Source organism: Cryptomeria japonica, chromosome 4, assembly GCF_030272615.1.
Source record: "Cryptomeria japonica chromosome 4, Sugi_1.0, whole genome shotgun sequence".
Classification (NCBI taxonomy): domain Eukaryota; kingdom Viridiplantae; phylum Streptophyta; class Pinopsida; order Cupressales; family Cupressaceae; genus Cryptomeria; species Cryptomeria japonica.
Genome location: NC_081408.1, coordinates 221,793,903 through 221,865,991, shown reverse-complemented (window position 1 = coordinate 221,865,991; position 72,089 = coordinate 221,793,903). Strand labels below are relative to the sequence as shown.

At 34.7% G+C, this 72,089-nt stretch overlaps 1 protein-coding gene across 2 annotated transcripts; it reads right to left on the bottom strand.

The window, feature by feature from the left end:
* Positions 1–22,292: 22,292 nt before the first annotated feature.
* LOC131069760 (BTB/POZ domain-containing protein At1g01640) lies at positions 22,293–71,278 on the bottom strand. 2 transcript variants are annotated; one of them, XM_058005305.2, is made up of 4 exons: positions 70,668–71,278; positions 70,111–70,585; positions 69,767–69,819; positions 22,293–22,486 (listed from the first exon to the last, which is right to left on the bottom strand). In XM_058005305.2, exons 1-4 carry the CDS (start codon positions 70,911–70,913, stop codon positions 22,379–22,381), a joined length of 882 nt encoding a protein of 293 aa, XP_057861288.2. In that variant the 5' UTR covers positions 70,914–71,278; the 3' UTR covers positions 22,293–22,378. The 2 variants fall into 2 exon arrangements, with proteins under 2 accessions (XP_057861288.2, XP_059074653.1); XM_059218670.1 differs by lacking the exon at positions 22,293–22,486 and adding an exon at positions 51,299–51,484 and having other exon boundaries at positions 70,668–71,277.
* Between the last annotated feature and the right edge of the window lie 811 nt (positions 71,279–72,089).

Sequence of the window (72,089 nt, the reverse complement as noted above, 5' to 3'; positions counted from 1 at the left end):
ACATGAGGACACGGTTTGAGACTTGGATTTTTATGTGGGTGATAGTTGGATGCAGGTAATGATTATGGTGCCATGGGTATGCAGGAATATGTTTTGCATTGACATGACATGGTAATGATTGTGGTGATTTGGTTTGATATTAGGAGGTTGTTCTTATCTCCTCGATGCTTATTTAGCTCCTTTGACAATAGTACTAGTTTGTGGAAATGTTTGGCAAAATAGATCAGGTGGCAATTTGGTGTTTGAGTCATGGTTGTCTACATGGATTATTCTCTTTGATATCTCAATTTGTAGTTTACTAACGTGATGATGAGTTTGCATGTTCAGTGTTTGGATCTATGAGTTATGTGATTGGTAGCTTTAATCTCACCTATTCAGTTGTAGTGGGATGACTCAGATGTAGACTCTCTATATCCACTAGGTTTGATTCATTGTGGTGCATACTTGTTAGTTGACCTTGTTTGTGGTCATTTGTGTATTGGTATGGTTGTTTTGAGATGAGAGGATGGATGATATTTTTGGTACCTAGATAGTTGGTATGGGACTTGTAGCATGTATTTGATCATGATGTTATGATAGCTTTGTTATTTATTTGATTACACTTTCAGTGGGAGCTTTTGATAGTGATGAGTTGGCGGTATAGGATTTATTCTTGATTGGTGGTTTGTTGGTGGTGGTTGTATCTTCTTGAGATGAAGTTCATGGTTTACTAATTATTATTGACATTTTAGTTGATGTGTGTAAACCTAGATGTGCTTCATTTAGGAGATGGTTTATCACGATGCTATGGAGAGCTTGGTATCACGGTTCAATGGGAGCTTGTAGCAGTGATGTGTAATCACTATGTTGGTTGGTGGATGATCTTCTTTGTGTGCAGATGTTGGAGGATGCCTTAGAACCTATTGTTGCAAAAGGATTCTCTTGCATTTATGAGTACACTATTAGGAGATGGTTACCTTCATGTTATTTGAGGATGTTTGCATCTTGAGGACTCACAGAGTTCTTGGTATGGATGTGGTTTTATGCTTTCATTTGACATGTTTATCCTTGTTGTTTGGATGGATTATATTATGTCATGGTACACTCTTGATTGCATGCTTAGAGTTTTAGCATGATATGGTTACTTGATATGTTCATATGAGGCATGTTATCTCTTTGAGATGGATTAGATCATGTTGTCATGTTTATGTTCCTGATTTGGTCATTGGAGCTTTGACATTGATCTTGGATTATTCTCTTTTATTGGGTATATGATCTTTTGCTTGATACTTCATGATATTGTTGGGTTGCATTTGGATTTTGGCCTGGATTGATCAGTTATACGTTCATGGATACTTGGAGGATGTTGGTGATGCTAGTATTCTCTTGTGATTAGAGATATTTGTTGGAATGGTTGATGGTTTTAGCAGGAAGTCCAAGAAGAATTCACCTAGTTTATGAATTGAGAGGAGATTGTTCTTAGTGTGATTTATGATGACTTGGATAGCTTGATGAGCATTCCCATTCCCACTCTTGGTCTACTCGGCAGTTTACTACTTGAGAGGTATTGCCCATTGTTTCCTTTCAGGTGCATTATGCTATGATTATCTTTCATAGATATGGATCTTGAGCTATTGATAGGTGGTTAGTTCTGGATAATTTAGTTTGAGAGATGTATGGAATTGGTTATCTCCTTGTGCATTTGAGTTTATATTATGATGGTGGCAGTCATTGATATTAGTTTGGGTGATGGTTTATTGGGCATATTCCCTTGGGATTGGGAATGGATATTTAGTTTGATCTTCTTGGTTGTGAGAGGCTTACATCCATGCTGATTACACGTTATATATGTTTTTTTGGTCCAAGGGACTAAACTGGTTTTTGGGTGTTGATATGCTTTTCATGTGGGGTTTTATGGAAGAGATCATACTTGACACAGTTTAGCATTTAGAGGTTTGTAGAGAAGGACATACTATAGGTTTTGATTTGCATTGATTCTCTCTTTGTTTAGGTTATCTTCTTGAATTTTCATATCCACATTACATTGGATTTGAGGTTGTTTGGAGCTATGTGTTGATTAGTTTGTATTCATGATATGTCATGTGGGAGATGACATGGTGGTCCCTTTATCTTTTTCCTTTTTTGGTGTGGAGAACATGGGAGAATGTTAGAGACATGGTGTGAGAGTGGTACTTATAGGTTATTGATTTACATGATGTTCATATTGATGTGGATGTTCTTGCTAATACATGGTTACACTTCTTTGATATGTTGTAGTGGATTCATTTTTGATATTGACATTACCTATGCAGTGGGAGTTCCTTGGTTTACATACTATTGGCCATTTGGTGGAATTGATTATGTGTTGCATTGATGTTTTGTCATTGATGTCAATACTAGTTGTTTGGAGGCTTTATCGATACACTTCTGGTCCTAGTAGGTTGAGTGGTTTTTGGTTAACTTGGATCCGACATGATCTGGTTAACTCTGCTATAATCTGGTGATGAAATCAACTTTTTCATAATGCCTATACTCATATTTGGTCAATTGGTTTTGATCTGGTAATTGGATGCTATCCCGCATACATAGAAGATTAGTTTTTGGTTCCGGCGAGGGTTTCACTGGCAGATATTTTGGTGGTGATCTTTGATGCATTGCATAATTGGTGTTGGTACAACTTCTAATGGAGTTTCAGGGTGATGTTGGTAATCTTATTTGATACTTGGTGTTTGGAGATCATTGCTAAAGCGTGTGGACCTATACTTGGTCCTGGTTGATCTAGGTTATGGACCAGCATTAATATAACGTGTGGACAAGAATTATTGTTGTATTTCCGAAATGTCTTATATGTTGGATATTATTTGTTTTAGTCTAAAGATGACATGGTTTGTAATAATTTAAATGGTTTATTGTTTGGTAGCCAACTTGATTGTTTATGGTCAAGGGTTTGTATAAATAAGATGTAAGATTTCATTGTAGATCATCATGGTTATTGTAAGAGGTCATGGTCAAGGAATGTAATGTGTGAATATTGTAATATCATTCTGACAAAGGATTTGGTTGATCAATGGAGATCAAATTGGGTTTGTAAGAGGATTTAGTCCAAGCTTAACTGGAACTGTACTTAGGCATAGGATATCCTATCTTTTGTAGTTCAACACTTCTCCGGATTGTAGTCTAGATTTGTATGTAGTCACTGAGACTCCTTTTGTGATGAGCAGGGTGCTCTAGGTTGTTGGCCTTCCTACAAGTGCAGGCCCCTTCATTGTAAATTCACATGCTTACTGCAGAAGTATTATCTAACTGTGGGTAGGCTTCCCACCGTGGTTTTTCTCTTTATCGGGTTTTCCACATACAAATCTTGGTGTTATGTGTATGACTTTTATTCTATGATGATTGTCTATGCTTAATTGGATTAACTACTATTCTGGTATTATTGTTTTTAATTGATAATGCTTTCAGTAATCTATGACAACTGATTCACCCCCCCCTCTCAGTTGTCTTCTGGTTATCTGAATTGTCCAACAATTGATGTCAGAGCTTTGGTCCTCTCTGCAGAAATATTAACCACTTGAGGAAGATCCTATGGTGACTAACAATTTAAGTTCATCCAGTTCTTCTGGAGCTATTTTTCGAAGGGATATACTGAGTCTTGAAGGATCAAATTATATAGTATGGAAGATTTGGATGGAGAATCATCTAAGATGTCTTGGTAAGGAGATTTGGGAGATCACAAAGAATGGTGTCACACCTTTTAATCCAAGAACTGGCAATCCTCCTCCAAAAAACCTAAACAAGGAGCTTGAGAATTATTGTAGAGAAAGAGAATCCCTCTTGTGTGCACTTTTTGATTAACAAATTATGGGATTAACAGACAAATCATCTGGAAAGGCTATATGGGATAAATTGCAGACCCCTAATGAAGGTGACCCTACAGTGAAGATTACTAAACTTGATGGTTACCAAGTGACATATGAAAATCTGAAGATGGAAGAAGATGAAAGGATTACTGCATTCATGGAAAGAGTAAATGAGATTGCTATGGGGATTCAATGTTGTGGTGGAACTCTAAGCGAAGATAAGATTGTTTCTAAAGTCCTGAGAGCCCTACCACCAGCTTACAAAATGAAGGCTACTGCTATTAATGAATTGAGAACAATGGCTAATACATTTGTCAACAACGATACTTTGGTTGGGAAACTATTTTATTTTGATCTTGAGGAATTTGGACCTTCTAGAGCTGTGAAAACTGAACCTTCTTTTCATGCATCTACATCAACCAGAAAACAAGATTGGCAAGTTTTATATGCAAAAGAATTAGAAGATATGAATAGAGAAGATGAAGAGTTTGAGCAACTTGAACCACTATTTGCTAGAAGAGCACCGAAAGGATCAGTAGGAAGTAAGTATGAAGGAAAAACACCTTTTAAATGTTTTGCATGTAATAAGATTGGTAATTTTGCATCTAGATGTCCTGAAAGGAATTTAAGATTTGAAGAAAGGGTTAAGAAATCATTTAAGCCTAATTAGAACAAGTTTAGATTCAAGAAAAATAAATTATGCTACATAGCAAATGAGGAAGGTATTACTGATTCAGATGATGAACTGGTAGAAGACTCTACTAGTGGATTCGACAATGGGAAATAATGGGTATTCTTGGCTATCAAGGAAGATGATCCGACACTGGAAGAGAATGCACCCAAGGAGAAGGCACTTGCTGCTAAAATTGAGGATAAGGATGAATGGGTAATCGACAGTGGTTGTTCACATCATATGACTAGAGATAAAGTAAAGTTTTTGTCTTTGCAAGAAATTGATAGTGGATTAGTTAGATTTGGAGATGACAAGGCATGTATGATTAAGGGAAAAGGAACTATATCATTGGATGGTAAGAACAATACTGACAATGTTTATTATGTTGAAGGTTTGAAGCATAATCTTTGAGTGTAGGAAAATTGGTAGATAAGGGATTTCAATTACAATTCAAGGATGAAAAATGCAAAATCATTAACAGATTTGGCTTGGAGATTACAATAGGTACGCAGACAAAAGGTAACATATTTCATTTAAACTCTAGTGAGAAGACATGTTTGATTACATAGATTGATGAAAGTTGGTTATGGCATAAAAGGTTGTGTCATGTAAATTTTGATTGCACTGTGAAGATCAGTTCAACTAAGGTTGTTAGAGATATACCTAAGATTATGAAGCCCTATAATCTGGTATGCAAAGAATGCTAAATGGGTAAACAGGTCAGAACCTCTTTTAGGAGTATACAAGATAATTCAAATGATGTTCTTATCTTATTCACACTAATTTATGTGGCCCTGCTAGAGTTAAAAGTTTTCATGGTGATAGATATTTCATGCTAATCATTGATGACTATTCTAGAATGATGTGGGTTACTTTTTTGAAAGAAAAATTTGAAGCGTTTGAAAAGTTTAAAATCTTTAAGGATAAAGTGGAAACTAAGATAGGATTGAATATTAAATGTTTGAGATCAGATCGTGGTGGAGAATTCACATCCGGTGAGTTTAATAACTTTTGTGACAAGCATGGTATCAGAAGACAATTTTTTTCTCCTCGGACACCTCAGCAAAATGGGGTTGTAGAAAGGAAAAAAAAAACTATCTTGGATACTACTAAAACAATGATGATGGAAGCAAATCTACCTCATATCCATTGGAGAGAAGCAGTTAGCAAAACAGTTTATACATTTAACAGAGTACATATCAAAGGAGAAACCGGTAACACACCTTATGAATTATGGTTTGGCAATACACCTCAGTTAAGTATTTTAGAATCTTTGATAGTAAATTTTATATTAGGAGAGATGATGCTATTGGGAAATGTTATCCTAGAAGTGACGAAGGCATATTTCTTGGTTATTCTAATGAAAGCAAAGCATATAGATGATATAATAAGAGATTGTAGAAAATAGTGGAGGGTGCTAATGTCAAAGTAGATGAGATGAGAAAAAATCAAATCAGAATTTATGAGAAGGAACCAGCAGTGGAAATGATTATATCTGAACCAGTAGCACCTCTATTGGAACAGAGAATTGAACCAGTTACTCTAGCAACATCAGAAAATTCTATAGTAACTGAAGAACAGGGAAGAGGAATAGAGAGTTAGAAGACTCCTAGGTATGTGAGATTGAATCATTATGATTATCAAATCATTGGGGATAAGAGAAATGGAGTGATGACAAGAAGAAGACTGGCAACTAATGAGGTATGTCTAATTTCACAAGTTGAACCTATATTAGTAATTGAGACATGTAAAGATGAATTTGGTTAAAAGTTATGGAAGATGAATTAGATCAAATTGAGAAAAATAACACATGGATTTTGGTTCCCTAGCCTAAAAATAAAAATGTTAATAGAACTAAATGGGTTTTTAGGAATAAATTGAATGAGGATGATAAACTTATAAGCAATAAGGATAGATTGGTTTGTAAAGGATATTCTCAGAAAGAAGGAATTGATTATGGAGAAACTTTTGCACCTGTAGCTAGGATTGAAGCTATAAGATTATTTCTTGCCTATGATGCTTATAAAAACTACAAGGTTTATCATATGGATGTTAAATATGCATTCTTGAATGTGGATCTTCTTGAGGAAGTTTATATTGAGCAACCTGATGGTTTTTCACTATCAGATGATACTAATATGGTTTGCAGGTTAAGGAAAGCTTTATATGGATTGAAACAAGCACCTAGAGCTTGGTATGTAAGGTTGGATAAATATCTTTTGAAGCTTGTTTTAACTAAGGGTAGTGCTGACAGTAATTTATATTATAAAATCACTGATGATGATATACTGATTGTTGAAGTATTTGTTGATGACATTATTTTTGGAGGTGAAGATAAATTATCCATAGAATTTTTTAAGAACATGGAGAAAGAATTTGAGATGTCTATGATTGGTGAGATGAAATTTTTCTTAGGTTTGCAGATTACTCAGACTGGCAAAGGTATTTTTATCTATCAAACTAAATATGCTAAGGAATTGTTGAAGAAATATGGTATGGGAGATTCTAAACCGGTAAGTACACTTATGGTTACAAGTGAGAAATTGACAAGGAAAGATGTTTCTGCACCGATAAATCCTACAAGATACAAATCTATGATTGGAGGTCTACTTTATTTAACTTAGACTAGACCTGACATTATGAATGTTGTTTGTATTGTTTCAAGATTTCAGAGCAATCCTAGAGAAAATCATGAGATGGAGGTGAAAAGGATTTTTAGATACTTGCAAGGTACATCGGAATACGGTTTGTGGTATCTTAAGGATGATAACTTCACTTTATGTTCATATACAGATGTTGTCTGGGTTGGAGATGTTGATAACCGAAAAAGTACTTTTGGTGGAGCTTTCTTTCTTGGAAAGAAGTTGGTTTCATGGATCAGCAAGAAACAATCATGTACTTCTGTATCTACCGCTGAAGCTAAGTATGTTGTTGCTGCTACTAATTGTACACAAGTTTTATGGATAAAGAAAATGTTGAAGGATATAAAGGTGGATTGTGATGCACTGGAAGTTATTCACTATGATAACTCTGCTACTATTGATATATCAAAGAATCCGGTATTTCACTCTAAGATAAAGCACATATCTATCAAGTATAACTTTTTGAAGGAAAAGGTGGAAGAAAATGAAGTTAAACTGGTTTATGTGAACACTAAAGAACATATTGCAGATATTTTCACTAAACCTTTATCCAAGGAATCTTTTGAGTACCTGAGAGACAGATTGAGGGTTTCTGCCCCTCCGACAGAGACTTGATTGATGCGGCTTGGCATCAATTCAGTATACATTATTAGAGACACTATTCATTCCGACAGTGATGTGGGATGCTACTGCTCAGGGGGAGTAGTCAGCTTTAAGATTTAGAGGCTTATGTTTTTGCTTTGATATTTTTATCAGATTTTTGGCATTGATGTCAAAGGGGGATAGATAGCGATGTGAAAAAGAAAGTCAGAACTTTATAGAGATATCATTCACAGGAGGAGAGACATTATATTCAAAGATATATGTAGGAGATTGTTGGTTGTCTTCCACAGGGGGAGATTTGTTTGGCATTTCTTGGTACTTACATGTTTTTCACATATAGTGTTGCCATCAATGTCAATGGGGGAGATTGTTGTCCATTTGGTAGAATTTATTATGTGTTGCATTGATGTTTTATCATTGATGTCAACACTAGCTATTTGGATGCTTTACCGATACACTTCTGGTCCCGGTAGTTTGAGTGGTTTTTGGTTAACTTGGATCCGACATGATCTGGTTAACTCTACTATAATCTGATGATGAATTGGCTTGTTCATAATTCCTATACTCATATTTGGTCAATTGGTTTTGGTCTGGTGATTAGATGCTATCCTACTTACACAAAAGATTGGTTTCTGGTTCCGGCGAGGGTTTCACTGGCAGATTTTTTGGTGGAGATCTTTGATGTATTTCATAATTGGTGTTGGTGCAGCTTCTGATGGAGTTTCAAGATGATGTTGGTAATCTTGTTCGAGACTTGGCATTTTGAGATCATTGTTGAAGCGTGTGGACCTATACTTGGTCTCGGTTGATCTAGGTTATGGACCGACATTAATGTAATGTGTGGACAGGAATTATTGTTGTATTTCCAGGATGTCTTATGTGTTGGACATTGTTTGTTTTAGTCTAAGGCTGACATGGTTTGTAATAATGTAATTGGTTTATTGTCTGGTAGCTGACTTGATTGTTTATGGTCGAGGGTTTGTATAAATAAGATGTAAGATCTCATTGTAGATCATCATGGTTATTGTAAGAGGTCATGGTCAAGGAACGTAATGTGTGAATATTGTAATATCATTCTAACAGAGAAGTTGGTTGATCAATGGAGATCAAATTGGGTTTGTAAGAGGATTTAGTCCTCTGGAATTGAGCTTAATCAGAACTGTACTCAAGCATAAAAGATGCTATCTTTTACAGTTCAACACTTCTCCGGATTGTAGTCTGGATTTGTATGTAGTCAGTGAGACTCCTTTTGTGATGACCAGTGTGCTCTCGGTTGTTGGCCTTCCTGCAAGTGCATGCCCCTTCATTGTAAATACACATACTTACTACAAAAGTATTATCTGACTGTGGGTAGGCTTCCCACCGTGGTTTTTACCTTTATCGGGTTTTCCACGTACAAATCTTGGTGTTATGTGGATGGCTTTTATTCTGTGATTATTGTCTATGCTTAATTGGAATAACTGATATTCCGGTATTATTGTTTTTAATTGATAATGATTTCAGTAATTTTTGACAATTGATTCACCCCCCCTCTCAGTTGTCTTTCGGTTATCTTAACTGTCTAACACATACGTGGCAGGTATTGCACTTGGGGATTATGGTTGCATGTTACAGGTTTCATATGCCAATGAGATGTTATTCACTTGGTTTGTATGCCTTGGAGGTATGTATAGTTGATGTGCTAGCACTTGTTTTGGGTGTTATTTCAGCTATGTAAATAGCTACCTTTGCATTGGATACATTTGGATTAGTGTTTGTGTTCGGATATTAGTTGTTGCAGGATTTATCATTTGTTGTGACAGATTGTGTGGCTTTCTCTTGGATGGCCTTTACATGTCTAGTGGTAGTGGTATGATGGAGAGTGGGAGCATTCATGTATGAGATGGTGGTCATTTTATTTCTTGTTGTAGGCATCTTGATGGAGAACATGGAGCACTTGGATTACATGATGGTATAGGTGTGTGGAGAGATCAGTCTCTTGTTTGTGTGATAGATTACTTCTTGGCCCTTATGCAATGTATACAACAAGTGGATGAATGTTAGTAAAATGGTGTTGTACACCTTGCATAATAATGTTTTATTGTTGTATTATTTTATTATTGTGTGAGGTGGACATGGAATTATATTGTAATATCATATTGTATTGTTGCACCTAGGAGCACCTAAATGGATGTGCAACATGTACAAATTTTCTTGGAATATTCTTCTAACCAATTAATGAGTTGTATTGACACATTGGTATTATTATATTATATTTATTTAATATTGGGGTATGTAATTGTGATGAAGTACCTAATATTAAATGTGGGTCAAAGGTAGGTAGGAAAAATATTATATTTTATTGTTACATGGTTTTGGAAACATGGTTTTGATGTAATACCACTTGGTGGTTTTGTATGAGCTTGTGTTTATAAAAAAAACCACAAGGGTAGTTGTTTGGGTTGGTCAGTTAGCCAGGTTAGCATTTGTGAAGGAGGAAGCATGGCATGGGATGTGTGGATTCATGTTTGATCACATGGAGTGCTTGTTGATGGCTTGTTATGGTTGGGTATTCAGAAACTTTCCATAGTTGTATTGTAATGGATGCATTGTTGATAATACATGGTGGATGATGCTTTTGGAGCCTGGGTTTTTCTCTCATGAGGGTTTTCCCAGGATATATATTGTGTCACTTTTTATGGGTATGTTGTCTATTCTTTGCATATGGCTTCTATGTGTTGATTTGATTAAGATCTTAAATGGGTTATGTGGAAATTGTCATAAAGTTGGCTACAAGTTTCCTTTCAATGTTTAAGGAACACTAGTTGAAATGAGCTACAATTTTACAAGGTAAGTATCTAGAAGGAAACAACCCCTCTAGCATTCTCACTACTGCCAAACTACCACATAGTTTGAGAGTTTCAAACATTTTATGGAACTATAAAATAGTAGTTAATTTATCTCTCATGGTACATCCATGAGGGTAGCAAGGATTTGTTCCTAGGAAGACTCTTAGGTAGGATGTGTGAATTTGGATAGTTTAGTGGAAATAGTGTAGGTAAAAAGAGGACACAAACTTGTATGGTGTTGATATGTGTTAGAATATTTAATCTTTACTTGGCTTAGGTTTATTTGTAATTAGTTTAGGATATTCCTTTGGAATTCCTACATGTAATTTGTCCTCTAGTACATGTGTGAGGACAAGTCATTTCTTTTATTTTCCTTTATTAAAGATTATTAGATTTCTTCCATAAGAGAATGTGGACACATGGCACACACATTTTATGAATGGTGGCATTCATAGATTTGGGAGTTACTTTGTAACTCCTCTCCTCATCTCTATTTAAGATATGTCTCCTCTCTCATTTCTTCTTAATGACAATATTGTAAAGAGCCTCTCTCTCTCTCTCTCTCTCTCTCTCTCTCTCTCTCTCTCTCTCTCTCTCTCTCATTTTAGGCATTGCCTCATTCATAATATCACAAGGGTTTTTTCTTTGTTTTTCCCCTTTCAAAAGTTCTTGTGCCTCCTTATTCACATTTAGGTGATTGCTCCAAGGTTTTTGCATTTCTCTTGGTAACATTTACTTCATCAATAAACTTAATTGGATTTTATTTTTCTTTCCTTGCTCTTGTATTTCCTTTCTTGGTATCAAAGTAGGTTCTAATCCTTGTTTCAAGTTGAGATTGATGAAGGTTACCATTGTGTGGAGTTCACCTTCTTGGAGGCATTCTTAAGAGGAGAAGAAGTTCTTTCTCTAATATTTTCTATTGTGCAGGTTTTGGTTTCAGTTTTAATTTTTTTTTTCAAACTTGTTAACAAGTTTGCTTGCAGGTTTAATCTTCTCTTTTAGTTTTTTTATTAAAAAAAAAAAAGCTTTGGAAGACTTGTCACCAACGTTTCTTCTTTTTGGTTTAAAGTTGTGGCTTTGGAAGACTTGCCGCCAAAGTTTCTGGTTTTTTATTGTCAATAGTTTGGAAGGTTTACCGCCAAACTTAGCCTCCTTAATCTATTTGGTCGGCTTGCCACCAAATCTGATTTATTATTGGGTGAACTCACAATAATGGTTCCCACTTTTTTGCCACTTTTGACACTGAGATGTACATTTTTAAAATAATCTTCAACTTCCGAGAACTATAACTTTTAAACTATTAAAAATTTGAAGATGATGTAAATTAGTGATTTCTAGCATTTTGTTTGTAGATTCTATATACATTTTTTTCAAATTTTTTTGAAAGATTTTTTTTAAAATTTTCCATCTCCCTCGAAAAGTAGTTTTTTACAACAAACTACATTTTTTAAGAGTGATGTGCCTCCCGAAACGCATAACTTTTTTTCTATAAATGATAAAAACTCAATTCTTTTGAATTTTGGTTTGTAACATCAATATCCAGGGCTTGCATTTGGTTTTATAGCGATATGTTCAATATTTTTCATTTTATAAAGTTTTGAAGTCCGACTAGTCATAATTCAAACATAGGTTTACGTTTGAACACATAACTTGTTCTATATAAATCAAAATTCAATTTTTTTTTTTTTGTTAGAAAGAAGACATCAATACCAAGGGCATAGATATTTTTCAGAATTTTTTTGAATTAGTTTCTTATTTTTCCCAATGCGTTGAACAGAGAAGTTCATGTTCGGTGAAAAACCAATTTTTAATAAAATTAAAAAATCAAGAACATAATAAATTCAAAATATAACAAAATTATATTCGTTGGAAAGCTTGCTTCGAGTACTACCATCTAATATTTTTGGGTTATCAAGATTATTTCATTCGTGCATTGAACCAGAGCTCCGAAGTCATTAATTCTTCAGAACTCTGAAATTTTTTGGGAGAAACTTCTATTTTTGGGGTTCGAACGAACACGAGTTCGATCGGATTGGGTTCGCTCGAACCAAAAGGGGTTCGAGCGAACCCCCATTCGCTCGAACTAGTGAGCTCGATTTTGGCACGCTCGATGTTCGAGCGAACCCACTCAATGTTCGAGCGAACCCAACTGAACAGTTTGGTTCGCTCGGACTCCCAGGGGTAGTCCGAGCGAACATTTGTATTTCGCTCGAACACTGGCAAATCCGAAATTCCCACTTTCGCCAAATTCCTTCGTTGGCAAAAGTGGGAACCAGCTTTGTGAATTCACCCTATTACATTGCAATCTCTATTTGTTTGCAGGTTCTAACATTTCCTTTAGTTGCAAATATTTTTGATAAAAATAAATTTCATATTGTTTCTTCATTGAATCTCTGTGTATTTTCAAAAAAAAAAATACCAGAGTCTAACATTTTCTGCAGGTTCTACCCTATAAAAGGCATAAATCTCTATGTTTGCAGTTCTACATTGTATTTCCTTTCAAATCTAAAATCTACTTTTTGTTATTACAAAATATAACTCTATTTCTGCAAATTATTCTGTAAATCTTTCACATTTGCAAGCTTCATCATCTCTGTAGATTTGTTAAACAAGGATTTGCAATGCCTCTGATTTTTTCATCTGCTATTAACATCTGATGTCATTTCGTCCGCTGTGCTAACATCTCTGTACCTATTTCTGCACTTTTTTTTTTCAACTTCTGTTGTCGTAACGTCTCTGTAACTATTTCTGCACCTTTTTTTTTTCAACTTCTACTATCGTAACGTCTCTGTAACTATTTCTGCACATAATTTTTTTCAACTTCTGCTATCGTAACGTCTCTGTAACTATTTCTACATGTATTATTTTCCAACTTCTGTTGTCATAAGTCTGCTGTCATTACGCCTCTACCTGGTGTGTAACTCCCTTGCACCGCTCCTACATTTATATCTTTGTCTTACTTCTCTGCAATTTCAGTCCTCCTTGTTTTATCTCTACCATTTCTTCTTTTTCACAATTCATTTCTTACGGTTCATAATTTTTTTTCACAGTTTAATTCATATTTCATTCACGTATGCTACCAAGCTTAAAAACTTTAAAGTTTTTTTAATATATAAAAAAAGTTTTAAGAAAGTATAAGTTTAACAAATTTCATATATGAAAAGTTAAAAGTTTAAAAAGAGTTTATATTTAAAACAAAACTTTTAAAAGTTTATAGTTTTTTTAATAAAGTATTTTAATATATATATATAAAGCTTTTTAAAAAAAGTTTATTTTTTTTTAAAAACAAGTGTTTTTATATATATGAATTTTTTTAATAAAGTTTTTTAATTGTTTTCTTTATTAATAAAGATTTAAAGTTTAAATATAAAATTCATTTATTTAAAATTTAAGTTTTTTTTAAATTTAAATTTGTATGTAAAATTTAGAAAAAAAATTATTTATATATATATATATATATGTATATATTAAATATTATTAAAATTTGATTATTTTTTAATCAAGGAGGTTAATTTTTGTTTTCTAATCAAAGGGAATTTTTTTTACTAACCATTATTTTGCTATCATGTCTATTTTAATTCCGGAAATCAAATTAAATAGTTCTAATTATCATTCATGGAAAACACATATTTCTTTTATTTTTCGTTTTAAGCATCTTTTGGATGTTGCAATTGATAAAACCTTTGATCCCGCTACAACTCTTCCTCAAGCCGACCAAGATAGATGGAAGGCTCAAAATGAGGAAGCACTAGGTTTAATTGGTATTTCAATGGTTCTTGATTTTTATGTTTTAATTAGAAATTGTACAAAAGCGTATGAAGCTTGGGAAATTTTAAAAACAACTTATGATAGCTCAAATGAATCTCGAAAAATTCAGCTTCAAGATCAACTCGAAGATCTCAGGTATACGGATTTTAAAACCATGGATGAATTCTTATTAAAGTTTGATTCTATTAATAGTCAATTAACTAGTTTAGGAGTTACACTAGCTGATTTACGTTTAATTCATCTTATTCTTAAAAAATGTCTTCCTCGTCAATTTCAACAATTTATTACGAATACTCATGCTCAACTTTCTATTCCTAGATTAGCTACTCAATTAACATGATATTTTTCGTAATCTATTACGTCAAGAGGAAGCTAAATTAATTCAATTTGGTACTCTTAAAAGTAGTGAACATGCTTTTATGTCTAAAAATCAAAATCATAATAATAATTTTAGATCCAATAATAATAATCATAATCATAATCACAATAATAATCACAAATCTTCTAATTATCAATCTCATTCTAAATCCTATCATAACAATTCTCATAATAATAATCATAAAATACGTACAATAATCAAAGGAATAATTCTCAAACAAGACCCCATTGCACATATTGTGGGAAAGATGGACATATTACTAATAATTGTTTTAAGAAGCAAAATGGTAAAAAGCCCATGAACCAAAATAATCAAAATAATCAACAACATAAACCTCATTATAAGAAAGGTAATAATAATGGTAATTCATCTCGTCATGCATTTACATGTACTTATAATGTTTCTCAACCACTTGAGTGGATTATTGATTTTGGTGCATCTCAACATGTTACTTCTCATAAAGAATGTTTTGAATCTTTGCATCTTGATACTTCTAATATTCCTATTCAATTAGCTAATAATCATAGTTGCAAAGTTGAAGCTATTGGTGATGTGAATGTTCCTAATGGGAAATTACATGATGTTCTTTATGTTCCTGAATTAAAATCAAATTTAATTTTAGTTCCTAAACTTTGTCAAGATTATAAGATTAACTTTTATAGGGCCATATGTTATATCATTGATCCAAAAACTAATCATGTTATTGCTACTGCTAAAATGGATAGTGATAACTTATTCAAGTTCTATGAATTTGCTCCTCCAAAGTATTCTTTTCTTACTACTGTTGATTTTACTATATGGCATGAAAGACTTGGCCATCTCAATTCTAATTATATTTCATTGATGCAAAAAGAAAATATGGTTGATGGATTTCCTACTATTGTTCCTTCTCAAATTGTTTGCAATGGTTGCATGAGTGGTAAGATGCATAGGGAACCCTTTCCTCATGGTCAATCTTGGAGGGCATATACTAAATTGCATTTAGTTCATAGTGATCTCTTGGGTCCCATGGAGAATCCCTCCATCCAAGGTTTAAGGTATGCTCTTACTTTTGTTGGTGATTTTTCAAGAATAACATGGATATATTTCCTTCATAGTAAGGATCAAGTGCTTGATGTGTTTACTGAATTTCATATGTTTGTAGAAAGGCAATCTGGTTCTAAAATTAAGATTCTTCGTACTAGCAATGGAAGAGAATATGTCAATAATGCATTTAATGCTTATTTGAAATCTTTTGAAATTAAACATGAGCTTACCATTTCTTATACACCACAACAAAATAGTGTGGCGGAACGAAAGCATAGGACCATTGTGGAAATGACAAGATATTTATTGTATGCAAAAAATATGGATTACAAGTTTTGGGCTGAAGCTATGGCTTGTGCAACTTATTTAATTAATAGAACACCTAACAAAGCCTTAAAGGATAAAACTCCTAAAGAAGCTTAGTTTGGTAGAAAGCCCAATTTGCAGAATTTAAGAATTTTTGGTTGCATAGCTTATGTTCACAAACCTAAGGAGAAAAGAAAAAAATTGGATGCTAAATCTTCTCCTTTTATTTTTGTTGGTTATGATGAAAATACTAAAGGTTATAGAGTTTACAATCCTATTATTAACAAGGTAAAAGTTGCAAGAGATGTTTGTATTGCAGAAAAAGGCATTCATGATTGTTCTAAAGTGGAGGATGATGAACTTTCTCAAAGAAAAGTTGTGCTTGTGGAGGACCAATCTCCTTCTCTTAACCCTACTCCTAATGCATCTCTTTCTATTCCTTCTAGTGATAGTGATGATGATAATAATAACTCTACTCCTCATGACTCTTCTTCTAGTGACGAATCCATTACTCCTAAAAGAATACCTAAATGGTTTAAATCTTTAATTCAAGATAGTGATGAATACTTAGCTAGAATGGATAAACTTCAAGCTAGAAGAGTTAATTATTGTAATTATTCTTTAATGACTACTATTATGAATTATAATGATCCTAAAATATTTCATCAAGCTAAAAATCAACCACATTGGCAAAAAGCAATGAAGGAAGAATATGATACCTTAATTTCTAACCAAACTTGGGATTTAGTTCCCTTGCCTCATGGTAAAAATCTTGTTTCTTGCAAGTGGCTTTATAAAACCAAATTGAATGCTAATAATCAAGTTAGTAAATTTAAAGCTAGATTAGTTGCTAGAGGTTTTTCTCAAATTGAAGGCTTAGATTATACTGAAACTTTTGCTCTTGTTGTTAAAATGCCTACAATTAAACTTGTGCTTGCTTTAGCTTCTAGAATGAATTGGCCTATTCACGAAATGGATGTTAAAAGTGCTTTTCTTAATGGTGATTTACATGAGGAAATTTATATGTCTCAACCTCCTAGTTTTATTAAAGAAGGTAATGCACACTTAGTTTGTAAATTAAAAAAATCAATTTATGGATTAAAGCAATTTCCTAGGGAGTGGTATTCAAAGATTAACGCATTGTTTCTTTCTCAAGGGTTTATTAGAAGTAAAAATTATCCTAACTTGTATATTAAACATAGAGAAGATGATATTATCATTATTATCTTGTATGTAGATTATTTGATTCTTACTTCAAGTTCCAATACTTTGATTTCTGATATTAAGTTTCAACTTAATCAAAAATTTCAAATGACTGATTTAGGTCTTTTACATTATTTCTTAGGAATGCAAATTTGGCAAACCTCTAAAGGAATTTTCTTATCTCAAAGTAAATATGCTCAAGATCTCATAGATAAGTTTAAAATGAATGATGCTCACCATGTTTCAATTCCTATTGAATTAGGCACTAAGTTAATGCTTGATATGCAAACTCCTCTTGTTGATCCTACTTTGTGTAGACAATTAGTTGGAAGTTTGAATTATTTAACTCTTACTAGGCCAGATATTGCTTATAGTGTTGGTTTGGTTTCAAGATTCATGTCTAAACCTCAAAAAACACACTTTAAAGTTGCTAAAAGAATTTTAAGATATATTAAAGGAACTATTAATGTAGGTTTGTTTTATGATGCAAATTCTGATTTTACTTTAAAAGGTTTTACTGATTCCGATCTAGGTGGAGATCCCAATGATGGGAAATCTACTTGTGGTTATTGTTTTTTTGTTGGTTTAGGAGCAATTTATTGGAATAGTAAAAAGCAACAATCTACCTCTCTTGGATACACTGAAGCTGAGTACAAAGGATGCACTAATACTTCCAAAGAAGTCCTGTGGCTTAGAAGATTACTTGAAGATTTGGGTCTACCTCAACACGAACCAACTCAATTGTATTGTGACAACCAAAGTGCCATTGCCTTGGCTAAAAATCTAGTTTTCCATGCAAGGACAAAACACATTTCTCTCCAACACCACTTTATTAGAGAACAAATTGAAGACAAGTAAGTCTCACTCCTCTATTGCAAGGGGGAAGACCAAGTTGTAGATATTTTGACCAAGCCACTTTGTAAAGAAAAGTTCCAATTTTATTGTAAAAATCTTGGATTGCAACCCATTGAAGGGTTTGATGTAAACTCCCCAAGTAAAGCTTAAGGGGGGGTGTTAGAATATTTATTCTTTACTTGGCTTAGGTTTATTTGTATTTAGTTTAGAATATTCTTTTGGAATTCCTACATGTAATTTGTCCTCTAGTACATGTGTGAGGACAAGTCATTTTTTTTATTTTCCTTTATTAAGGAATATTAGATTTCCTCCATAAGAGGATTTGGACACATGGCACACACATTTTATGAATGGTGGCATTCATAGATTTGGGAGTTACTTTGTAACTCCTCTCCTCGTCTCTATTTAAGAGATGTCTCCTCTCTCATTTCTTCTTAATGACAATATTGTAAAGAGCTTCTCTCTCTCTCTCTCTCTCTCTCTCTCTCTCTCTCTCACACACACACACACACACACACTTTTTAGGCATTGCCTCATTCATAGTTTCACAAGGGTTTTTTCTTTGCTTTTTCCCTTTCAAAAGTTCTTGTGCCTCCTTCTTCACATTTGAGTGATTGCTCCAAGGTTTCTGCATTTCTCTTGGTAACATTTACTTCATCAATAAACTTACTTGGATTTTGTTTTTCTTTCCTTGGTCTTGTATTTCCTTTCAATATGTAAAGGACTTTGTGTATTTTTCTTCTGAGTATAGGACCCTTGGTTGGTGTTAGGAAAATGATGTCTCAACCTTGTAATAATAAAATGTTACTTGATAAATGAGCATAGGGGTTTCCAAGATCAGGTACCCCCCTTGAAAGGTCTAGGGACCACATGCCCCAATAGAGGATTTCAGAGAAAACACCCCCAAAGTCACATTTTATGTGCAACTTGTTATTTTAAATCTTAATTGATCATCATTAGGTTATAGATCTAACGGTGAATATATTGTGTACTTTATTTTCCCTAGAATGCAACCCTATTTTATGAGGGTGTTTATGAATGATTATTGCGATGTATTCTGAGAGTCTTATAGTTGTTGAGTTGATTGTGAATCTTCATTGGTGATACTCCCTTGAGAACCTTACTCTACAAGTATAATCCTTTATTTATTTTTGAATAACATATTGGGCAACTTTTGGAGTGTGGATTTTTTTCTCGGTTTTCCCCACATAAATCTTTTTGTTGTAGTATGCATGCTATTTTTGTTTATTTCTATTAAGTTTTTGTAAGAATTATAGAGATCTAAAAAGTTTGTGTATATACCTAAAAATGGTCTGAAGATAATTAATTAAATACGCAGTTATTTAATTAATCCCCCTTTCCAATTAATTAAATTCACAAGTAATTTGATTAATTTCCCTATTCATCTACTTATAAATAAATCTATATGATTTATTTATATATTTCATTTCAATAATCTCCTTTGTTAATTAATCTAAATTAATTAATCCTCTCCCCATTTAAATCAATTCTTATAATCTCATAATTAAGATTAACAAATCCAAGTTTGTGGAGATTAATTATCTATTTTCCTAATTATTTGAATTTCTAAATTCAAATAGGCACATGGCTCCTAGATTCTAACCACCTAGCCTAACCACCCCCTAACCTAGCCCATTCTATCTAATCTTGGGTTTTATTAACCCTATCCTATCTTGCACATCCTAACCTCTTGTGGGTTGGATATCCCCTCCTTGAGACACGTGGCACTTTGGCTTGACACTTGTCACCACAGAGATGACATGTGTCCCTTACTCCAACCTCTTTTCCAACTTCCTCAATTCTAGCCCTTGATATCTTCAGATCAAATCTAGGCTGTCGATTTCTACCACCTCAACTTTGGCCTTGGAAATCCTATTAATACCCCTCATTTTGGAGCAATAAAGATCCCTTGCATCCTATATTTTAGCATCATTACTATAGGCATTTTATCTAAATCATCTAGCATAATTGACAATTAGATCAATATTAGCATGTTTAGAATAGCTTTTAGCATGTTAATTTAGTTACCATTTATCAATCATGTAGCTTAAATCATCATTTTAGTTAAATCATGCATCAATCAATCATGCAATAAATCACTTGCATTATCATGAAGGAGCTACTCAAATTTTGAGTTGCCACTTTGGAGTTCACTACTCCGCTAAGAGCCAACAATTCAACACCTTCAAGGTCCTCAAAAATAGAGGAAGATGGGATATCTCAAAGGAGCTTTTGGTTTTCTTTTATTTATCTTTCAATTTGCTTCATAATTTCATTTATATTGTCTCATATATAAGCTTTTTTATTGCAATTGACCCTAATTTTAGCAGCACAGTTTGCATAACCCTCCTCTCAAGGTAAGTGTAGGAAGTTGTTCCACAAACTTAACTTCATTTCAAGTGATATCTCTGCCTGATAACCTTTGGTTTCAGTTGTGGGTTGTTGGATTTTTTTAACTAATCCAAATTTGAGTTGGAAATTATGCAAAAGATACTTTGTGATCTTGTTGCAACAATTTTTCATATGGCAAGATTGTCATGGAGAATAAAGGTGCATAAAAATTTTGGAAAAAAATTTGAGTTTTGGAGGCTAAAGATGGAGGATTTATTAATAGATTGAGATATGTGGTAATTTGTTGATGAGAAAGTCTTCAAACCTGCAAATCCTACCATGGTTGCTCAATATGATGTCATGGATCGTAAATCCAAGGGTCTAATTCTAGATTGTGTTTGGCGAACTTTGTTTTAATCAATGTCCATGAAGAGACCTCTGGAAATAAGCTATGGAAGAATCTTGGTGAGATGTATCAAACCAAATATTTAGTGAATAATATTTTCTTAAGGAAGAAGTTATATTCCTTGAGAATAGAAGAGGATAGATTAATTATAGACCACCCAAAAGCATTTAATATGTTGGTGGCTCAATTGGCATCTATTAGTGTCAAGATGGATGAGGAGGAGAAATGTTAGATCTTGCTTTGTTTGTTGCCTAATCCATGGAATTCTCCTACTCATTCATAAATGAACTTTGAAAAAAAAGGAATAGAGGTGGAAAAAGTCCATCATCCCACCCTTCAAACACTTATACTCACCACACCTCTTAATGAGAAATATCATTTTAAGACCCTCTTTTTTTTGCAAAAAGATCAAATTTGAGTTAAGCCATTTAGGTTGTCAACCCATCACTCATTGTTGTTCTAATTAATTTATAACACAAAAAAATATTAGTTAGAAATTCACAAATCACATTACAAAATCCACATCATATAAAGATTATAATCCCTCCAAATGGACTGTAATCTACCATCACATGAGACCTTTGGCTCCATTAGCCATGGAACAATCATGTAACCTCCAATTCACACATGTCAATGTATCCATTAAATGTTATAGCTAAAGCAACACATTTAAAATATACATATTCACAAATGTGCTCATAAATTAATTTCCACTATCTTGCTCAATGAGACATCTCAATAACACACAATTATTTTAAATTTTACCAAACATAATCCTTGAGATTCTCAATTGTTGCAATTGCACAAGGATATTCATTTAATTCATACAAAGTAATCATAAACATGCATTATACAATTCATTTGGAATTCTAATAGTTTAAAATTTATCATTGTACTATAAATTATCTAAGCATCATAATCTCTATTTTACTTTCTAACCATATAAAGTTATTTAAACATAATCAAACTATTCAAATCATGCAATTGATCATCAATCATGGTTTAATACTAAGTCAAATGCTCAAACCACCATAATAATAAGCAATATCATAAGGTATCAACACGAATATATCATCAAAATAATGTAAATGTTGGTTCCACAAAAGGTGGGCCTCACAATATATAATATTTATTAAAATAATGTATTCAATTTTAAATATATTTGCTAAGGATGAAGTTTAGCTTCATTTGACATTTATTTTGGTTTAGTGACTTGAAGAGAGTATCATTTATCCAACAACGAAAATAAATTTTAAAACAAGATTATATTCTTGAAATCAAAACTAATTATAGTCAAAATTTTATATTTTTCCCAACATTATTATGTGTTTTGGTTTTTTTTCTATTGTTGATATGATATTTTATATTTTTATTCGATTATATAAAAAACAACACATAAATTAATACACTCGTTCTACTTTTCAATTCAAAAGATTTGTTCTTTTTATTTTTCCTCAAACTCATCTCAGTGGATGAATGTTATGTCCCCTTATGCAAATCAATCATCTTCATCTTGCAAATCAATCATCTTCATTGAGTGATTACTTTTTGGTGATGAAATATCTTCTTTGCATGATGAAGCATCCTTACTTGGCGGTTGAAAATTCTATCAATACAGAACATTAAAAAAAATGAATAGCTTGACATTTTAAAAACTTAGATAAAAAATCTAGTATGTAAATGTTATATAAACATAATATATATATGCCAAACAAGATAAAAAAGTGATATATGCAACCCTCCTTTGGAAGCCCAAATGGAATTACATCTTTGTTTCTTTATGTGCGCATACATGTCAATACCATCTCTATAAATTCTAACGTGTGCCTCCTATATGGATTATACATGCTTCCATCCTTAGACCCACTCATGTGCTCTAGTAAAGGAAATTACAAATAGAACCATGATATTGAAAAGGAGTAGCATTACTTCAAAATTGTGATTCACAAACACACTTTTCAACATTTTTGTCTTTCAATAATTTTTTATAATGATAGCATTCAAAATTGTAGAAAGTGGCGTGACTCTTAAAGTACGCAAGATGCTTGTACTTTCATACAATTAAAATATATGCATGATTACAAAAAAAAATATAAACATAACATATTTTGTTTGAGTAATCTTATCATTATTTCAAATATGAGCAAGAGTCAAAATAGACAAAGGAAAAGTAAGATTAGATTAGATAAATTGAAGTTTTGTTTTAAATTTTTCAATTTATAATATATCAATTTATTGAAATAATTGTTAATAACATTAAATATTGTTTCATTATGAAATTCAAGAAAAGGATATTGAGGAAAATGCTATTTTATTTTAAAAATTAAGTATATTTCTATATTAAGATTTTTCTACAGTGAAATTGTCACATTGTTTGTAACTTGGATTTTAGAAAATTGTTTATAGTAGAGTTTAGAAGTAGTACCCAAATGGAACCTGTAGTCACACAAATCTGTCCAGCTTAATTAAATAAATATTCGCTATTTATTTGATTAAAAATACACTAGCCATTAGTTAATTAAATTAATATTTAATTAATTCATCCCCAAACATTCTTCTATTAATTAAATAAATTATTCAATTTATTTTAATTAATTCATTAAATCAAATTCCATTCAATTAAATAAATAAAATCTATTTATTTAATAAAATCCTTTTTTCCTCTTTTAAAATAAATTAAATCAAACATTTATTTAAAATCATTATCTCCCCACTTGCATTTTCCTACAAATGCAACTTGCACACATTTATTGAAATAAATGAATTTTTATTTTTAATAAAATCCTATTTTCCCTCACCCACCAAATCCACTTGCAAAATCTAATCCCTTTCTAGATTCTTCTAACCCCTTCCTAATTAGTCTAATCCATTCCCTAATTATTGTCACATTCCTAAACAAAATGGAGTCACTTCTCAAAGCCTAAAAGTCTTTGATAACCATTAAAGGCTTTCAACCTTCAACCACTTAAATCTTCAAAGTCTTTGATAGCCATTAAAGGCTTCCAACTTTCAACCACTTAATCCCCCAAAGTCTGCAATAACCATTAATGGTTAACCCAAACCCTCCTACATGGTTAAAACATTTGTTTTGACTCAACCTCTACCCAACCCAAGGGTCTCATCAAGCCTTTAATGCTTTGACCATGAATATCTCTTAATCATTTGCACAAAGGTTTATCCTTGGATTAACTCTTAATCCAATAGGTAATCCTAATTTAGACTTGACCCTTACCTTCTAGATAACCATGAAGTCTTCTCAGGCATTCAATGCCTCCAACCCCTTCTCTCAACCCAACCCTATGTTGACACTTGTCACCATTTTATTGGTGCAAATTGTGCACATGGATCCCCAACTTTCAAGCTTGACCATTGATTAAAGCCTTCAATCCTGGCCATCCATTGCTCCATTTTTCCTATAAATAGAGCCCATTCCTTCATAATCCAGATCCTGAAAACTTGTATGCATTTAAGCTATAGACATTTTTAGAGAGCATTTAGCATAAACAATCTAACATCTTATCATTTTGGTTAAAATATATCATTTTAGTATCAATAGATTAGTATTAGCTTTTCATTTCATATTTAGAGCTATACTACAATCTCAATCCTCCATAAGCATCCATAGTGCAAAAAGCTGCTGAGAGCTACACTATTTTGGAACTTGGAGAGGAGAGGAACAAGGGAGAAGAAGTTAAAGCCATGCTAAGAGGCAGTTGGAGATGCCTCATAATCTTTGCTTTGTTTATTAGATATATTAGCATGCTTTTAGTATCTCTTTTGGTATGCCTTTTTAGATTAGTTTTTGATTGACTAACACTAATGGTTTTTGTGTCTTTGGTGTTGTTTATCATTTGCTAACCTTGTGCCATTAAGGAGGGCATCATAACCTTATTCAATTTTCATTACTAAATCTTCATATATTTTAACACTTTGTTGGTAAATATTTTCACTCTGCACAAAACACTTAAAATAGCATAAAGGGTTCCTCCTCTATTATGATGAGAGGTTTCTTTTATTCAGCTCTCAATTGATATTAGAAGTTGCTATACCAAAACTTGCAAAATATATAAAGATTTAAAGGTTAAAACATCTAAGAATACAAGACGTGAACCTAGATGAAGATGATCTCTCAAATATAAGAACCACTTAAGAAATGAAAAATAATGTGGCAACAACAACCTATCCAACCATCAAATTTTGAAGTGATAATAACATATGAAAGGAGAGGAATCATAACAAATTTTTGAGCTTTCTTTTGTAAAATTTGACATGAAACCTCTCAATAAATGAATGAATTGACGAGGTTACATACCTAAATCGAAGGCATAATAGATTTCCAAGGCTTATTTACTTAATTCATGTAACAAAGCAGTTAAACAAATTTTTGAGCAACCAAATTTTCACTATCCTCTTGGCTTTTGTGGTCCTAGGTGCAAGAGAAAAATGTTTAAAATGCTCCATTTACTTCTTTTTAGGTAAAAAGGTTTGTCTCTCAAGTAGTAGATAAGACCAAGTGAGAGGGAACGACCCAAGCGATACTCTTTTGGTCCACTATATAAATATTCGTGATTTTGGTGAAAGGTGGGAAAAAGTCATAATCAACTGGTGCCACTATATTATACCGGTGGTTTCCCTCAATATCTACATGCAAAAACCTCTATGATCTTGGCGAAAGTCAAAATCCCCTGGTTCTTGTGTGGTAGATGCATAAAAACCTATGTTCTATAGGCTGGGATATCTCTGAAATGGGCTAGCTACAACATGTATATCCACTAGATTACCCCAAAAGTTCCTCCACTATGAACCAAATTATTTTTAGTTTCCAAAAACCTTCTACTCGTTGACTCAGGTGTTGTGATACACGCATACCGAAGAAACTCCTCATGTACCCTTCAACTTGAGATAGTAAATTTCTCGGGATCTTAGAGTCCTTAAAAATTTGAAGCTTGTCATGACCAAGAAGTGTGTGCCATGGAGTGGAGCTAGTGCTACCAAGCTTCTACCTATCCAACTGAATGTGGTATTTTTGGCAAGAGGATTCAACAAGTGTTGTCATTTGACCAACCTAGGAAGTACATGATTATTAATGCATTTATCATACTTGTGTACTTGTTGTGTTTGTGTCGCAAACAATCTTTTGCCAAAATCAGTCTAAGTTATTAAAGATTATATTTCACATAGTCCTAGTCATTACTATCCTTCAATGTGTTTGCTCCTTATTGTCTCCAGCTGGGTCAAGGTTGGTGTCAAATCATTTTAGTGTCATCATTATCATCTACCAGAGTTTTGATTTGCATTGTCACTTTAATCACCTCGGTTTTAAGTCATCATCTTAATCACCATTATTATCCAAGTTTGTGTTATCATAATCGTCATTTTTCATCCATCGTCATTACCTTCTTCCTAAGTTAATCAATCCAAACATCAAACATCCAAAATCGAACATCAAACTTCATTCTTCTTTCCAAGTTTCTCAAAAGTCAATCCCTATCCTAGTTTGATCTTGTCATCATCCTATTTTGAGCTTTATTCTATCATCCATTTTCATCTTTCATATCTCCAACTCATTAACTAATCATTATGTTGCAATTTTATTATGATGAGTTTAGCCATCCTTCATTTTCTTCCACTTCATCTCATTCTGATGATGATGAGAGTCTTGTTGATCAAGATGAATATAAAATAAAAACCTTGATGTCCTCATCCTTAGAAAGCTTGCACCAAGTGTCAAATACCAAAATCCAAATGTTCATCCTAGCTACCCTACCATTCCTCCATGTACATCCACTCATAATCCTTATCACACCTTTGACAAGGGAAATCCATTATGTCTTCCACCCACAACTCCCTCATATATCACATCCATGTATCCCTCATATGCAACACCCATGTCTCCATCTTCTCCCATGATCCCATCCCAATCTCCATCTTTTCATAACAACATTACCACTTACATCCCTTATAAAAATCCACCATCTCATTATCCCCAAATCCTCTACACAATTCATGATCCTAATTGCCCATCCTACCTCAATCCTCCATCTAATTCTAATCCCCCATCCTACCTCAATCCTCCATCTAATCCTAATCCTTCATCTTACCTCAATCCACCACCATCCACTTCATCCTATATTCACACACCATCCACTTCATCCTACCTCAATCCATCCAATCCTAATCTTCCATCCTACCTCAATCCTCCATCCAATCCTCATCCTCCATCCTACCTCAATCCTTCATCTAATCCTAATTCCCCATCCTACCTCAATACTCCATCTAATCCTAATCCCCCATCCTGCCTCAATCCTTCGTCCAATTATAATCCTTCATCCTATCTCAATCCACCACCATCCACTTCATCCTATCTTCACACACCATCCACTTTATCCTACCTCAATCCATCCAATCCTAATCCTCCATCCTACCTCAATCCTCCATCTAATCCTAATCCCCAATCCTACCCCAATCATCCATCTAATCCTAATCCCCCGTCCTACCTCACTCCTTCGTCTAATCATAATCTGTCATCTTACCCCAAGCCTCCATCCAATCCTAATCCTCCATCCTACCTCAATCCTCCATCCAATTGTAATTCTCCATCCTACCTCAATCCTCCATCCAATATTAATCATCCATCCTACCTCAAGCCTCCATCTAATTCTAATCCTTCATCATATCTCAATCCACCATCCACTTCATCCTATCTCAACCTACCATCTACTTCATCCTACCTCAATCCACCATCCTCCACTCCATCATACATTGAAACACCTTCATCCACCCCATCCTATCTCAATCCTCCATCCTATCTCAACCCACCATCTACTTCATCCTACCTCAATTCACCACCCTCCACTCCATCGTACATCAAAACACCTTCGTCCACCTCATCCTACCTCAATCCACCATTGTCCACTCCATATTATATCAACCCACTATTATCCATTCCCTCCTTCATTTATACAACTTCCCTTCCACCTCCCACACTTATCATTCCTTTCCCACCTCCTAACACCATCGAAACCCTCTCTCATCCATTCATTTTGTACAACCACAATCCCCATCTCCTATTCCTACCATTATTTAAACACTATCCAATGAACCTCCCATCCTTCCATCCACTCCATCTACCCTAGTCGAATAATCTCCCATCCTTCCATTCACTTCGTCTATCCCAGTTGAAGAGCCTCCCATATTTCCATCCAATTTGTCTATCTCAATTGAAGCAGCTCCCATCCTTCCATCCACTTCGTCTATCCTAGTTGAAGAACCTCTCATCCTTCCATCCACTCCATCTAACCCAGTCAAAGAATCTCATATCCGTTCATCCACTCCATTTACCCTAGTTAAAGAACCTCCTATATTTACATCCATTCTATCTAAAGATTCTATCCATTTATTTTCCATATCTCCATCTGCACCAATCCCATCATGTCTAGATCTTGTTACAAAGCATGTTTATATATCCATCTATCCAAATCAAGATCCTACCATCCCATTTACTCCATCTCAAGATCCATTATCATCCCTTCATCCACATCAAGATCCTACCATTCTACCTCCTCCATCTCAAGAACCCTTATCATCCCCTCATCCAAGTCAAGATCTTCCCATCCCATAAACTCCACTTCTTGATCCCTTATTACCTCCCATCCAAACCATCCCACCACCATTACTTTATCCCCTTGGTTCACTTACATTAATCCACGATGGTTCACTTGCAGTAGAAGAATACCTCATGTTTACCACCCATCCTTCTCCATCTGATAAATGACTCGCACCTTGTTACCCAAAGAAAAAGTATCCCATTTTAGATAAAATGCTCAAAAAAATGAACTATCAAGGTAAAGCCTTAGGCCTACATGAGAATGGTACTTTGGAGCCCATCCATGTTAAAGCACATTCAAGGTCTCGTGCTCTTGCTTATATATCCCAAGGCAATTCATCCAAAAATGTTGGTACTATTGGTATTTTGGTATGGTTTTGTCATTGATATCAACACCTACTAAAACGCTAGAACTTTGGAGATCCAACAGCATTCACCGGCAAGCAAGTAACTATTGCACAGTTACTGGTATATGGTTCACCGACAGGATATAATGATCACCGGCACTTGGAATTATATGGAAGACACTTGGTAATATCGAAGACATCATGTGGACATCTTATCTTAATGAATTAATCATTAGTATATTCATATTTGCATATTTGCTTTTACTGGCAAATAGGTCCAAGGTTATCCAAGGTTACACCGATAAGTTATCTTTTCCAGATCAGCATGGTATGCTATGGAGATGATTAATTATTGTTGTAAATGCATTAAGCCAACATATTCAATCGGTTATTGCATCGGATATTATATTGTTTGTAAAATGTTTTATTGTAATATCTTGTAGAGCCGACCTACTAAAATTGGTCTTAGGTTATGGTATAAATGTAAGGTCTTATTTGTAAGATCAAGTGTGGAATGCGAAAAAGAATTGTGTGAAGGTATATGCAAGATTAAGCAGAGCTATACATGAAGACATCATTTGAAGGTGAAGTTAGGTTTTTGTGAAAACATATCAGCATTACATCGGTACTGAATCCAGCATATGAAGATGTTATTTTGAGCAGTACATTCTTATTGGATTTAACCATCCAATTGTAGTCAGTGTGACTCCCATTTTGTGATTGAGCAGTGAGCTCTAGGCGCTTGGCCTTTCTGCATGTGCAGACCCCATTTATGTACACTTACTATCTGCAGTAGTATCATCTGATTGTGGGTAAGGTTTCCCACCATGGTTTTTCCCCTTATAGGATTTCCACGTACAAATATTGGTGCTATGTGTTGTGGATGACTTTGTGTTTAAGTTTCATGCACTAATCTTTACCGGTATAGCAATTAACTATTAAAACTGTCTACTGACATACTTAACTGGTTTAGCGGTATTAAGCATTAAGTTGGTTAAGTTGTTTTTGGTTTGAATTTAGTTGACAATTGATTCACGCCCCCCCCTCAATTGTCTCCGGGACCTAACAATTGGTATCAGAGCTTAGTCCTCTTTTGCAAAAGTTTAATAGCTTGAGGAGATCCACCAATGTCTACTAACTATTTCAGGAAGGACAGTCCTAAACTTGATGGAACCAACTATGGCATATGGAATATCAGAATGGAGACACATCTAAATTGCATTGGAAAAGACATTTGGTAAGTTACAAAGAATGGTTATACTGCTGCTGTACTAGGTCAGCCTAGTCCAGCTAACTTGACTAAAGATGAAGAAAATGATTGCAAAGCAAGAGAAGCACTTCTAAGCGCATTATCAGATCAACAAATCATGGGACTATCAGATAGGTCTACTACTAAAGCTATTTGGGATCATTTGGAAACACTGAATTAAGGAGATTCCACAGTCAAAATTGCAAAACTTGAAAGCTTCCGGGTCAGGTATGAACATCTAAAAATGGAAGAAGATGAAAGGATTTCTTCTTTTATGGAAAGAGTAAATGAAATTGTTTTGGGTATTAAATGTTGTGGAGGAGCCTTAAGTGACGATGAAATTGTTTCAAAAGTTTTAAGAGGATTTCCATCGGCATATAAAATGAAGGTTACTGCTATAAATGAGTTGAGAACAATGTCTAATACATCAGTAACTAGGGATACATTGATTGGAAAACTTTTAGCTTTTGAAATTGAGGAATCTGGCCTTGTTGCTACTATTAAGACAGATTTAGCCTTTAAAGCATCAACATCATCTGCTCCATCATTTGACAAATCTGATTAGAAAGCCTTTAATGCAAGAGAACTTGAAGAAAGCAGGAAAGAAAATGAAGAACTTGAAGCACTATTTGCAAGGAAAATGCCTAAAGATCCAGTTGGAAGTAAGTATGAAGGTAAAGCACCCTTTAAATGTTTAAATTGCAATAAGATTGGTCATATGGCTTCAAGATGCCCTGATAGACATGCTAGACTAAGAGAAGAAGCTAGAAGAACATACAAGCCTAAACCTAAATATCAGAGATACAGATTTAAGAAGAACAAAGACAAATCTTGTTACATTGCTGATGAAGGTGTGGCTGATGATTTTGATGAGGATCCGGTAGACAATGGATGGGTTTTTGTTGCTATAATAGAATATCAATCAGCACCTCTGTTCAACAGGTTGAACAAGCCCTAGCAGCTAAAGTTGAAGTAAAGGATGAATGGATCATTAACTCAGGATGCTCACATCATATGACAGGAGACAAAGGTAAATTCTTGAACTTTCAAGAATACAATGGCGGTTTAGTAAGATTTGGAGATGACAAAGCTTGTTCAATCAAAGGTAAGGGTACAATATCTCTTGATGGTAATCATAACACTGACACTGTTTACTATGTTGAAGGATTAAAGCATAATCTTTTAAGTGTTGGTTAATTAGTTGAGAAAGGATTTCAGTTACAATTTAAAAATGGAAAATGCAAAATCATGAATAGAACTGGTTTGGAAATTGCAATCGGTAATTAGACTAGAGGTAATATCTTTCATTTGAATAACAGTGAAAAGACATGCTTAATAGCACATATAGATGAAATTTGGTTATGGCATAAAAGACTTTGTCATGTAAACTTTGATTGCATGGTAAAGATCAGTACTACTAAGGCAGTTAGAGATTTACCTAAAATTGTCAAACCTCAGAATACACTATGTAAGGAATGTCAATTTGGAAAACAAGTTAGAGCTAGTTTCAAAAGTATTCCAGAAAAATCCAATAATGCTCTTGATTTGATTCACACTGATTTATGTGGTCCAGCTAGAACTAAAATCTTACAAGGTGATAGATATTTCATGCTAATCATTGATGACTATTCTAGAATGTGTTGGGTTACTTTTCTCAGAGAAAAATCAGAAGCACTTGGAAAGTTCAAACTGTTCAAATCAATGGTTGAAAATGAAACTAGTAAGAAAATCAAATGCTTAAGATCAGATCAAGGAGGAGAATTCACATCTAAGGAATTTAATACATTCTGTGAAGTGAATGGAATCAGAAGACAACTATCAGCACCTCGGACACCACAACAGAATGGAGTTGTTGAAAGGAAAAATAGAACTATCTTGGATGCATCAAGAAGTATGTTATCAGAAGCAAATTTACCACATGTGTATTGGAGAGAAGCAGTCAGCACAACGGTCTATACATTCAACAAAGTTCACATCAAAGGTGAAACCGGTAAGACCCCTCATGAACTATGGTTTGGTAATACTCCTACTCTTAAGTATTTCAGAATTTTTGGAAGCAAATGTTATATTAGAAGAGATGAGTATATTGGAAAATTTGATCCTAGAAGTGATGAAGGAATATTTCTTGGTTATTCATCTAAGAGCAAAGCATATAGATGTTTTAACAAGAGATTGTAGAAAATTGTTGAAAGTACAAATGTAAAGATTGATGAACAATTCAGAGGAACTTCAAGTTATATAGACTCTAAACTGGCAACAAAAATTTTGACAAATGAACCTACACTAAATCCACTGGTATAGAATGAAGATCCAGCTACTCCAGTACCATCTGAGGATTCCACAATAATTGAAGAACAACAGCAAACAAAGACACCCCAGTATGTAAGATTGAATCATTCTGAAGATCAGATAATTGGAAATAAATTTAAAGGAGTTATGACAAGAGGAAGATTGGCAAATGAAGAGGTATGTATTATTTCTCAAATTGAACCATCATCTGTTAATGAGGCATGTGAAGATAAATTTTGGATTAAAGCTATGGAAGAAGAATTAGAACAAATTGAGAAAAAACAACACTTGGACATTAGTTCCCTGACCTAAAGATAAAAATGTAATTGGAACAAAATGGGTATTCAGAAACAAACTTAATGAAGATGGTAAGGTTGTCAGAAATAAAGCAAGACTAGTGTGTAAGGGATATTCTCAGAAGGAAGGAGTTGATTACAATGAAACCTTTGCGCCGGTAGCTAGAATTGAGGTAGTTAGATTATTCTTAGCTTTTGCAGCACACAAGAACTACAAAGTTTATCAAATGGATATTAAATGTGCATTTTTGAATGGAGATCTTGAAGAGGAAGTCTATATTGAACAACCTGATGGATTTTCTTTGACAGATGACAATGATATGGTTTGTAGGTTAAGAAAAGCTCTGTATGGATTAAAACAAGCTCCAAGAGCTTGGTATGCAAGATTGGATAAGTATCTTTTAAAGATTGGTTTTACTAAAGGAAATGCAGACAACAATTTATATTACAAAATAACTAATGATGACATCTTGATTATAGAAGTATTCATTGATGATATAATCTTTGGAGGAGAAGATGGATTATGTAAGGAATTTTCTATTAAAATGCAACAAGAATTTGAAATGTCTATGATTGGAGAAATAAAATTATTTTTAGGATTACAGATTTCACAAACTGATAAAGGTATATTCTTGAGTCAATCCAAATACTTGAAAGAGTTACTAAATAAATTTGGGATGGAGAACTCTAAACCAGTAAGTACACCTATGAATACAAATGAAAAATTATCTCAAAGGGATGAATCTACACTTGTTAATCCAACTAGATACAAATCTATGATAGGAAGTTTACTGTATTTGACACAAACCAGACCTAATATTATGAATGCAGTATGTATTGTTTCAAGATTTCAAAGTAATCCTAGAGAAAATCACGAACCAACAATAAAAAGGATTTTCTGGTACTTACAAGGCACTATAAATCTTGGATTATGGTATCCTCGAGATGAAAAGTTTGAATTATGTGCATACACAGATGCAAATTGAGCAGGAGATGTGGATGATAGGAAAAGCACCACCGGCGGAGCATTCTTTCTTGGAAACAGATTAGTTTCTTGGTTGAGTAAGAAACAAAGTTGTAAATCTTTATCAACAACAAAATTAGAATATGTTGCAGCAGCAACTAACTGTACAAAGGTACTATGGCTTAAGCAAATGTTGAAAGACATTAAGGTAAAATGCAAGGAACCTATTACTATATATTGTGATAACACTGCAGCAATTGATATATCTAAGAATCCGGTATTACATTCTAAAACCAAACATGTTTCTATCAAACTGAATTTTCTAAGGGAAAAAGTTGAAGAAAAGGAGATAAAACTAGTTTATGTGAATACTAAAGAACAGCTTGCAGATATTTTTACAGAACCTTTGCCTAAGGAGACTTTTGAATATCTCAGAGATCAGCTTGGAGTCAAACCACCACTGGTGGAGACTTAGGAAGTTGATGATTGTCATCAACCGGTGGAATTAACAGACAAATCTCTTATTCCGGTCTTTGATGAGGAAGCTACTTCTCAGGGGGAGTAATTGGTATATTGAATTGATTGGTATTTTGTATATGAACTTGGTTTTATTATAACTTTGGCATTTGATGTCAAAGGGGGAGAGATATCTATGGAAAAACACAATATCTTTTGAGGAGAGATTGGTATTAAAAAAACTTTGGAAAACACATGTTGCTCCCAGGGGGAGAGATTGTTGTTTGGGAGAGATTATTAATCTTTGTATGTATTTTGATTTCTGGTTATGATCTTTTTGGAGATTGTTGGTTTTTGGTATTTGGCATTTCTGTTTTGGCACTTTGATGGTTTTTCCATCTTGTGTTGCCATCAATGCCAAAAGGGGAGATTGTTGGTATTTTGGTATGGTTTTGTCATTGATGTCAACACCTACTAAAACACTAGCACTTTGGAGATCCAGCAACATTCATCGGCAAGCAAGTAACTATTGCATAGTTACTAGTATATGGTTCACCGGCAGGATATAACGATCACTGGCACTTGGAATTATATAGAAGACACTTGGTAATATTGAAGACATCGTGTGGACATCTTATCTTAATGAATTAATCATTAGTATATTCATATTTGCATATTTGCTTTTACCGGCAAATAGGTCTAGGGTTATCCAGGGTTACACCGACAAGTTATCTTTTCCAGATCAGCATGGCATGCTATGGAGATGATTAATTATTGTTGTAAATGCATTAAGCTGACATATTCAATCAGTTATTGCATCGGATATTATATTGTTTGTAAAATATTTTATTGTAATATCTTGTAGAGCCGACCTGCTAAAATTGGTCTTAGGTTATGGTATAAATGTAAGATCTTATTTGTAAGATCAAGTGTGGAATGTGAAAAAGAATTGTGTGAAGGTATATGCGAGATTAAGCAGAGCTATATATGAAGACATCATTTGAAGGTGAAGTTAGGTTTTTGTGAAAGCATATCAGCATTACATCGGTACTGAATCCAGCATATGAAGATGCTATTTTGAGCAGTACATTCCTATTGGATTTAACCATCCAATTGTAGTCAGCGTGACTCCCATTTTGTGATTGAGTAGTGAGCTCTAGGCGCTTGGCCTTTCTGCATGTGCAGACCCCATTTATGTACACTTACTATCTGCAGTAGTATCATTTGATTGTGGGTAAGGTGTCCTGTCATGGTTTTTCCCCTTACAAGGTTTCCACGTACAAATATTGGTGTTATGTGTTGTGGATGACTTTGTGTTTATGTTTCATGCACTAATCTTTACTGGTATAGCAATTAACTGTTAAAACTATCTACCAACATACTTAACTGGTTTACCGGTATTAAGCATTAAGTTGGTTAAGTTGTTTTTGGTTTGAATTTAGTTGACAACTGATTGACCCCCCCACCTCAGTTGTCTCCGAGACCTAATAGGTACAACTAATACAAAATCCAAGTGTGTTTCCAAGCCTACTATCCCATCTCCCTGTCATTCCTCCAAACCATTTATCGCCATCCCCCCTCCTTTGTCATATAAAGCCAAAGCAACCATCCATCTCCCTCCTTCATCCTTTAAATCCATTTTAGGTCATTATATCCCAAAGTCCACCATCAAATATCCCTGACATGCTAAATCCATTTTGGGACCTTATATTCGAAAACCCCATCCTCCATCTTGTCCTACTCATCCCCCCATACACAGATCCTATATCCCCACCACCCATGATAAACATCCTACTCCTTTAATTCCCAATCAAGATCAACAAAGGCACATATCCCCACATTCCATTCAACATCCTACATCCATCACTCCATCCATATTCCCTCCATCTCCTATACCTTTGCACACTTCTTCCAAGGCTACTAGTAGCAGTTTGGATGGAAAATCACAAATGCATAAAGCTAAACATCCACAACAATATAAATATTACCATGTCCACTCAAAAAGACATGCTCAAACAAAACAAGATCCGATAAAACAATACAATAAATCCCAAAGGCCAAAAAGGCCCACTAAAGCAAAAGAAAAAAACAATGTGGATCCTAAAGAAAAAAGAAGCAATGCATCAAAAAGAAAAATCTCTGATGGCATCCAAAGTTTTTGGTCCACAAGATAAACTTCCTTTTCCTCCATTTCCTAAATTTATTTTGAATCCTTATGTCCCAAACCTACCTATCATAATCCCTCCATTCCTCCTCCACTCATCCCACATCCCCCACAACATGTACCAACGTTGGTCTTGACAACATCCCCCTATCACACTCACTCTCCCTCATTCCATCCAAACACTTGCCACTACCATATCCCTCACACCACATACATTCCTCATCAAAGCCATCTAATCCAATCCTTTACATAGTCCACTCATCTTAATTAAGTTGTACCAACATCCAATGATCACTCCAAATGGGCTCCTCTTATCTTGATATGAAACTTGATTCTTGAGTCCTCCATCTATCTCCCTTATCACCTATCCTCCAAATCCATTTATCCTCATCCATTTCCGTCCATAAATTTCCTCCCAAAAATCACAAAATGTCAAAAAATAAAAACGAATTGAAATAAAAACTAAAAAAAAAATGGAAAAAATAGAAAAAAGGAAAAAAGTAAAGATAAAAATTCATCCAATGGTGAAAACTTGACAAACAAGCACCTTGGACAAGTACCATGATGAAAAATTGGCAAGTAGGTGTCATGTGTAATTCCCTCCATCCTTTTTCTCTCCACACTTTGGGGCAAATTATTCTAACCATCTAGCCATTACCTCCTCCATCTCATCTACCTACCATACCCAACATATCCTATCTATTTCACTTCCTCCATCTTCCTTTGGATCTTGATAAAAAGGCCATCACGTATACATGCTTTGGACAACTCTTGGCATCCATTTCCCCATCATAATTTATCATTCATTATCCTTCCTATCCATCCATCCTTCCTCCCATCCATATAATCCTCTTGCATACCTTCATAGTCCTTATCCACCCATCACCCTATCTTCCATTCGCTTCCCTCAACTTCCTATCATTCCTCCTATCATATCCCTACTAGTGCCTCGTTACATGTGAAATATCATAAAAGGGGCATATTATCCCTTTGTGACATAGTCCCTGGAGAACCTATCACACCCAACATCCATCCACTAATTCATTCATCCACCAATCCTTATCTCTCAATTCCTCCAAGCCTTCATCCATAACTTGATTCTCTCCCAATCCTCATCTACCTCCATCCCTTCGTCCCTCATCCTTTCATCCCCCAACCACATCCATAATGCTTCCATGTCCAAAGCCTTTTTCATCCTATCCTCCATTTCTCAATCCTTCCCATCATATCATTCTATCACCTCTTACATCTCTTATCACTGGTATCTAGCTCTAGGCTACCCCCACACAATCCAATGCCATCTATCCAATCAATCCATCTGCTCCTTACAATCAACTATTACATTCAAATCCTATCCATCTCCTTTAGCTATCCAAAGGAAAACACCAATCACATCCTTGTTCTTGTTCCCAGCCTTGTTGCAAGCCTTGATCACAATCCAATCATCATCATCGAGATGCATCCTTCCCAATCTTTGTGTTGTTTTGGATACATCGTTCCCACATCATCAATGCCCCATCAATCATCAATCTCTCATGGCTTTTCATCTTTATTGGGGCAACATCATGTCTGTCTTTGGGTCCTCATCCATCATCCATAGCTCTTGTACAACTTGTAAATAGTGTCTTGTACATAGTGTCAATCGTATGTTTCCATCTAGGTCCACTTGTGCATGTGTCCCTAGGTCTCGTCCTTTGTATTTGTCGATCGTGTGTCATCAAGATCATACCGCATCAGCTAGTTCTTCAACAATTATCTTTAAGCATATCTGTCATCATGATCATATCAGGTTCTCTTTTGTCATCTAGTCCCATTGATCCCTCATCCAATCATCAGTATGCGTTGGATGTATCCGGGTAAAAGCACAAAATTGTGTCACATTTTAGGCCAACTTATTAGTACAAGTGAATTTAAGTAATTCTAACTAAGAGTTAATTTTAGTCAAATATATGATCTATAGAGATTCATTGTAGATATCTTATATACGGGCCACAACTTTTCCAATTGGAATTGTCTACTAAATGCATATTTTATAGCACTTTGGGTCTAATTACCAATTTTATTTTATTTTGAAAAACTCGACGTTTCAACAACTCCTACTCTTATAAATATTTTATTTTTTTAAAATGTAAAAATACCCTTGCATAGATCTATAAGTGAATTTTCCAAAATATATATTTTTAAATATTTTAATTAGTTTTTATATTTTATATTTTATTTTTATTGAAAGTAGGTCATCAACACTAAAATATAAGGTTGATTATCTTGTAAAGGAAAAATACTAAAATTTATTTAAATTTTTTGAAAAAAATAAATGCACTAGAGAAAAGAGTTTATTTCAAGATTATATAATTCTTTTCTAATTTGGATAAATAAATAAGAAAAAAGGTGATGCCAAATAGAAAGAGTTATATTTTAGTACACACAACTTTTAAAATTTATTGAAAAATATTTATACATAAAAAATAGTTAAAAATATATTTTGCACTAAAATTTTAAGTTATCAATATACACAAAAATATTGAAAAAAAGGGTAAAATTTACTATATAAAAAAAAAAAAAAAAAGTGTGACACCTCATGTAACTTCAATTTTAGTATTTTATCACTAATTAAATTATAATGTTTATTTTATAAGAAAGTATATTCAAATAATTTTTGAATTTTTTTTTTAAAATTACAAACATAAAATACACAAAAAAATATACATTTTATTAGTTTACATCATTTTTAAATTCAAAACATATATTTCACTTTATATTGATTGAATTTAAAAAGTTGAATCAACATTGGTCATTTCTTTTATAAAAGTGTGACACAGCTTTGTGCTTTTACCCATCCTTTCTCTAGTCAAATGAATATCAAATCTCATTCATCAGTCATCCTTTTGGAAAAAGATATTTGAGGAATTCATGTTTGGCTTTAATTCTTTTTTATCTTTGTTTATCTTTTTGAGCTCCTTTGTTTTGTTTCCTCTTGGTTGCCACGATCCTTTATATCATGGTGTGCTAGAATAAAAAAACGATGGGTGTGATCTTGTTTGTTTTTGTTTTGCTTGGTGTGTTTGTTCCTGATGTGTCCCTTGTTGTATCCTCATGCAATCTCGATTATCTCATGTTACATTAGGGCATATCTTTTGCTTGTGGTTTTTCTAGAATCATTTCCCACAATTTTTTCTGTAACTCTGTGTGGTGCTAGGCTAACCTTTTTGTGTTTGTTTGTTTGTTTGTTTGTTTCGTTAGTCCATGCATTGGCTATGAAAATCACCTTGGTTCCTCGTACCCTAGTGCATCATATACAATGTTAAAGAAAAACAAGTGCTCGCTATAATGGTAATTAGTGCCAAAGATACTCGTGCTTTATGATTCATTTGTTGCATTTGCATGCATTCCTCTATTCCTCCATCTACCCAAGGTATTTTATTTCTCTCTATTATTTGAGTCAGTGGCATCTTATTATCTTCGCAATGACGCTATTCTAGCACCACCGTGAAGAGGGGAAAAATGTAGACACCTAAATTTGATTAATTTAATTAATTGAATTTAGCTATCCCGAGTGTACATTTAATTAAATAATTCTTCATTATTTAATTAATTAGTGTTTTCTCCTTCTAGCTAATTAATCTTATTAACTACGCTATAGTCCTCCTTTAATTAAATATTTGACAATCATAAATCATTTAATTAATTAAATTTGACCATTTTCTTCTATTAAATAAATCAAATGCCTAATTTGATTATTTAATTCACTTTGTCCTTTCCTCCTAATATTCCCTCATAAAATTAATTAATTAAATTAATCAATTCTATTTCCCCACGTCTCCTAACTTTAACCTTTATCTAACCCTTCCTCTAGCCTAACCCACCTAACTAACCAAGGGTTTAGTCAACCCTATCCCTTATCCCTCATCATATGTGTGTATTCCAAAAATATCCCAAATTTCCTAAAATTTGAGAAATGCCTTTGAATTTGAAACTCACTTCCTAAAATTTGGGGAAAATATCCTAAATATCTTTAACCATGGAAATATCCTTATTTTTGGAGGAACAATTTCCTAAAATTTGGGGAAAATATCCTAAATGCCCAAAGTATGGAAATATCCTCATATTAGGGGGAACACATTTCTTAAATTTGGGGAAAATATCCCAAATATCTTAACTCATGGAAAAATCCTCATTTTTGAGGGAACCAAATTCCTTAAAATTTGGGAAAATATCCCAAATTTCCTTAACCATGAGAATATCCCTATTTTATAATCTCTTTCAGAATAGAACCTTCCAAATGGAGTGTCTCAATCCCAAATGGGCATGTGTCCTCAAAGACACATGTCATTTCTTCAAATGACACATGTCCTTTTTAAGGACACGTGTCATTTTCTTCCATGACACATGCCCTTCTTAGGGACACATGTCTTTCTCTCACCCCTCTTCATCTCTCCCTCTAGCTTATTTAATCCCCCCATTTTCCTTCCTTATTCATCCACTTCCATTTTCATATCCTCATAATGCCCAAATATTTACTCATCCACATCCATTTAGCACAAGATTTTGTATCATATCTTTCTTAAATATCCACCTTCCATTCACTATCATGGAGCATAATTGGATATCTATCATTCATCAAACACACATCAAATTAGGGGACTATTAAATCGAAGGATAAATCTAGAGTTTGCATTTTAATTGGTATTATGTTGTTTATCTAGTTTTCCTTCTCAATCTTCCTAATATTGAGTGTTTGAATGGATTTTGTGTAGTTAGATTGTTAAATAGCTTTCATTTTATTTGCACACATTGACACTCACACACTTTGTACTTACCAATTCCTCTCTTCAATCTTCTCACAAAGTTTGCTTCAATCTCATCCATGTATCCATTTTCTTCTGGTTCTTCTTCAAGCTTCTTTTTAACTTTGAATGCATCTTCCTTCCTTTCCTTTTTGATGTCATCCAATTCAAGAATCTCAAAGGCAACAAGTGAACCAAGGGGTTGATCAATAGTGTACTTGTTCACGTCACAACTTTCCTTAATGGCATACTGCTTGGGTTTATATAGCTTTTGGGCAATGTTGTCATTATATTCCTTACAACTTCACTTTCTTCTAGCATTCAACCAACATATGTAAGAGTATTTACATTTTCATTTACTTAATGAATATAGCCTAAACAATATTTTCATCACTAGACATTGTCACATTCTAACACAGTCAAAGAAGGGAAATCCAATAAAGGACAACCCAACCTTGCATCTTAACACATAAACCATGCAAGATATATCGGTAACCAATAACAAAACAACAACAAGAACAATCGGTAACAACACAAAATACATAACCAGTAAATAACTTGAATAAATCTTATTACAATTTAAAGAATTACACATGCCACATGCTGGATCACAACTCAGGATACAAATAACGCTTAAAACACAATTACAAGATTTGCAGATCATCCACATATCATATCGGCTTCCAGGAACAGTCTACCGGTTCTACCCTAATCCAGACCTCAGCCTTCCGGCCTTAGTCCAACCGGATTAGTACCTCGCCGGATCTACATCTTCGCTTGATCTCAAAACTCCATCTTCTATCTTCTAATTTATATATCCTCAAATGATTCACTAGCTTCCATTTATACCGTCTACAAATAATTACAGCTCAATCAAGTCGGCCCAAAGACCAACTGGTTCATGAAACGTACAACGGTAACATGTCGGCTCCAATCACTAAGAACAAACACAAAAACATGAAACGATGCATGGACCTCTGGGAATAACGACCAAGGCCCAAAGAAACATCTCCAATGATCCGCAAGTCACAGAGGTCAATCGCAACCTGATCCAACTTTGCTCAACACACTACCAGACTAACCGGTAAGAACATATCAACCAGGCCAATACCGGAATCGATAACTCATTGGGATTAAATCCAAATGCCATGAAACTCAAACATGACAAAGACAACGAACTCAATGGAATAAACCCAAAACCACAACACTAAACACTCCAACATGAAGAAATGCCTTGATCTAAAGCAATTTCACTGAAAACTGCCCAACTGGTAAGAACTAGACTGGTGCTCCTGCATCAGACTCTCAGGGTTAATTGAAAAGTGAGTCCCATCACTTGATCTAGTTTGGTTATCTATCAGTAGGTACTTGTAATTGCCTTAGGGGGGTTCGACGATCTGACTACAACTTTCGGTTGCCTCTCCACGATGATCTACTGGTCCAAACTGTGGCCTACCTCAATCGACGATCTGTTCAAGTCTTCACCCACTAACTGCCTCAAGATGAAGATCTAGGATCGATGGTCTACCTGCAAACCTTGCTCTGCCTCACTTTTGGCGATCTGAACAAGTCCACAAGTTGCCTCAATTTTCTCTCCAACCAATCGGTGCACAAACAATACTCTGTCCAACAACAGGTTCTCAAACTAGCTCTGATACCATTTGACGTAGTCAAAGCAGGGAAATCCAATGAAGGACAGTCCAACCTTGCAGCTTAACACATAAACCATGCAAGATATACCAGTAACTAGTAACAAAACAACAACAAGAACAACCGGTAACAACATAAAACATATAACCAGTAAATAACTTGAATAAATCTTATTACAGTTTGAAGAATTATACATGTCACATGCTAGATCATAGTCCAAGATACAAATAATGCTTACAACACAATTACAAGATCCACTCATCCACATATCATATCAGCTTTCGGGAACAGTCTATAGGATCTACCCTAATCTGGACCTCAACCTTCCGGCCTTAGTCCAACCGAATCAATACCTCACTAGATCTACATCTTCTCTTGATCTCAAAACTCCATCTTCTATCTTCTAATTTCTATATCCTCAAATGATTCACTAGCTTCCATTTATATTGTCCGCAAATAATTACAACTCAATCAAGTCGGTCGAAAGACCAACCGGTTCATGAAATGTGCAATGGTAACATGTCGACTCCAATCACTAAGAACAAACACAAAAACATGAAACGATGCGCGGACCTTTGGGAATACCGGCCAAGGCCCAAAGAAACATCTCCAACTATCGGTTCCTCCTCAGAGGAGTCTGAGAAGGAGGAACCCCAGTCTCCCCAGAAAAAGAAAACTAAAACTTCTATTTAGACAAGGAACAAACAAAAGAGGCATGGAGAAAATGTTATGGAGCTGGAGGAACAAGAGCAGAGAAAGGATCTGGAAGTCGACCAGAAACTGGAGGAGGAGATCACAGGGGCAGGCTTTGGTTAGAGGATCGATGGAAAAGTTGATAAGATCACTAGTGGAGATGCTCCCAAAAATGATCAGGACAATATTGGTCAGAAAACCCCTCCTTCAATTCCCCCCACTGAGGGATTGAAAGGTTTTGTGGACACCATCGACTGGTTAATTAACAGTTACAAGAAAGTTGTGGTGGACAATAAGAAGCTGAGCCACAGGGTACAAATCCTGGAGACAATAAGTATTGGTGGAGGCAAATCTATGGCGGATTTTGTCGAGGACCTGACTAAAATTGTTGCTAGAGCCGAAGAGATCAGAGATTCCTTCAACCCCAGGTTTGAGAAAATTGAGAAGGACCTAACAAAGGTAAAAACTAATGATAATGCCATGGACCAGAGGATGGCAGATATTGATAACAAACTCAATAAATTTGAAAAATGTCTCAAAGGTATTGCAGAACAAAGCTATAGCATCCTGGAGGCTTCGACCGACAATACCAAAATCCTCATAAGAAAATTGGAGGATGAGAAGGATCCCCTGGAGCTGGAACCGGACATTGAAGGTATGGGAGATTTGCGAGAACCAAGATCAAGAACCAGAGGCAAAAAGAAGGAGAAGAAGCCTAACAAGGATATGGAAGAACTTAAAGTTGTTGCGGCTAACTATGACCAGCTGGTCAATAAAGCGGCGAATCTTCTCAAGTCTTTATAGTTGTTGTTTTTCTTTTGTCTTCTCACTAGTTTTTCCGCTTTGCTGTTCCTTTTGTGTGTTGTCCTTTCGGTTCACTGGTCTTTTTGCTAGTCATTTTGTAAAGCTATTTCAAGCAGGTCTAGATGCTTTTTGATGATCTATTTTAAAACTCCTTTGTTAAAGGTTTTGGGTCCTTAAAACCTATTTTTCATATTAATCAGAACATCTCCAACTATCGACAAGTCATGGAGGTCAAGCACAACTCGATCCAACTTCGCTCAACACACTACTAGACTAACTGGTAAGAACATATCAACCGGGCCAATACCATAATCAATAACTCACTAGGATTAAATCCGAATGCCATGAAACCCAAACATGACAAAGACAATGAACTCAAGGGAATAAACCCAAAACCACAACACTAAAAACTCCAACACGAAGAAATGCCTTGATCTAAAGCAATTCCACTGAAAATTGCCCAACCAATAAGAACTAGACCGGTACTCCTCCATCACATTCTCAGATTTGTGCTTTAGATTTTTAATCTTGGCTTGCATTGTCTTTTCATCACCTTCAAATATAGCCTTCAACTTCTCCCAAATTTCTTTAGTTGACTTTGCCCCTATGAATTTGTTGAATACTGCATCATTCAAGCAAGAAATAATTGTGAATGTAGCTTTGCATTACTCTCATATGCTTTGATTTCATTAGGAGTTGTAGAACCATTATACGAAGTAGCATAACCCTTCTTAATGCTTTCCCCAATTTCAGACCATATAGCTGCCAAATGATATTTCATCATTTCTCTCCAACAAGCATAGTTTGTGTCGTCAAACTTTAGAGCCTTGAAGGTGTAATCATGTGTCATCCATAATCTTCCTCAAGTGGTTAAGCTTCTCAAGAATCTCACTTTGATACCAATTATTGAACACACCACAGGAATGAGAGGGGGGTGAATTAGTCTAGAACACTAATAATACTTTTTTTTGAGTTTTAAACTTTAAAACTCAATCATATAATCATTGTAGTAATAAATCATGAAAGCATCAATCAGATCAAACACATGCACACTAGATTTACATGGAAAGCCCAAGTAGGGTAAAAACACAGAGAGAATCACACTCACAATATGAATATAATTTATTACAATGTTGCCTTTGAAACCCACTTCTCCTAAGAGTACTTGCATAACTAAGGTGCACAACCTTAGGGCAAGATACAAATGACTTTTGGAACTGAAACACATAGTTTTAGGGAAAGATGTAGAAAGTTTCCAAGAGACTCATTATCTTCTAGCAAAGAAAGGAAGAGCTAGATTGAAAGGAACGAGATCTCTTGATCATGAAATTATCCTTCAACTATTATGTCAAGAAACTAATATCATGACAAACATATCTGACTTCAAAATCTATCTCAAAACACTATCATATGGAAGATACTATCATCAAAGCTATTCACAATTCATTTTCACACAGTTCCAATATCAAATCTGCTTCCAACACATTGGCATCTTCTTCTTATCAATTCACTCGCCTTCATATCTTCACTCATATATCCACACTCCTTTATATACAATATTACATGAATTTGGCCACTCAGACCTAAAATATTCATTTTGGTCCATCCCATGAGATAGAGAGGACCCAAAAACATCACAAAATATCATTTCTAAATGATTCCAATGAATCACACATGCTAACACATCTTCCAAGGTTGGCATCAAAATAAGCGTGTAATAAACATTAAAGCATATTAACCAATCAACCCAAAAATAAATATCCAAACACAATGTGGATCTACACACACCATGCTGAGACCCAAAACACCAACTAGATCATTCTCCAAATAAAACCAGGACCAAAAGAATATGATCCAAGTAGTATACAACACCAACGTTAACCAAAAACCACACCAACTGATAATACAGGACTTATAACATCATAACTTCATTTGCCAATCAAAGTATCACTTGGAAACTAAACTAGAACACTACACAAAGCACATGAACATGTCCTCCAAACTACAACACTTGAATCCACATATCTAGAAGCCACTAGGTATTCTCTAAACCTATTTTGACAAACAACCTTGTTGTCATAAACAACAACAACAACAACAACAACAACCAACTCTATCATTTCAGCAATAAAGGAACTGCAAATTTGACAGTGCAATATACACATAACATAGGAATTAGATCTAGAGTCATGACACATAATCTTCACAAACTACAGGAATGCAAAGCATTCTTCCATTGGGTCATTAAGAACTCTTTCTTGCATAAATGTTTTTTCCTACATGTTGAAAATTCTACTATACCATCCTTCTGAAACCACCTCGACATCTTCATTAGAAAACTCAACAATGCTAGAACACTCACTTCCTAACCATCTATAATACATAGTGAAATCAATGACAACACAAGACAATTTGACATCAATGACAACATAGCACAACAAATTAAGTTTCCAACAAAAGGAGAAAGGTAAGAAAAAAATACCACCTCTCATCCTTCATGCCAATGGTAGAGGAAATGATGATAAATATCCTCCAAAGAGAAAGAGTTTATTAAACTAATGCATTAATAGCTCCTAAAAAATAAAAAAATTAAAGGAGAAGAAGAAGCAACAAGCAACTATTCGGGTTGATGAAAATAAAGAAAAATATGATGCCATAGACATCATCTCATCCACTTCCTAGGTGAGTACCTCTCCATCCCCTTCATCTCATTCTTCACTAGATTCCTCACCTCCACATTCCCTCCAAACACTTCCCACTCCACCTAATTTGTCTCATCCCTCCTCATTTGATGTGTGATCTTGATAAGGTTGGGTGTTCATTCACTACTCCTTGACCTATGAGACCTCTATAGTATTCTCCAAATGTTACTAAAAATCTAGTTGTCTCATCTTATTCTTCTTGGTTATAATAGACACTGTCAAGAAATATTAAGGTAACACAAGTTGTTGTAGCCTAATTTTATATTGTTTCAAGTTTTCTTCTAAAATCACCTTAACTAAAAAAGGTTAAAACTACTTCTAAGCTAATGACAATTCCACCTTAGGCAACATTTATGTGGAAGTAGATCATTCCTTTGCAAATAAGGATATTAACAAGGTTACTAAAATTATTTTAGTATCACTAGGATTAATCTTGGTCCTTCCTCTCATGAAGGATATATCCATAATTGTTGTCTATGTTGCCAAATTGGTAGAAAAAATGGAGAAAGATTGACATTTCAATGACCAACTCAAGCAATAGGTAAGGGTTTTGACTTCTTGTCTTAAATCTATTGTTGATACTTCTACCCAACCATTGAACAAAATAAATGTCTCCTTTGTTCCCTATTTGGAAGATAGTAAAGAAGTAATTGAAAAAGTATGTAAATACTAGTCCTATGTTAAGTGATTGATAAGTAGGTTAAATAAATCAAACAAATGGGTTTAATTTCACCAAAGAAGTAGAGAAAACATATGATCTGAAATTGATACCAAGAAAAAGGCAAATGAAGATAAATGAGTGTTTAAAATAGAAGAATTCATAAGATCAGAGTTCATAAAAATATTAAGGAGATGGTTCAAATGAGTGTTAACATACTTGTTGTTGAGCAGGTATATTCAAAGTCCAATTAGAGTGTCACTTGTGGATAAAGAGTATAGAATGAAAATGTGGGCATTAAATAAAATATTTTGGAGCAAACAAAGTTGGTAAAATATTGCAATAAAATGAAAATAGATATAAAAATTGACTTTTATGTAGATATTCAAATAGAAGACAATTCTCAAGTGGTTGATGTCAATTATATCAAGTAGAATTTCAAAGGAGTGATTGAAAGGAAGTTTTAAAAAAAACATATTTTTAATGCAAAATCAATGAGAAAACTCAACAACATCTATAAGGTCAAAGATTATGCTTAAACATAGTAATCTCTATCTCTAGGCTCATCTCCTACAAAGGACAAAAAAGACTTAGAAGAGGACATCATGCCCCTAGAGCTCAAGAATTAATCTATTTTTATTAACTTTTTAATTATGTTCCACCAAGTTTGATAGACGTGGGGATGCATTTCAAGGACGATATATATATATATATATGAAAATTTAAAATATCAATATGATAGCCTATGTATGTATATAAGTTTTGATATATTTGTATACAAGTTATCCCAACCATATAGTAGTCATGGTACTCTTAAGGTTTTGGTTATTGTAGCATCATAAAGTATATCCCTATGCAATTTCATCCTCACCTAGGCCTCACTTCTACATTCTTGCTTTTCGTGATTTGACTCTTCTTTGATTTTACTCACACCCATCTAAAATATGCATCTTTTGTGCCCTTGTGGAACACTGTTTAAAGAGCTCTAATTGGCAGGACTACAATGCCCTAGGTGCCATGGTCCTAGGAATAGGATGCCCTTTGTGCCATGGTCCTCCCAAAAGGGGCCCAAATTTGGACCCCATAACAGTCACATTTCGGAGGTAGGAAAAAATTCTCCATGTCGGTGTACCCCAAAATTTCAAACATATTTGGTGTAGTTAGGTATAAAATAAAGTTTAACCCCCTCATTTTGTAACCTTTATCAATCTCGCAATTGCACTTTTACAACTTCAAGTGAGAAGAAATCAAGCATTATCAAGGCAGTGAAGGAGAGGTCAAGTTCAGATTTCAATCATTCATGATGGCATGCATGATCAAGACATTATGAAGATAATATACATGACATTATCAACCTATGCATGAATACTTCAAAGAAAGATTCATCAAGGTATCAAGTCTCAATTCAAGCATTTCAATTCAAATTTAGCCTTGCCCTCAAAAGGCTAGCTTTTCCAAATCAATCAAATTCCATTTGAAGTTCAATTTCAATTCAATTCAAGGGTTAATTCCAAACCCAAAGTTTGACCTAAGGCAAACCCCTATCAACAACACCATTTTCCTTCTTTCTACATATAGGCGACATATTTACGAGCTATATATGGAGATTTTAGTAGAAAATTCGACGACAATCAAATCTAACTTTTGTAAGAGCAAAAATTAGAGGAACGGGGTGATTTTTGCATCCTAGTCCCATGAATTTCTGATGAGCTTCAAGGAACAAGTTTTGAGCGACATTTTGATTCTGAAAGTTTCATGTTTGTCTACACCTGAGTTTGGGGACTAGGTCGATTTTACCATCCCGATCTTGCACTTTCAAGCTGAATTTTAGGCACAGGTTCCTCTTTGTTTGTTTTGCCCATATCTAGCTCTATGTCTACATATTGTTCTTCTAGCTTGTTTATGTCATTTTATGTTAAATTCCTATCATTTACCCTAGATCTAGCATTTAATTTCAAATATCTTAAGCACCCTCAACTAGAAAAAAGGAGAGAAGGATTCAATTTGTATTCAACCCTTTTCCTCATTAGGGTTGGATCTCTTTAGTTCACTCCCCCTTTTTAATGTATTTCATGGAAATAAGTGGATTCATAGCCTAAATTGTGGATCACCTATATTTCCCTTCTTTACAGTTATATGTTCTAACATCTATATCAATACAAATTCTAAATTGTGTGTATTGCCAAAAAAATCTATTCATATATAGGAGTTATTACGAAAATGGTTGCTTCATCTTTATTATGGTTTCTATTAATTTTTTGTTTATTTTGTCATTTTTTTAGCACTATGGAATGTCATATAATTTGAGGATTCCATATTATAAGCATATCCAAAGACTTGTGAGATTACATTTAAGGCACTATAACTGTTCTCAACATTTTCATTATAATTATTGTAAATATTGTCCTACATAAAATCTATCGATTTCTAGTTTGGGTTTGGTATACATTTCAAATCATTATTATTATAATGTAAAATTCAACAAAATAATGAGTTATCTAGTATATAATTAACTTTTTATACTATATTCTATAAGTAGTATAATTTGGTACCAAAATTGTAAATCAAGTAACTCAATGTCAAAATTTAAAAATGTTTTTCTTAAAGCTCGATGTTTTTTCTTTTGTTTTTTGAGTACTAGGAAAAAGAGGATGGCTATCCATCCACAGGATGGTCAAGGACATCTCAAAAATCCCTAATGCATCTCAAGGATGGCTAACCATACCCAATCTATTCCTAAGTTGTCCACTCATTTTGGAAATGTCCTTGACATTTTGGAAAATTTTGGGGGCAACTGAAAATTTTCCCCAAGCCACCCCCATCCTCAAGATGTCCTCGATGCAAGGACACAAGGAAAAATCCCAAGGAGGCATCCTCATATACCCTTTCTTTTTAAAGTTACAAAAGTGTTTTAAGTTTATAAAATATTAAGAAAACTCTAATCGTTTTAATTATTATTGATTAAAAGAATGAATTAGCACTAAATATAATTTTGGTATGAAAATTGAAAAGTTTGACCCTTGCAATTTTGGGCATTTGAATAAAGGATTTTTTTATGAATATGTATGCTAGCAATAATTTTTTGACGTTAGTACAACCTAAGTTGGCCTAGTGGTGGAGAACTTGTGCTCTTGAAAGAGAGGTCGCAAAAAATTACCTTATCGGCTTTGGCCCACTACCTATCAAAAATAAATAAATAAATAAATTTTTGATGTTATTATTCCTTCTGATGTTGGTGTCATAATTATTTGAAGTGTTCAATTTTATATAGTATCTTATTTTATTCTTGAAGCTTATGTAATTTAGGTTCAATTGGAAGATGATCCTTAATGATTTGTGAGTCTTGCAATCACTTGAAAAATTTATCCTGAAAACATGTTATTCTCTATGCTTCAAAAAAGATAAGACTTTGAGTCTATTGTTGTCTACATGAAAAAAATTATTGGTTGGATTTTTTTACTTTAGTTGTAATTAAAGATTTGCATTTTTTACTTTCTAGTTGAAAAAAACCCCTCAAAAATTCAAAATTTATCATAAGAGAGAGTTGTAACTCTAAATTTCAGAATTTTGTTAACAATAACTTCTCCAACTAATGGTTTGTTTGTCACTACTAATTGTACATATTAAAGTCAATTTTGAATAAAATGGCAGTGACAAAAATGTCAACCAACACCAATAAATTGTGATATTGAGCTACACATGGCATCATGATAATCGGCTCATCAATGAAGATTATTAATGGTCCACACACACTCAACTATATCACCATCAACTAAAGGATAAAGTAAAATTGAGATCTATAAACTAAGAAGACAAGTCACCACCTATAATTAGGAATCAATATAATGCCTCCAACAATGCATCCACATAAACTACCATATTGTGTCGAAGTTGCAAGAATACAAAGAACCTTTATGGCACCATGATCACCACCCAATATATCTACATAAAAAACCATGTAATGTCAAAGTTTCTAAGCATAAAAGAACCTCTATGAAATCATGATCACCACCAAATGTACCTACATTTATTATACATGAAATCTCCCACATTTATATTATAAACTTAACATGTTTAGGTCTCATAATACAACAGTATCAAGTAACACCAACTATGTCTCATATTTTCAACCAAACTAATGAACCAACTAACCAAACTAGATGAACCAAATAAAACTTGCATCCACACGAAAAATATCGATGGGTATAAATAGCTCACATTTAAGTTATAATGGAACTTGTAAGTATATAAAGCCTACAAAATAGCATAATTTTTAGATCTCATAATTCAATATATTGTGTTGGCATGTTTGGCATAATTGATGAAGATGAGATGATGGTGGATGACTATATCGGTAGAGGAAAGATGACATGATCAATTATTTGTGTTGTCATTGATGGCAACCAGGGTCAACTAATGTTTAATGATGTTTACAAATGGTTTTTGGTGATTGACTTGTTGGCTAGGTGATTTGGTCTACCAAAGTAAGAGTTTGAAAGTTTGACAGAGTTTACTAGCAAGACTGTGAATTAGGACCTTAATCGGTAAAGCAGATAAGTTTTGATGGAATCGAGTGATTGGCGATGTTTGGTGACTTGTGGTTTGATGTATAAGATTTTATGACAAATTTGAGTATGTAACTGAAACCGCATCCTATGATGGTTACTTGAAAGCATGTTTTGAATTTCTAATGAAGTTTTGCCAAGTTTTAAGAAGGGTTTAAGGACCGGTTAAGAATTCTTCTAACCGGTAATGATTATTGGTTTGGCGGTGATCTACATCAAGTTCATGTGTTGCTGATAATGCACCACAAACTGTGTGATATGTTTGAAAGATGTTTTTGTGCGTTTGGAGAGCGAATTTCTTGGGAATGTGCAAAGTTCTTAGCGGAGTGTGCTAAGGGTTTGACTTTGTACCAGATCGACTTGTTGTGACGATTTATGATCATTCAACGGTCGATATTGATTTATAATCGATTGTAATGACCCCTATGATGATTTGTAATAAGTTGTAAAGATTTATGATGACCTATGTGGTAAGTCTTAGGGTTTTGATGTTGACCTAGTTGTAAAAGTCATTTATGTCAGTAAGATTGATGTTTTGGAGTGTCAGTGATTTAGAGAAGCATGTGAAGTCGAACCAGGGTGTGTGAGAAGATCTGCCAGTGAGATGCAGACTTAGAACTTAATTGGATTTGATCAAGCAAGCAGTTGAGTGCTATACACAAATCATTCACTGTTGTTCTCTAACAATTACAACAGCTAAAATCCCTTAACCGGATAGGTCCTAACAGACCTCATATTGTAAAATATCCTAACAGGGTGACTCAATATTTGAGTTATAAATCCTCTTGCGAGGTTGATCCTAACATATCAAAGCTTCTAACAGGGCTAAGGTAAATCCCTTAGCTGGGTGACTCCTAACAAGGTTTGCTCCTAATAGGGCATCATTGTAAGCTTCTAACCGGGCTTGGCTCCTAACAGGGCGCATTCCAAAAGAGAAAAATATTTGTGGGTACCAATTCCCACCGTGGTTTTTCCCTATTTGGGTTTCCACGTGAAAATCATGGTGTTCATGTGTGGAATGTTTTTCTTGTGATGTTCATATTTTATTTCTGATAATCGGTTAAGACAATTTGTGTTTGTTTATCAGAGATCTTAAAATGGTTACCGGTATTGATGATTATATGATTGATGAAGCATTCTGATCACTTTATAAGTTGGTTTAAGTATTGAATGTTTTCAGATCTAAGATAAGTTTGTTTTGGTGTTGAAAGTTTTAGTTTTTGTTAGTACTGATTCAACCCCCTCTCAGTATTAACTGGATCTTATAGGATTAAAAATTGGTATCAGAGCGTTGGTCCTCTATGTGTAGAAAGCCTAACAACTTGAGGGAAAGATTCTGTGAAAGATGATGAAGAAGGAGGGTCCTAAGTTTACCAAGGACAAGTACTGGATATGGAGTGATCGGATTAAGATATACATTAAAGGAATGGGTTCACAGTACTATAATCATGTGATAACCAAGTATGTTGCTCCTACTACCAGTCCCTTGACACCAAATAAACTAAAAGAACAAAAGGAAAACATTTAGGTTCTTCAAGCAATTATAAGTACTTTGTCTGTCTCTGAGTATATTGATGTTCATGGATTAGAAACTGCAAATGAAGTATGGGAAAAATTTAATTTAATTTATGGAGGAGATGAACATGTACAAAGGGCAAAGAAAGAGAGTTTGAGAGGAAAATTTGATGATATGAAAATGGTTGATGGTGAGAACATAGCTCAATATGGACAAAGGTTTAAGGAAGTTGTAGGTGGAATAAATAGTGTCAGAGGTAAGATTAAAGATGATACTATTGTTAGCAAAATGCTTAGAACTCTTTTACTATAGTATTCTATCAGAGTGTCTGCTATTCAAGAACTGAGATCCATTTCAAAAGATAAAGTTATTGTTTATTCGTTAATTAGAAAGTTAACTACATTTGAACTTAACAGTTTTGATAATAGTGTTTCCAACCTTCTGAATCTGCTTTTAAGGCTTTTGTAACTGGTACATCAACAAGAAAATGAAAAGATGTTTGTCATAATCATGACAGCAGGTCTCATCATGGTGGTAGCAAAGGTGATGGTGATTATGAAGATCATCTGATGGAACTTGAGGCATTACTGGCTAGAAGATTCCCTAGAGGAACATGTAAATATAAAGGTAAATTACCCTTGAAGTGTTTCTCTTGTAGTAAGATTGGATGCAAAGCTGCTAACTACCCTAACATTGATAAGAAAGATAATTTTAGGAGATTCAAATAAAAAGGCAAGAAATATTGTTATGTTGTAGTGGATGAAGGTGTGACTGATGATGAATCAGAAGAAGATGACAACGAGGAGATGGTATTTGTTGTTGTGAAGGAGGATCTGACTGATGAGAAGGCCTTGGTGTCTCACATGGATAACAATGATGAATGGATAATAGATAGTGGTTGCTCACACCACATGACTAGTGACAAAAGTAAGTTCTTATCCCTTGAAGAGTTTGATGGAGGTGTTGTAATATTTGGTAATAAATCTCCCTGCATGGTTAAAGGTAAAGGATCAATTTCATTGAATGGGAAGAGTAATGCAGATGATGTCTTTTGGGTCAAAGGACTAAAACATAACCTCTTGAGTGTTGGACAACTTAATGATAAGGGATGTCTACTTGAATTCAAAAGTGGAGTGTGCAGGATTCTTGGAAATAATGGAGAATTGATTGCTACTGGGAAGCAGATGAGAGGTAATCTATTTCATCTGAATACTATTGTAAATAGTTGTTTGGTGGCGAAGATTGAAGACAGCTAGTTGTGGCACAAGAGATTTTGTCATGTCAATTTTGACAATTTGATTAAAGTTAGTAAGTCAAGCATTGTTAGAGGTTTGCCCCAGCTTGTGAAACTAGACAATGTGTTATGCGAGGATTGTCAGATGGGTAAGATTACCTCTGTATCCTTTAAGAGTAAGTCTTTCTCTTCAGAGAATACTCTTGATTTGGTTCATACTAATCTTTGTGGTCCTATGAGGACTAAGAGCTATTTTGGTGATAAGTATTTTATGATCTTTACCGATGATTATTCCAAAATGATGTGGGTAACTTTTCTAAGAGAAAAGTGTGAGGCTTTCAGTAAGTTTAAAGAATTTAAAGCTCTTGTTGAGAAAGATGCCATGAAGAATCTAAAATGTTTGAGATCTGACCGGGGAGGTGAATTTACTTCTGATGAGTTTGTGAAGTTCTGTGATGAATGGGGAATTAAGAGGCAGATGTCAGCTCCTAGAACTCCACAACAAAATGGGATAGCAGAGAGAATGAATAGAACAATTGTTGAAGTTGCTAGAACCATGTTGATTCAAGGTGAAGTACTGAAGATGTTTTGGAGAGAAGCAGTCAGCACTGTTGTCTATACTTTGAACCGGGTACTTGTCAAAAAAGGTAATGACAAAACACCTTATGAATTATGGCATGGAAAGACTCCTAGTGTAGGTTATTTCAAAAAAATTGGGAGTAAATGTTATATTAAGAGAGATGATTACACTAAAAAGGTTGATGCTAAGTGTGATGAAGACATTTTTCTTGGTTACTCTACAAAGAGTAAGGCATTTAAATGTTATAACAAGAGAACTAAGAATATCATTGAGAGTGCTAATGTGAAGATAGATGGTCTCCTTGAGAAATATGGAGAGACCAGTAGATCTGAGCCTGAGAAAGATGAAGAAACACTTGTGTTTATAGAATCGGAAGCGCAGAAGATTGATGAGCAAAAATTTGCAGAAATAGGTGCTCAACTGGTAAATGCAGAGAGGGATGAAGAAGATGAAGAACATGAAGAACATGAAGTAGGAAGCACAACACCAGAACTAGTTATTCCAAGGTGTGTCAGATTAAATCACTCAGAAGCACAAATAATTGGAGATAAACATGTTGGAGTACAAACAAGGAGGAAAATCAGAAAAAAATGTTGTCTGATTTCTACTATCGAGCCAAAAATGGTAAGAGAGGCATTAAAGGATGATGACTAGATTAGTGCAACGAATGAGGAGTTGGATCAGATAGAGAAAAACAAGACATGGACACTTGTTTCTAGACTGGAAGATAAGAATGTGATTGGAACCAAATGGGTTTTTAGAAATAAGTTAAATGAAGAAGGCAAGGTTCTGAGAAATAAAGCAAGATTGGTTTGCAAAGGTTATGCACAAGAAGAAGGAGAAGATTATGGTGAAACCTTTGCACCTGTGGTGAGATTGGAAGGAGTAAGAATGCTACTTGCTTATGTTGGATTTAAAGGATATTAAGTCTATCAGATGGATGTTAAATCAACTTTTCTCGATGGCATCCTTGAAGAAGAAGTATACATAGAACAACCGGATGGATTTGCTTTGTCTGAAGACAAAGATATTGTTTGTAAACTACATAAGGCAATGTATGGATCGAAGCAAGCACCGAGAGGAAGGTTTGAAAGGTTGCATGCACCCCTGATTAAGATAGGATTCCAGCATACCAGTGAGGACAGTAACATATATATAAAGATTGATGGAGAGAAAGTATTGATAGCTGAAGTATTTGTGGATGACATTGACTTTGGTGGTAATGATGACTTATGCATGGATTTTGCTGAGGTGGTGAAAAGAGAATTTGAGATGTCTCTTATTGGAGAAATTAGATTTTTCATTGGGTTGCAAGTCCAGCAATTGGATGGTAGAATTTTTATTTGTCAGAGTAAGTATGTCAAAGAGTTGTTGAAAATATTTGGCATGGAGAATTGTAAACCAGTTGGTACTCCAATGGTGACAGGTTGCAAATTGTCTAAACAAGATGACTCACCATCTGTTAATGATAAATAATAGACGTCTATGATTGGTAAATTGCATTATGTCGTTCATAGTAGACTGGATATTGCACATGTTGTTGGTTTGGTTGTTAGATTTCAAAAGGATCCCAAGGAGACTCACTTGGTAGCAGTGAAAATGACATTCTTGTACCTAAAAGGCACAATATATTATGGTTTGTGGTATCCTTATTGTTGGAAAATGTGCCTCAAATTCACTTGACAATAGTCCATACTGATCAGGTTAAGTCATGTTGATGAAATAGTATGAAGGATTTTGTGAGCTCTATTGGCATGACTCTTGCCGATGTATTCCCTTCTATCGGGTATCGGAATAGCAGGTTTGAAGTCATCTCGATGACCCGATGAAGTCGACTTCGGTCATCGGGGTAACTTCGGCTATCGGAATAACTTGTGCAGCGGTATGTCGATCTCCTGATGAGCCCGCTCTACCGGTCTCGGTTCAGGTCACCTATCGGCTATCGGATTGACATTCTGAATGTCATGTTGATGTCCCGATGAGCTCGCTTTACCGGTCTCGGTTATTTCGCTTATCGGCATAGTGTTATTCTTTGTGTCCCGATGACCCGATGAAGTCATCCTACCGGAGTGGCAATGCAAATCGGGATAACAGTTTCGGACTTGGTTCGATGAGCCAATGAGTCCTTGTTCTTGGTATCGGCATAGTAGTTGTGTTCCTGTTCCGATGCCCCAATGGAGATCACTCCTAGCCTTCGGAGATCGGAGTATCTTTTGGAGAGTTATACTGGTGACCCGATGGGGTCGCCTTAGGCGATCAGGTATCATCACGCCATCGACTTTACCTTTTGAATGTTGTGCTGATAGCCGATGGAGCGGAGATTGATCGGGGGAGCGAGGTCGAACTGAGATCCAAAAGATCGATTCTCAGATACTATGTATGAGACTGTCAGTGTAAATGAATACGAACCGACCCGGTTGTCTACTACATGTGGGATAACTATTTTTTTCATGATTGCAGATTGACACAGGCAGACGGTTACACTTCGAGCCGTTGGGGCCGTTACTCTGATGAACCATCGAGTTGTTTGGTATTGAAAACTGACGGTAATCCAAAGGTTGGTAGAGGAGGACGAAATCTTGAGAGTAGGGGTTTTCTGCAAAGAGTTTTGATCTAATAGTTTGTATGTCTGGAATGACTGTGTAACAGAGTGAAGAAAATCTACAGATGAGACTCTATTGTATTGTTTTAACATACTGTTAATAAAGTTGATCATTTGCTGGTGGTGGGTTTTTCTCCCGAAAGGGTTTTCCCACATTAAACTCTATGTGTCATCTCTTTGTGCCTTTTTTGTGCATGTTTTACTCATACCATATTCAGTAAATGTTGAAGCTTTGTCTACACTAGTCTGTTTCTCCTCTGTGAATTGACATTAAGGAAGCGAATTTCGCACTTGCTTTCCTTACAAGTGGTATCAGAGCCTATCCCGTTTTGTTATCCTTGTTGGGTTGGGTTGGTTTTTTGTGTCAGTTCTATCTCAGTGGGAGTTTTGTAGAGTGTCTACTTGTTTTACAGATTGAAATGGCGAGTACTTCAGGATGCATAGACATGGAGAAGTTTAATGGTTCCATTTTTGAACTTTGGAAACTCAAGATGGAAGATTTGCTGGTCGATAGAGATCTCTGGGGTGTTGTAGTTGCAACTTCTAAGCCTTCAGGCATGAAGCAAGAAGATTGGGATTTAGCCGACTAGAAGGCAAGGGGTCTAATCAGGTTATGTCTGGCTGATTCTATTTTGTTAAATGTCCATGAGGAGAAGTCTGCACATCTTCTCTGGGAGAAGTTGGGTGATATTTATCAAGGAAAATCCTTGATGAATAAACTTTTCTTGATCAAGAAATTGTACTCTTTGAAGATGGACATAGGGACATCATTGGCAGATCATTTGAATGCATTCAACATGGTTCTTGCACAGTTAACTTATGTTGGTGTGTCCATTCAGGAAGAAGAACATTGCATGTTGTTGTTGTGTTCATTGCCTGACTCTTGGGAACACTTAGTGATGGCTATTGGTAGTACCACGACCCAGTTCAAGATGGATATGGTGGTTAATACTCTTTTGTCAGAAGAAATGAGAAAGAAGTCTTCTGAGACAACAAAGGATGCACTCTCTATTCGAGGCAGATCGAAGGACAAAGACAAGAAGAAATAAAAGAAGTCCAAGTCTCATGAGAGTTTTAAATCTCCAGGCAAGAAGTCAAAGGTGAAGTGCTGGAACTGTGGGGAGAAAGGGCATATCCGAAAGGACTGCAAGAAGGAGAAGAAGAAGAAGAATAAATTTTCTGACACTGAGTCTTCTCAAAGTGATGTTGATGATTTTGTTGCAGCCCTAGCAGTGCCTACCACAGACGACACCTGGTTAGTAGATTTTGGCACATCTTTCCATATGACGTCCCACAAGGAATGGTTCTCGAAGTATGAACCATATGCTGGTGGAAAGGTATATCTAGCTAGTGATTCTACATTGGAGATTGAAGGGAGAGGCAGAATCAAAATTCAGTTTCCAAATGGTAGAGTGAAGGGGATCAATGGGGTTCTTCATATACCAGGTCTGGCAAGAAATATTCTCTCTGTAAGTAAACTTAATGATGCTGGAGTACAAGTTACATTTGTGTCTGGTGGTTGCAAAATGACTAGGGGTTCCATTGTATTGGCAAAGGGTGATCGCATTGGTACACTGTACAAGTTAAATGCTGAACCTATATGTTGTAATGTAACTTCTGAAAAGTCTGATAAAACAACTATAAGGATGCATAATGCAAACTTGTTGGGAGCTAAACTTCCTGCTGAAAAAACAATGCTTTGGCATAACAGGTTAGGCCACATAGGTGAAAAAGGTTTAAAAGCCTTGAAGAATAAAAACCTGGTTGAAGGTCTTGATGATTGTAGTTTTGAGTTCGATTTCTGTGAGCACTGCATTTATGGAAAACATAACCAAGTTCAGTTTTATTCCAGTTCTCATAAATCTTTTGCTATTCTGGACTATGTTCACTCTAATGTGTTTGGTCTAGTGGATGTACCTTCTTTGTCTAAGTCTAAATACTATGTATCCTTTGTAGACGATTATTCAAGAAGGGCATTTGTATACTTTCTTAAAAGTAAAATAGAAGTGTTCAGTCGGTTTAAGAAGTTTAAGAACCTTGTTGAGAATCAGATTGGGAGAAGGATTAAATGTTTAAGAACAGACAATGGTGATGAATTTTGTAGTGCAGATTTTGACAAGTACTATGTTGATCATGGAATTAAAAGACATAAGACTGTACCTTACACTCCACAGCTAAATGGAGTCACTGAAAGGTTGAATCGGTCTCTAATGGAGAAAGCAAGGAGCATGTTGAGTGGAGCTGGGCTGGAACAAACATTCTGGGTTGAAGCAGTTGCTACAGCGTGTTACCTGTTGAATCGTTCTCCTACTTCAACATTGGTTGACAAAACACCTATGGAAGCGTGGTCTGGTAAGAAACCTTCTCTAAGGCACCTACATGTTTTTGGTGCATAGGCATATGCTCATGTGCCTGAAGTGAATAGATCTAAATTGGATAACAAAGAGGTAAAATGTATCTCCATTGGCTATGGAGTTGGTGTGAAAGGATACAAACTTTGGAATCCAGTGACTGGAAAGTTATTCAGCAGAAGTGTGATTTTTTATGAACTGAAGCCTATGTCATTAGATCATAAAATAGAAAAGAAAGGAGAAGTTGAGGTTGAAGTACCTCCAGTCAAAGAAGAATCTCCGGAGATACCTGAAGATGAGGAGAGTTCAAGCAGTTCAAGAAGTTTTGAAGAAGAACATGATAATGAGCCTCCTGATGAATCTCAAGAAGCCCCAACACTAGAGTTGAGAAGATCTACTCGAGAGAGGCGGCAACCTGAAAGGTATACACCTAATAAGTGCAGTCACTCTATGTTGAATGTTAATTGTGCTTATGCATTACTTGTAGATACTAATGAGCCTAGGACTGTAAAAGAAGCAATTGAAATGCCTGATTCAGATTCCTGGTTGGAAGCCATGAATGATGAAATGTCATCATTGGATAAAAATGGAACTTGGGATTTGGTGCCATTGCCTAAAGACAGAAAGCCTGTAGGCTATAAGTGGGTATTCAAAAAGAAGTATGGTCCAGATGGCAACATTGACAAGTATAAGGCAAGACTGGTTGCAAAGGGATATTCGCAAAAGGAAGGTATTGACTATGGAGAAATCTTTTCTCCTGTAGCTAAGCTGACGTCTATTAGATTTCTCTTGTCACTTGCAGCAGCATATGATTGGGAGATTGAGCAGATGGATGTGAAGACAACATTTCTTCATGGTGATCTTGAAGAAGAAATTTATATGTCCCAGCCTGAGCACTTTGTGGAAAAAGGTAAAGAACATCTAGTGTGCAAACTCAAGAAGTCTCTGTATGGTTTGAAATAGTCTCCCATAATGTGGTATCAGAAGTATGATACATTTGTTTTGTCCTTGGGATTTGTGAGATCCAAAGTTGATCATTGTGTTTACTACAAAACTGATGATGATAGGATTCTTATCATAGCTTTGTATGTAGATGACATGTTATTCATAGGAAACACAAAAAGTATGATCTCAAATTTAAAATCTCAGCTTTGTATGAAATTTGAAATGAAGGATTTAGGACCAGCAAATTACTTTTTGGGAATGGGGATCAAAAGAGATAGGTCTAAGAGGAAACTTTGGCTTAGTTAGAGAAAATACATAACCAATGTTCTTGATAGGTTTCATATGTCTGACTGTAAACCACAGGTTGTTCCCATCTTGCAGGGAACTAAGTTGTCTATGCTGGATAGTCCGAAGTCTCCAAAAGAGATTGAAGACATGAAAGATGTACCGTATGCAAGTGCTATAGGTAGTCTGATGTATGCTATGGTCTATACAAGACTAGACATTGCCCAACCAATGAGAGTACTTAGCAGGTTTATGTCGAATCTAGGGAGAACACACTGGGATGTTGTACAGAGAGTGTTTAGATACCTGAAGGGTACTTCGGATTTTGCATTATGTTATCATGGTAATCTAGAGGATTCAAAAAGAACTCTAAGCATTTGTGGTTACATGGATTCTGATTGGGCAGGGGATGTTGACAGCAAGAGATCTACCAGTGGATATGTTTTTGTCCTGAATGGTGGAGCAGTTAGTTGGATGAGCAAGTGGCAAGCTGTAGTCGCTTTATCCACTACAGAGGCAGAATACATGGCAGCCACACATGCTTGCAAAGAAGCAGTCTGGCTTAGACGTTTGAGTTCTGACATTGGTTTTGAGGCGGGGCAGATTGAAGTCTGGAGTGACAGTCGGAGTGCCATTTGTTTGGCAAAGAATCCTACTTTCCATGCCAGGTCAAAGCATGTTGATGTTCAATATCATTTCGTACATGACATGGTGGAAGATGGAAAAGTTTATCTTAACAAGGTAGACACTCTAGAAAATGTTGCAGATGCCTTGACGAAACCTCTGAGCACACACAAGTTTAGGTGGTGTTCGAATTCTATGGGTCTTTGTACCCATGTCTGTCAGTAACGTCTAGAATGGTATCTTGGTCCAGTGAATTCCTCATCAAGTGGGAGTTTGTTGGAAAATGTGCCTCAAATTCACTTGACAATAGTCCATACTGATCGGGTTAAGTGCCGATGAAACAGTATGAAGGATTTTGTGAGCTCTATCAACATGACTCTTGCCGATGTATTCTCTTCTATCGGGTATCAGAGTAGCAGGTTTGAAGTCATCTCGATGACCCGATGAAGTCAACTTCGGTCATCAGGGTAACTTCGGCTATCGGAATAACTTGTGCAGTGGTATGTCGATCTCCCGATGAGACCGCTCTACCGGTCTTAGTTCGGGTCACCTATTAGCTATCAGGTTGACATTCTGAATGTCATGCCAATGTCCCGATGAGCTCGCTTTACCGGTCTCGGTTATTTCGCTTATCGGCATAGTGTTATTCTTTGTGTCCCGATGACCTGATGAAGTCATCCTACCGAACTGGCAATGCAGATCGGGATAACAGTTTCGGACTTAGTCCGATGAGTCGATGAGTCCTTGTTCTTGGTATCGGCATAGTAGTTGTGTTCATGTTTCGATGCCCTAGTGGAGATCACTCCTAGCCTTCGGAGATCGGAGTATCTTTTGGAGAGTTATACTGGTGACCCAATGGGGTCGCCTTAGGCGATCAGGTATCATCGGGCCATCGGCTTTACCTTTTGAATGTTGTGTCGATAGCCGATGGAGCGGAGACCGACTGGGGGAGCAAGGTCGAATCGAGATCCAAAAGATCGATTCTCGGATACTATGTATGAGACTGTCAGTGTAAATGAATACGAACCGACCCGGTTGTCTACTGCATGTGGGATAACTATTTTTTTCATGATTGCAAACTGACACAGGCAGATGGTTAGACTTCGAGCCATTGGGGCCGTTACTCTAATGAACCGTCGAGTTGTTTGGTATTGAAAACTGACGGTAATCCAAAGGTTGGTAGAGGAGGACGAAATCTTGAGAGGAGGGGTGTTCTGCGAAGAGTTTTGATCCGATAGTTTGTATGTCTGGAATGACTGTGTAACAGAGTGAAGAAAATCTGCAGATGAGACTCTATTGTATTGTTTTAACATACTGTTAATAAAGTCGATCATTTGCTGGTGGTGGGTTTTTCTCCCAAAAGGGTTTTCCCATGTTAAACTCTGTGTGTCATCTCTTTGTGCCTTTTTTGTGCATGTTTTACTCATACCATATTCAGTAAATGTTGAAGCTTTGTCTACACTAGTATGTTTCTCCTCTGTGAATTGATATTAAGGAAGCGAATTCCGCACTTGCTTTCCTTACACTTATAAAGGAAATTTTTCTTTGGATGTGTTTACTGATGCAGATTGGGAAGGCAATGTAGATGACCGAAAAAGCACTATCGATGGAACTTTTCTTCTTGGAGGTAGATTGGTTGCTTGGACAAGTAAGAAGAAAACTTGTGTTTATTAGTCAATAGCAAAGGCAGAGTATGTTGCAGCATCAATGAATTGCATGCAGGCAATCTGGATGAGACATGTGCTTGAAGGATTCAGATTAGATATGTTTGAACTGGTAACTATTTACTGTGATAATACTAGTGCAATTAATATTTCAAAAAATCTTGTGCTACATGCAAGAACTAAGCACATAGAATTGAAATGTCATTTTCTAAGGGAAAGAGTACAGGAAAAACAAGTCTAAATGGAGTATGTGACAAGCAAAGAGAAGCTAGCTGACATTTTCAGAAAACCATTGCCAAAGACTACCTTTGACTATCTCAGAGGTAAATTAGGGGTCAGACCTCTACTCAGACAAAACTAGAATGCAAGATACATCAATCCAGTGGGTTTCATGATTGTTTTTTACTTTGGATTGATGAGATGCAGGATAGTTCACATTCACAGGGGGAGCAACTTAGATGAGTTTGCAGACATGTTGAAGACAACTACAACAAACTTGATGATTTGTGATGCTTATGCACCTTTGGCATTGCTCTCAAAGGGGGAGAAGAAATATGATTAGTCAAGAGAAGACATATGATTAGGAGGAGTAGAGAAGATGTGTAATTGAAGATAGAGTGTAACTGACAGATGAGGTGCAACAGAGAAGAGAAAAGTTGTAGAGAAGGTCTAGAACAGAGCGGAATAGTATGAGTTGAGTATGTTGATATTTAGTGTTGCCATCAATACCAAAGGGGGAGATTGTTGGCATGTTTGGCATAATTGACAAAGATGAGATGATGGTGGATGATGGTACCGGTAGAGGAAAGATGACATGATTAGTTATTTGTGTTGTCATTGATGGCAACTAGGGTCAATTGATGTTTAATGATGTTTACAAATGGTTAATGGTGATTGACTTGTTGGCTAAGTGATTTGGTCTACCAGAGTAAGAGTTTGACAGTTTGACTCTAGAGTTTACTGGCAAGACTGTGAATTAGGACCTTAACCGGTAAAGAAGATAAGTTTTGATGGAATCAGGTGATTGACAATGTTTGGTGACTTGTGGTTTGATACATAAGATTTTATGATGGATTTGAGTATGTAACCAGAACTGCATCCTATGACGGTTACTGGAAGGCATGTTTTGAATTTTTAATGAAGTTTTGCCAGGATTTAAGAAGGGATTAAGGACCGGTAAAGAATTCTCTTAACCAGTAATGATTTTTAGTTTGGCAGTGATCTGCATCAAGTTCATGTGTTGGTGATAATGTGACACAAACCACATGATATGTTTGAAAGATGTTTTAGCACGTTTGGAGAGCGAATTTCTTGGGAATGTGCAAAGTGCTTAGTGGAGTGTGCTAAGGATTTGACTTTGTACCAGATTGACTTGTTGTGACGATTTATGATCATTCAATGATCGATATTGATTTTTAATTTATTTTAATGATCCCTATGATTATTTGTAATGAGTTGTAAAGATCTGTGATGATATATGTAGTAAGTCTTAGGGTTTTGATGCTGACCTAGTTGTAAAAGTTATTTATGTTGGTAAGATTGATTTTTTGGAGTTTCAGTGATTTAGAGAAGTGTGTGAAGCCGAACCAAGGTGTGTGAGAAGATTTGCCAGTGAGATGCAGACTTAGAACTTAATTGGATGTGATCAAGCAAGCAATTGAGTGCTATACACAGATCATTCTCTGTTATTCTCTAACAATTACAACAACAAAAATCCCTTAACCAGATAGGTCCTTACAAACCTCATATTGTAAAATCCCCTAACAGGGTGACTCAATATCTGAAATCTAAATCCTCTGGTGAGGTTGATCCTAACAGATCAAAGCTTCTAATAGGGCTGAGGTAAATCCCTTAACCGGGTGACTCCTAATAGGGCATCATTGTAAGCTTCTAACCGGGCTTGGCTCCTAACAGGGTGCATTCCAAAAGAGTACAAAATATTTGTGGGTACCAATTCCCACTGTGGTTTTTTTCTATTTGGGTTTCCAGGTGAAAATCATGGTGTTCATGTGTGGAATGCTTTTCTTGTGATGTTCATTTTTTATTTATGATAACCGGTTAAGACTGTTTATGTTTGTTTATCAGAGATCTTAAAGTGGTAACCGGTATTGATGATTATATGATTGATGAAGCATTCTAATCAGTTAATAAGTTGGTTTAAGTATTGAATGTTTTCAGATCTGAGATAAGTCTGTTTTGGTGTTAAAAGTTTCAGTTTTTGTTAATATTGATTCACCCCCCTCTCAGTATTACTCAGATCTTCTCGAATTAACATATTGTTCAACCACGTGTTAGTGATTATATTAAATATAGATGATTAATTTAATAAATAAAAAATTTATGACTCAAATACCAATCATCTCTAAATTTGATCTTCCACAAACTTACAAAGTATTGTAGTCAAAGGAATCAACAAATACTCGAATAAAAATTAAGTGAACAAAACTTATATAGACATCTACAAACTTGATCCACTATATAGTTCTTATAAAATATTCTTAGTGACTTATATTTTTTTCCCAAATTGGAGATTGTGGATAAAAATATATGACATATCAAAACAATGAGAGTAAAATTGAGTTCCAAGTGAAATATTTTTGCCTAAAATAATAGAATCTAAAACAATCATTGATACCACAACATAATACTTAGAAAGAATTATCCATCAACTATTTAAGAATACAATAATCTAACCACTGAGGGAAAAGTTATGCTCTCTGAGAAAAACCTCATTTAGGAAATTTAAAATGTAGTTGGGTGGTTAGGAGCCTAAGACTCCATGCTGACAATAGGGGGATTTATGATGGATTAGCTAAATTGCATTGGTGGTTGTGTCACCCAAGTGGTAATGGAGCAACATGTTGGAGGTACTTTCCAATGTCATCCGCTAAATCTAACAAGCCACCAATTATGCAGTCACTAGCTAGAGATGCTTGGCCACCACACAACTATCAAGGGTTTAGCCCTATTGGGTTAGATGGAACCACTGAGTACAAAATAAGGGCTTGGTCCCATTCCTATCTCTGTAAAAATTCATATATTAACATAAGGGACATACGCAAAGTCCAATCAAAGTTTTTTTTCTATTAAATTTGTACAATCCCTAATGTCACCAACTAAAACATTTCACAAATATAATCATGCTCAATTCGTGTCTATTGACTATGACTACAACTCATATGGCCATATAGATTTGTATGAACAAATTGTTATAAAAATTCCTTTCAAACTCTATAATGGTAAAAAAAAAAAAAATGCTCCAAGATGATCAAGTCTTATATGGATGCATAGGGTTATGGATCTTCTAGACACATTGGTGAGGTCTATTTTCCAATAAGAGGTCTCAAGAAAAACTTAAATCCAAAACCCTCAAAAATAACCTAAATAGAAACTCTCTTGTTAAACTTACATCAAACTCTATCTACAACAATTCAACTCTACAGACACACTTGTAATGAAAAAATATATTTATTACTTTCCTACAAGGTCATAGACTGAACTAAACACAAAATTATATTCATATTAAAAGGCTTAACAATACTAGAGAGATCTCCTATAGCAATTGACAATCAAACATTAATGCCAGATAAAAAGAAATTTACAAGTATAATTATTTCCACAACACTCCAAAAAACAAAGATATGTCACTTGACATATTCAAAATTCATAATGCAAAAGAATAGACAAACAAACTATTAAGATGACATAAGATGTACACTAAAAAAAAATGCTCAAAGAACCTTAAAACAGAGGAACCTAGCCTCCAAAAATACTAACTATCAATAGATTATATCATGAACAAATGTTACAATGCACTTGGAAAGTCTCCAAGAAATTTCTTCCCTAATTGCACTCCACATAAACACAAAAATGAGAATCATGTAACCATACATCTCAATCCATGCTTCATGTCCTCACATATACAACTTAAAAGAGATACTCAATCAACCTTAGCCAATAAGCTAAAGGTTATAAAGCCAACCTCAACAACCATTTGTCGGCTTTCTTTTATAGAAACAAGCTTGCACAAAACCACCAAGTGGAATTGCATAAATCATTTACCTCTAAAACTATGAACTTACAAAACCATGTGCCCCCTATTTGATATTTTATTTGAAATTTTTCTAATGCACAACCCATGTTAAATACTTATCCTAATGTTACAAACAACATACAAAAATCTCCCTAATGTAATGAAAATGGAGGTAGTATTGGATATGACCACATGTGGTCATAATTATCTTAGTGGATGAGTCACCTCAAGATAAGTTTTCCAAACTAACTCTTACATTTTTACCATTATATACTCTAAAAAAAAAAAATTACAATATAAATATTAAAATTCATGAAGGATGGGTGCCCTTAGCTAACATTATTTATTCATAAAAAGTTAAAGGATGGGTGACAAACTAGATGATCATATGCCAATTCTACCTAATAATGCCCCCTATGACCTAATGATTGCTATTGTCATTGTTATTCTATGGATTGACAACTTTGGACTTATCTTTCTTATCATGATTAATATTGTGTTTTTTCTTAAACGAAGTTAAAATATGATCGACATCAAGTCCCTCATTATTTCTAGGTGGTAAACAAGGTATATTGCATTTTCAAAAGTAAAGACCTTAAGGCCCATGTGGGAAACTCAAACATTTGTCATATGGTGCATTACCAAGTTAACAATAAGGTATGTGAATATATTTGAACTTGATACTTGTCATCCTATTTTAGGTTTCACATGTTTAGTGCAAAATTAGTAGAGCCATATTTAATATAAATATTAAATACATCAAAAATTGTACAATTGTAGACCATTGTATTGAACCTTAATACTACCAATATAGTCTTTAAGGATTGTATCATTGATAAATTAATCAAGGAGATGAAAAACTAGTAGATTCCACTATATTGGGTGGTGAAGCTAAGGTAATTTTTGCATTAGGGTAAGTAGTTCATTGGGAACTAGATTCATCAAGAATTTCTTCATCTATTATAAAAATTAGAAGTAATGGGGCTCAATGCTTTGCAAAAGAGGGGGATAATCCTAAAATGTCTCAAGTTATTTAAGTGGTAACTTTGGCCAAATTTATTCAAATATGTTTGAAAAACTATTTTATCTACATGTTTTGTATTTCACATTTTAAAATCTTCAAAGTTAATTTTGGCACTAGAAAGTTGAGCATGGTTCAACCCAAATTGACTATTTCATGACCTAAACTTTCTAAAATATATATGAACATTGAATTTCAAATAATGGGCTAAAAATCATGTCCCCTACAAGTAAGAGTATGAAAATGAAATAACTCCATTTAAATTTTTCATTTTCAATAAGTTTTCCCTTATATATTTGCTCATTTAAATATTCAATGAGTATACAAGTCACTTTGAGTGAACTTCAAATTTTGAGAAATGGGTTAAGAGTTAGTATCCTAACAAGTAGGCATACCAAAATTAAATAACTCCAATAAGAATTTTCATTTTCTAATAATTTCTTTACACGAATCTACAATTTAATAAGTTTTCAGAAAAGAATTGCATAGTCATTAAATTGAAACATATAATTGAAATACAAGATATCCACCTCTCTTATAAATCTTTCTTTTACCTCTCAATTAAAATAAGAATATCAAAATATTCATTAATAATAATTATCAATCTTAATTTATTTAAATTTTGTTCAATTATTATATACATTAAATTCTTCACCTAAAATATTTATTTTAAATTATTAATTTAATTAAATCATATAAAAAGATAAACTATATTTTAATTCGAAAATATAATAGAATGCTAGAATATTAGACATATAAAAAATAATACACACATTTGCATTATTTGATAGTTTTTCAACTTACCAATTCCATTTCCTTTTGGTCTTCTCCCCCGTTTTGTAGATCATCGAGATAATCTACACACCAAACACCATACAATTTTTTTTAATGTTATACATCATAATCTATTAATTAAAAAAATAGAATACACATATCCACAAAAAAACAAATAAAGATACACTAAGTCAATCCTCAAAATCACACCAACAATGTCCAAAAATAAGTCATATAGACATAACCCAAAAAGCATAATTTATACAAACGTTACCAAAAAGAAAAAGAAAGAAAAAGGAGGCCCCTCTGCCCTATCTAAAATTTACGTCTTATTTCATAAAGGATTTTTTTTTGTGGATTATTTGAAGGCATACCTGCCATTCGAAATAAAGTGCGCTCCATAACAGAAGACACGGCATTAAAATTCTTCCTTTGGTAATCGGTAAAGCATTTGAACTTGGAAGCCTCTCTCAACGTTTTCAACACTAAAGGCGGTGAGTTGCTTTTAACGAAAGTTTCGATAAAAATGAAAGGCAACACAGCTAACTGTAATTTCTCCACTCCATGATATACAGCAAGCTCAAAAACTCCACGAACATCTCTGGACACATTAAATTGAAGAAAACGCTCACATATAGCTGTCAAAAGAGGCAGATCATACTTATGAGAAGCTCTGTAAAGTGCAACGCCATGACATTCCAAGCTTTTTTGATTTACAATGCCTGTATACAGAAAATTAATTAACGGAACCAATTCTTCAGCTGTCATATCTGACATTTTCGCTTTTCCGCTAACAGACTCAGACATTCCTGCCTTCAGCATTGCCTTGAAAACTTTGGACTTCCCTGCCTGCCAAAAAGTGACATATCAATATAGTATTTTAACAGAGTAAAAATTTGGGGATTTTAAATAGCGAGGGTTTATAAAATACCAGAACGGCCTTATGTGCCCTCAAAATTCCTCCATCGCTTCCTTCCAATGTGAAATCTGCGAAAGGTTCAAGGAATATATCTTCGTCCCAATTTTGGAGGAAAGATTTGTCAGAGTGGAATTTCTGAGCTCTTACACATTCGTCACAGTAAAGAAATTGTCCGACATTTACATTACGCCTAATAAACCCTAAATCTTTATCGCATGTATTGCAGTAAAGATAAGAATTTCCCTGTAAGTGTTGCATTTGTAGCACGGAAAAGGCGGATGGAGAAATCGTACAGCGAATAAAGCAGGCAGAGCAATAATCGATTTCTTCAGTCTGGCAGGAGGGCTTGGCAGAGAAAAACAAAAAACACAGGAAGACAGATGGTGATTAAAAACAAAATTAGCAAAACAAAGATCGTATTTCTGGAAGTCCAGCTTGCTTTTAAATCGATTAGAGTTTTTTATAGAGAAGGAAATTTCGTTTCTAGTCAGGGGAATAAAAGAAGAGTGGAAGGTAAAAAAATAACAGAACAAAGATTGTGTTTCTTCGAAGTCTACCTTTTCACGTGTATTAGGCTGTTATTTATAATCAAGGTTTTTTCTTTAGGATAAAGAAATTTGGATTCTACTGCAAGGGAAATAGTGAAAGAGAAAAAATGTAGCAAAAGAAAGATTGTGTTTCTGAAAGTCGAGCTTGTTTTAAAATCAATTATCATATGAAAAGTTTTTCTTATAAGAAAAGGGAATTCGGATTCTAGTTAGGGGAATAAGAGAAGAGTGAAGGGAATTTAAATTCTAGTGAAGGGAATAAGAGAAGAGTGAAGGGAAAAGGAAAATAGAGAAAGAAAGATTTGAGCTTGCTTTCAAATGAATTATCACATCTAAAGTTTTTTCTATAACATAAGAAAATTTGGATTCTAGTGTGAGGGGAATAGGGAAGAATGAAAGAAAAAAAATGTAGCGAAAGAAAGATTGTGTTTCAGGAAATTGAGCTTACTTTAAAATTGATTATCATATCAAAAGTTTTCCCTACAAGAGAAGGAAATTTGGGATCTAGTGAAGGGAATAAGAGAAGAGTGAAAGAAAAAAAAAAATTAGGAAAGAAAGATTAGAGCTTGTTTTCAAATGGATTATCACATCCAAAGTTTAACCTATAAGATGAGGAAATTTGGATTCTAGTGTTAGGGGAATAGGGGAAGAATGAAAGAAAAATAATGTACCAAAGAAAGATTGTGTTTCTAGGAAGTGGAGCTTGCTTTAAAATTGATTATTATCATATCAAAAGCTTTTCCTATAATAGAAGGAAGTTTAGATTCTAATATGAAGGGAATACAAGAAGAGAGAAAGAAATTGCCCTATTTTCAAAAATTCTTTAGCTTTTACTTCTGAACAATATACCAATGAAAAGGGTGTGCCATGTAGAATATACAATCAT

Bases quoted from the DNA above. Each gene is read 5' to 3' on its own strand.
- LOC131069760 (XM_058005305.2), bottom strand. From the start codon at position 70,913: ATGCAACACTTACAGGGAAATTCTTATCTTTACTGCAATACATGCGAT. The intron at 70,586-70,667 runs GTATTTTATAAA...ACTTTTTGGCAG, and splicing joins GGGCACATAAGGCCGTTCTG to GCAGGGAAGTCCAAAGTTTT. The intron at 22,487-69,766 runs GTAAGTTGAAAA...CTGTATTGATAG, and splicing joins ACCAAAAGGAAATGGAATTG to AATTTTCAACCGCCAAGTAA.